General features: G+C 41.8%; 2 protein-coding genes across 5 annotated transcripts; one reads left to right on the top strand and one right to left on the bottom strand.

The window, feature by feature from the left end:
- The first annotated feature begins 8,702 nt into the window (after window positions 1-8,702).
- Window positions 8,703-40,016, top strand: apobec2a (apolipoprotein B mRNA editing enzyme, catalytic polypeptide-like 2a). Its single transcript, XM_073054046.1, has 3 exons — window positions 8,703-8,887; window positions 32,677-33,215; window positions 39,619-40,016. The coding sequence occupies exons 1-2, from the start codon at window positions 8,775-8,777 to the stop codon at window positions 33,209-33,211; spliced, it is 648 nt and encodes a 215-aa protein (XP_072910147.1). The 5' UTR covers window positions 8,703-8,774; the 3' UTR covers window positions 33,212-33,215; window positions 39,619-40,016.
- Window positions 40,017-48,829: 8,813 nt separating this feature from the next.
- On the bottom strand, window positions 48,830-62,364 carry LOC140731990 (ADP-ribose glycohydrolase OARD1-like). 4 transcript variants are annotated; one of them, XM_073054048.1, is made up of 7 exons: window positions 62,037-62,364; window positions 59,571-59,620; window positions 57,244-57,397; window positions 52,567-52,625; window positions 49,726-49,838; window positions 49,268-49,467; window positions 48,830-48,980 (listed from the first exon to the last, which is right to left on the bottom strand). In XM_073054048.1, the coding sequence occupies exons 2-6, from the start codon at window positions 59,601-59,603 to the stop codon at window positions 49,284-49,286; spliced, it is 543 nt and encodes a 180-aa protein (XP_072910149.1). In that variant the 5' UTR covers window positions 59,604-59,620; window positions 62,037-62,364; the 3' UTR covers window positions 48,830-48,980; window positions 49,268-49,283. The 4 variants fall into 4 exon arrangements, with proteins under 4 accessions (XP_072910149.1, XP_072910148.1, XP_072910151.1 ...); XM_073054047.1 differs by having other exon boundaries at window positions 59,571-59,623; XM_073054050.1 differs by lacking the exon at window positions 62,037-62,364 and adding an exon at window positions 61,783-62,024 and having other exon boundaries at window positions 59,571-59,623.
- Between the last annotated feature and the right edge of the window lie 9,725 nt (window positions 62,365-72,089).

The raw sequence follows: 72,089 nt of genomic DNA on the forward strand, positions 1-72,089 counted from the left end.
TGAGTGTCTGGTGAGGACCAAAGGAGAGTGAGCTGTCCCAGAATGGACACGACAAGCCCCTTCACCAGATGTTTACCCTTCCCTGGGCACCCCATACACCCCATAGTTGTAGTACCATAAGGAAAGTTCACCTCAGGTGAGATTTTCAATCTTGCTTGTCTGAAACATGGTTCTTAGTCACAGAGTAACCAATTACATATCTCTAGTTGTTTAATGATCAACCCTCAGACCACATACTTTATCCTCCGTGAGACCTAGGATCCTTCCCCACCCCAAAACCCCAAACCCAAATATAACTTCAAGCACGAGAAAGCCTTCAGATACTGGAAATCCAAAGCAACACACACAAAGTGCTGGAAGAACTCGGCATCTGTGGAAATGAATAAACAGTCAATGTTTCAGGCCGAGACTCTTCTTCAGCACTGGAAAGGAAGAGGGAAGATGCCAGAATAAAAAGGTGAGGGGAGGGAAAGGAGGACAAGCTAGATGATGATAGGTGAAGCCAGGTGGGTGGGAAAAATGGAAGGCAGGAGAGGAAGGAATCTGATAAGAGAGGAGAGAGGAGATAGGAGAAAGGGAAGGAGGAAGGGACCCAGGTTAGAAGAGGTCAGAGTGGGAAGTCAAAGAAGAGAGGAAGGGGGTCGGGTGAAATTCATTTACCGGAAAGAGAAATGGATATTCATGCCATTGTGTTGGATGCTATTGAAATAGAATATAAGGTGTTGCTCCTCCACCCTGAGTGTGGCCTCATTTTGACACAAGAGGAGGCCATGGACCAATATGTCAGAACAGGACTGGGAACAGGAATGAAAATGCTTAGCCACTGGGAAGTTCTGCTTTTGACAGATGGAGCGGAGGTGCTCGATAGACTTCATATGTGTGAAAGTTCACATGTGTGTTTGGAGCACCATGTACTGCTCAAGCGCAGGGTCATTCCAGGCTCGGGCAAGTCGCACCCTCTGCTGCTCACTGTTGCACCGAGCGGTGGAGTCACCCATAGTTCATAATCAAGGAGAGGGGACTCCATACGCTCTCCTTTCAGACTAGAATCAACCAGAATTGCCCAAAGTTCATGCTTTCATCGGCAAGGCTTATGCTCTTTCAGAGATTTCCCTCCTTTCAGGAGTAGCTGACTGCTCAGTCTCACTGGCCCATGTTGTGGCCCACGTCTGTCTGAGTCCTTCTGATCCACTAGGAGTATTCTTCCCTCCCTCCCTCCATCCTCATTGTGGTTTCCATTCACTCACCAGCAACACCCCTCCCCCCCCCCCCCAGATTAAGAGTGGTGTTTGCCTAAGCCACTTTGAGCTTCCTGTAGGTATCACACCTGCTGGGCCATACGCTGACTACTGCAAGAAACTACAGTACGTCAGTAGGAAACGCCAGGCTGGAATTGAACCTGATGATTTTCCATTACTTTCACTACCAGCATCAGGATGAGCCACATAGTGTGGAACGTCTCATCAGCTGGGGTGTATTACCGGACGTAGACGGCGACACAGAGATCAACCAATAACCTGGAGCCTGTACAAGATTAAGGAAAAGTTTTTTTTGAAGACCACAACCTATAGATCCAAATAAAACTTCTGGTTTATAGAGGAGTTGACCTTCCTACATTACTGTATGGAGCTGAATCACGGACCACCTACAGTAGACACCTGAAATCCCTGGAGAAATACCACCGAAGGTCCTTATGAAAGGTTCTGAGGATGAGATGGAAAGACTGACACACTAACACCAGTGTACTGGAGAAGGCCAACATGTCAGCATCTCCACCAGGATGAAGCAACGCCAACTCTGATGGATAGGTCACGTCATCTGCATACCTAACTCACACCTCCCCGAACTGATCCTTTATTCACGGACAAAGGAAGGTCAGCGAGTCCCTGGTGGGCAAAGGAAATGCTTCAAAGACAACATCAAAATCAGCCTGAAGAAATCCTACATTACAATTACATCTAAAAACTGGGAAGACATTGCACTCAATAGATATACCTGGAGGGAGCTGCTCTACATAAAAACAACCTTCTCCGTGCCACAGAGAACAAGGGGCAGCGGCGAAAGGAGAGACTGGACAACCAAAAGCCCTACCACTGACCACAGCCAACACTTCCTCATATCCACACTGTGCCAGAACATGTGGATCCAAGATCAGCCTCTACAGCCACCTGGGGATCTAATGGACAAACCCTTTGGAGAACACCATACCCGACTCAAGAGACCACACTGCTGGTACTGGATGTATTAATTTAATGGTTATGCACGAAAACCCAATTTAATTCATTGCTGTCTGAAATACCCATCCTGATTTATCAGCTGTACGCAGTTTGCTGCTGTTGGCAGATTGAAAATGCAATGAGTAAGTGTTTGTTCAGCTGTAACTAAGGAGGCATTGGCTATGGAGGTAATAGAGAGGGAAAAGACAAAACTCTAGATGGTATCTCCAGAGTCTAGATACAAAGGCTTCTACAATAATTCAGGGATTGATATAACAATTACCTGACTCACACCCAGAGTTCTGGACTATTCGTAAAGGCTAATGAGTGCATGGCAGCTGGGTAATTTAAACCAATATCATTAAATAAACCTGCATTCATTTTCTGAAGTGATACTGAACTTAATGGAATTAACTATAAAATTACCACTTGTCACTAAAACCCACTTGGTTCACTAATGCCCTTCAGGGAAGGAAACCTGCCATTCTTCGCTGGCCAGGTTTGGTCACTACAGATCCTGTTGCCACCACTGTCTACATCATGTGGATGAATGAATAATGAACAATGCTCGATGTGGTATTCAGCTGGTGAGACCACACTGAGCGTCCAATTCACAGCCCATTCTGGTTACAAGAGTCCCCTGGCAAGGTGGAAGTGTCCAGTATTTGTGAGTCTGAGTTTGCTGGAGGCTGGAAACGACCTGACCTGGGTTGGAGGCCAGCATCTGTGCATGGGTGGCTGGGTGGAAAGGGGAATTGTTCAGCTGTTGTTATTCTGTCACTTGCAGATGCCGGAAATCTGAGCAACACACATAAAATGCTGGAGGAACTCAGCAGGCCCAGCAGCGTCTGTGGAAAAGAGTACAGTCGACATTTCAGGCTGAGACCCTTCAGCAGGACTGGAAAAAAAATGAGGAGTCAGACTAAGAAAGTGGGGGTAGGGGAGGAAGAGCCACAAGGTGATAGGTGAAAGCAGGGAGGAAGGAGAGGGGTGAAGTAAAGACTTCACTGTATTTTTCACAGCACGTTTCACTCTATGTTTCAATGTAGGTGTGATAAATAAATTAATCTGAAGAAAGAGTGTCACAATTGGCATTTGGGCCAGAGACTGGGAAACCAAGCAGAGATTCAGGGAATCGCAGGATCAGTCTATGATTACTAAGCTCCTCATGCTGAAGGTGATGAATTGCTTGATGATAGCATAATCTCACTGTCAGTGTTCAGCTAAAAGGCCTCACATGAGAGACTAGGGCTGAGTTTCAAGGAGAAGTTCTGGTACAAAACAGTCAGGTATTCCCTGTGCATGAGCCGCCATATTTAGGGTTCCTGAAATCAACCAGATCCTGAACACCCCGGCTGGAATCACCCAATGTTTTTCTGATGCTGGTCCATGTGGAGTTCAGCAACTGGTGGAGTTCTCTGCATTTATGTATGGAATTGGCTGTTTGAGCCTGCACTGGTTAGAGCAACTCCCGCTGTTCCTGCGAAGAACAACAACTGTGAGGGAGTAAGGTAAGGATAGAGTAATTGATTTTCTAAATTATTTATATTTAATTAAATGTTTGTAATTATTTTACAATGACTTAAACATTTTAGTTTCTGTTCACTTCTTTAAATTAATTTCTTTTAATTAATGTTTTTATATTATTTTTAAGAGTCTTTTAATAGAACACACAACATTACAGCATAGTGCAGGCCTTTCGGCCTATGATGTTGTGCCAACCATTTAACCTACTCTAAGATTAATCTAGCTATTCTCTCCTGCATAGCTCTCCATTTTCCTATCGTCCATGAGCCTATCTAAAAGTTTCTTAAACGTACCTAACGTACAGAATGCAAGGTCCCGGAGGACTGGCGAGTGGCTAATGCTGAACCTCTATTTAAGAAGGGAACAAGAGAAAATCCTGGGAATTATAGACAGGTGAGTCTCACGTAAGTTGTAGGGAAATTGCTGGAGAGAATTCTTAGGGATAGGATATATGAGCATTTGGAAACCCATGGCCTAATTAGGGAGAGCCACCATGGCTTTGTGTGGGGCAAGTCATGTCTTACCAACTTGAATGAGTTTTTTGATTAGAGAGATTGATGAAAGTAGAGCAGTGGATGTTGTCCACATTGATTTTAGTAAGGCGTTTGACCAAGTCCTTCGTGGAAGGCTAACACAGAAGATTAAGATGCTTGGGATCCACGGAAAATTGGCTTTTTGGATTCTGAATGACCTTGCACGTAGAAGGCGGGGCAGTGGTTGAAGGAACATTCGAGCTGGAGGTCTGTAATTTCTGGAGTTCCACTGGGATCTGTGCTGGGACCTCTGCTGTTTTGTGATGTATATAACAGACCAGGAATAAAATTAAGGTGGGTGGGTTAGTCAGTTTGCAGGTGATACCAAGATTGCTGAAGTTGTGCATAGTGTAGAAGACTGGCAAAGAATACAGCGTGAGATAGATCAATGGAAGATATGGGCAGAGAAATAGCAGATGAGGTTTAACCCAGATAAATGCGAGGTGTTGCACCGTGGTAGGGCAAAACCATTAACGGTGTCGCAGTGCAGAGAGATCTTGGGGCTCAAGTTCACAGCTCCATGTAAGTGGCTACACAGGTCAATAGGGTGGTTAAGAAAACTTACGCTTTTATTAGTCGAGGCACTGAGTTCTAAAGTCAAGAAGGTATGTTGCAATTTTATACAATTATGGTTAATTTTGGCCACATCTGGAGGTTTGCATACAGTTTTGGTCACCCCACTATAGGAAGGACGTTGAGGCTTTGGAGAGGGATCAGGAGAGGTTTACCAGGATGCTGCCTGGTTTAGAGAGCATGTGCTGTCATGAGAGGCTGGACAAACTTGGGCTGTTTGCTCCGGAGTGGCAGAGGGCCGAGAGGAGATCTGATAGACATTCATATGATTCTGAGAGGCATAGACAGAGTAGAGAGGCAGGATCTTTTCCCAGGGTCGAAATGTCTAATACCAAAGAGCATTTGTTGAAGGTGAGACGTGGTAAGTTCAGAGGAGGGGTGAGGGGTAAACATTTTACTCAGAGACTGGTGAATGCCTGGAATGTGCTGCCTGGTGTGGAGATAGAGGCAAATACGTTACATATGGAGGCCAAGTGGGAGGGGATGGTTAGATTAATCAGAGTAGGTTAAATGGTTGGAACGACATCTTGGGCCAAAGGGCCTGCACTATGCTGTAATGCTGTAAAAGAGACATTTTGATATGCACACGAGAGTGAGGAAGATGGAGGGATATGGACATGGTGTGGGCAGGAGGGGTTATTTTTTGTCTTTTTTAAATTTACTTTTTAGCAGGTTCAGGACAACACTGCTGGTCAAAGAGCCCGTTCCTGAACTGTACTGTCCGGGTTCTATCTTTGTATCTATGTTCTACTGCCACCCCTGACAGGGCATTCCATGCACCCACCACTCTCTGTGTAAGAAACCTCTGACATCCCCTCTGTACTTTCCTCTAATCATCTTAAAATTATACCCACTTGTATTAGCCATTTCCATGCTAGGAAAATGTCTCTGGCTGTTCACTCAACCTATGTCTCTTGTACACCTCTATCAAGTCAACTCTCATCCTCCTTCGTCCCAGAGAGAAATCCGTAGGTCACTCAACCTATCCTCATAAGACATGCTCTCTAGTCTAGACATCATCGTGGTAAATCTCCTGCGCACTCTCTCTAAAGGCTTCCACATCCTTTCTACAATGAGGCGACCAACACAACACAATATTCCAAGTCTGAACTAACCAGGATTTTACAGAGCTGCAAAGTTACGTCAGTCTCCCAACTAGTGAAGGCCAACACACCATACACCTTCTTAACAACAGTGCGAACTAGCATGGCAACTTTGAGCATCTATGGACAGGGATCTGAAGATTGCCCTGGTCCTCCACACTGCTGAGGATCCTGCCATTAACCCTGTATTCTGCCTACGTTCAACCTTCCAAAGTAAATCCCGTCTCATCTGCCACTCCTCAGCCCAGCTCTGCATCATATCAGTGCTCCAGCTTCTGCAGTATCCGTAATTCCACCAACCTTTCTGTCATTTGCAAACTGAACAACCCACCCTCCCACTTCTCCATCTAAGTCACAGGTAATCACAAAGAGCAGGGTCTCAGAACAGATGCCTGTGGAACGTCATTGGTCACCGATCTCCAGGCAGAAAGCTCTCTATCTACAACCCACACTACCTTCTATGGACAAACCAACTCTGTATCTACATGGCCAAGTTTCCCTAGATCTTTGACTTATGGACTGAGCCTACCGTGGGGAAGCTCATCAAACGCCTTACTAAAATCCATGTACACCACATCCACTGCTCTACCTTCATCAGTGTGCTTTGTCACATCCTCAAAGAATTCAATCAGGCTCGTGAGACATGACCTGACCCTTACAAAGCCATGCTAATGATCCCTAACTAAACTATGTTTCTCCAAATGCTTGTAAACCCCTGTCTTTAAGAATCTTCTCCAATAATTTGCCCACCACTGAAGTAAGACTCACTGATCAATAATCCCCAGGGTTATCTGGACTCCCATTCTCGTACAAACAAATAACCTTTACCACTCTCCAATCATCTGGTGCTAGTCCAGTGACCAGTGAGGATGCAAAGATCATCACCAACAGAGCAGCCATCCCTTCCCTCACTTCCCGTGGTAACCTGGGGTATATCCTTTCCGAGTCTCCGGAACTTATCTATCTTAATATTTTTCATAAGTTCCTGCACATCCTGTTTCTTAATGCTGCCATGTTCAGGAACTTCAAATTATGTTGCCGAATGACAGAAATATTTCAAAACAGTTTGAAGATTTTACATTCGGGGATGGGTTTTATTTTTGTTAGCTATTTTGTAGGCAGGACCTTGTTCTGACTGCTCCAGATGACGGGATTAACACATACATCTTGCCAGTGTACAGGGCCTCATCATTAGCGGTGGGGCTTGTCACTTAGCAACTAGTTGATAGATACATGAACAATTTTCCAGTCGATCAGCAGTGGATGTGGATGTCTTGATGACGGCAGGAATTTCTGGCACAACAACCCTGAGAATACCTACTGACTTTCCTGAAGTGCTTGTTGCTTTCCACAGTGGATTGTGAGAAGGAAACTCCCTCCTTAAAGTAGCTGCAGTAGAATAAGCTCTCCTTTAATGGTGGCTCTTTTCTCTCTTTATAAAGGATAGGAAACACAGAAAGTGAAGGCCCTAGATACTAGATCACACTTCTTTGTCCAAGGCAACGAACCTTTAAAGAAATAATGCAGAAGGGATAGTGGCAGATGATGAATTTCAAGCAACACACACAAAATGCTGGTGGAACACAGCAGGCCAGGCAGCATCTATAAGGAGAAGCACTGTCGATGTTTTGGGCCAAAACGTCGACAGTGCTTCTCCTTATATATACTGCCTGGCCTGCTGTGTTCCACCAGCATTTTGTGCGTGTTGTTTGAATTTCCAGCATCTGCAGATTTCCTCGTGTTTGCTCGATGAATTTCAAGACTGGCTTTCTGTGACCCTCTGAGTCTGATGGTCTAATGAACAGAGGGGTGTGCAGTGCACATTTGGACATCACTTCAGGGGTTTACACTGCGAACCAGTGAGAGATGTGTGCATCGTTAGACTGATTTTCCCATTGTGAACATGCTCCAAGGATGTAGTTGTGTAGATGAACCTTGGAGGGGAGGTGGGGATTAATGAGTGTGTGGGGAGAATTAAACACATGGGATTGATGTAAATGGTAGCTGATGTTTGTATTGGACTCAATGGGTCTAGAAAGGCTTTACTCTAGCACCGTACAATTGAATATGGGGCATAATGTGTTAATTATCATTTCTGAGTTGCTTTGACACCCGGTGGAAAATTCAAACAAGTACTTTCTAGTGACAGTCACACTAGTGATAGAGATAACCATGCATCAGATTCCTTGTCACATGTACCATTTCTGACTTTTTTGATACTTTGAGGTCTTTGCTGGAGAAGTTGGACAGAATTGACAGGGTGACCATTTTGGAAACTCCTGGAGTTGCATCCAAGCAGCTTCAGGAAAGCATGGGGGAAATGAAAGCAAAGATTATCATCCTCTTTTTCCTTTTTTTTGGTATTTAATTAAAAAGATAGATACGTTGGGAAGATGTGTAGGGTAGCACAGTGCCGTAGAGGTTAGCACAACACTTTTCAGTACCAGCAACCCAGGTTCAATTCCCACCACACTCCAAAGACGTACCGTTGGCAGGATAACTGGTCACTGTAAATTGTGCCATGATTACGTTAGGATTAAATAGGGAGATTGCTGGGTGGGCAGGAAGGGCCTACTCTGTGCTGTATCTCAGTAAACAAATAAATAGATAGTGATAATGTGAGGATTAAGAAGAGCCATCTGTGATTGACGGGACAAGTAGTGGTATCCTAGCTACAGTTTATTTTGAGCTGGAAGTCCTCTCCACCCTTGCTCTCCTTATTTGGTGGGTGAGGCATTTTAACGCTGCAGGGATTTCTCTCCTGCTCAGTGGAGAGCTTGCCGTCAGACTGTGCACATCCCGCTGACCTGTACTCTCTAGAAATGGCCGAAAAGAAGACTGAAGCAGCAAGTGAGGAAGTTGAAAGTAACGAGAATGCAGAGGGCAAACAAAATGCTGATATCGCCGACCTGGGGCCTTTTGAAATCATCATCGGGTGAGTGTCAAACTGCTTTCCACAAAGTGGTGGCATGTTAGTGAGGAAGGAAAACGTAGATATGAATTTGACAAAAATGTCTCTAATGGTCGACTGTCTAATTTCTCCATGCTGATAAAGGGATTAATACAATATTTATCAGTCATAGATTCACACAGGGCAACAAGGGTCCCTACTGTCCACAGAGTCTGCACTAATCTTCACGCACTAATCCCATTCCATCCTCTCCACGTTCCTGACAACCCCCTCAGATCTGCTCACTCATCAACATGCCGGGGGCGATCTACAGAGGTCAATTAATATACCAACATGCATGTCTTTGAGCAGTGGGAGGAAATCGGAGAACTCTCCGGAAACCCATCGCCACAAGTAGAACTTGCGGGCTCCATCTATATAGCACCTGAAGTCAGCACTGAACCTGGGCCACTGGGGAGCTGTAATTCAGCAAGCAATTTTACCAGCTGTGCCACTGAGCCATTCCATCGATGTTCAACAGCACTCATTACAAGAACAAAACCTGATCTAAGATGAAGAAGCTACAGGGAAAGTTAATCAGTCATCAGCAGAAAGCAGAACCTATTTCAGAGAGTGATACATGTATTTAAATGGAGTATGACAAGCTCATATTAAAAACATTGCAGTCACTGTATTTAGTGGCCCAGTTAGTGGACAGTCCAATTTGTCTTCTACTTCAGCACAGATAGTAATGGAATTAGAACAACTTAATACATTCATTCACTAATGACAGCAGCCTCGAAATACTGTATCTTCATATGTCTATGTTTCAAACTCTGGACATTGTTATTTCTTGTCTCAGTAGGCAAAGGTTGGTTTATTGACTATGCACAGCCAGCGCACAGCTTTGCCTGCCAGAAGTTCTTATAAGGAAGTTTTAGAGAGGCTGCTTAATAATTTAACAGTCTGTGATGGACATCACATCTCAGTGTTCTCATAGATGTTGCTAATTAGAGATTCATGGCGGGACACATATTCAGGAAAAATTACCTTCATAGAACATATCAAATAAATAAATATGTAGTGTTGCATTTGTGCAAAGCGTATACAAATATGAGTATATTTGAGTATATATATAGATAGATAGTGCATATTATATATTTTCCACAAAATAATGAATCCTGTCTTAAGATCTTCAGGGTATTTATGATAAGTGTGATTATAAATATATAAAGATGAAAGGCTCTCTGTTGTGGAATCCAATACATGTTTAATTAGATATAAATGTATGTACCAAGAGCAAAGGTTCATCTCAGCTTTTTTGCAAACTTAATAAATCTAGAAAATCAGCAATACAGTCTTCAACCCTTTCACTGACTTGCAGATTTTGAGCAAGACTTCATCTACTAAATAGGCCAGTTTTTGACTTATTTCTAAAGTAAAACACATAAAGATGGTAGAAATTTGAAAGGAAAAGCCTTTTGTACCTCAGTTTCAGCAATGTGTTATTTCCCTTCCTCTGTAAATCATTCATCTCCTATTTACATTAGACAGATTAACTAGATCAGCAAACCTTTACCACCCCGTCTCAGCCTGCAGCAAAACCAACTGTGCATTCAGTCGCTGCCTTCTCACAAACGTTCTCTTTGTTCCCTCCACCCCTCCTATTTAAACTGTTTTAAACTTTTCCAAGCTCTGACAAAGGGTTCATCAAATTTTAACTTTATTTCTCTCTCCACAAAGGCTGCCTAACCTGCTCTGCGCTTTTTGAAATTTTCTCTTTTAATCAACAATTATTCCTGTTATTTATCAGGATTAATGTCTCCCTTATCTTACTCCCACAGGGATAGCAACAAAGTTTGTAGAAAAACAAGGATGCATTGATTCAGTTGCTAGGGGTATGAGGAGGGTGCTAAGTGGTCTATGAAATTTCAGAACGTTCTGGAAATATTAAAATGCATTCAATGTAACTAATTATAGTTGAAGGATTGTTCCCATGAGTTTATAATAAGGCAGGAAATTTAATGAACACTGTGGAAATTTTGGTTATCTGATGAGTTAAGAAGACTGGTTGCTCATGTTAGTGAATTTAATTGAATTGATTTATTTCTTACATCCTTCACATACAAAAGGAGTAAAAATCTTTAGTTATATCTCCGTCTAAATGTGCACTGTGCAATCATAGTCATTTATAATAAATTGAACAGTCAATGGAACATAGAAATACACTCATGTCAGCGTGAGTTAATCAGTCTGATGTCCCGGTGGAAGAAACTGTCCCGGAGCCTGTTGGTCCTGGCTGTTATGCTGCGCTACCGTTTCCCGGATGGTAGCAGCTGGAATAGATCGTGGTTGGGGTTACGCAGATCCCCAATGATCATACAGACCCTTTTTACACACCTGTCTTTGTAGATGTCCTGAATCATGGGAACATATATGTTATGTGGGTCTTATTGTTAGTAGAACCATAGAACATTACAGCACAGAAACAGGCCTTTTGGCCCTTCTTGGCTGTGCCGAACCATTTTTCTGCCTAGTCCCACTGACCTGCGCCCGGCCCATATCCCTCCATACACCTCTCATCCATGTACCTGTCCAAGTTTTTCTTAAATGTTAAAAGTGAGCCCGTATTTACCACTTCATCTGGCACCTCATTCCACACTCCCACCACTCTCTGTGTGAAGAAGCCCTGTCCCCAAATGTTCTTTTTAAACTTTTCCCCCTTCACCCTTAACCCATGACCTCTGGTTTTTTCCTCCCCTAGCCTCAGTGGAAAAAGCCTGCTTGCATTCACTCTATCTATACCCATCATAATTTTATATACCTCTATCAAATCTCCCCTCATTCTTCTACGCTCCAGGGAATAAAGTCCAAACCTATTCAACCTTTCTCTGTAACTCAGTTTCTCAAGTCCTGGCAACATCCTTGTAAACCTTCTCTGCACTCTTTCAACCTTATTAATATCCTTCCTGTAATTGGTGACCAAAACTGCACACAATACTCCAAATTTTGCCTCACCAATGTCTTATACAACCTCGCCATAACATTCCAACTCATATACTCAATACTTTGATTTATAAAGGACAATGTACAAAAGGCTCTCTTTACAGCCCTATCTTCCTGTGATGCCACTTTTAGGGCATTTTGTATCTGTATTCCCAGATCCCTACTGCACTCTATTGCACTAGTTCTACTGCACTCCTCAGTGTCCTACCATTTACCTTGTATGTTCTACTTTGGTTTGTCTTTCCAAAGTGTAATACCTCACACTTGTCCGTATTAAACTCCATCTGTCATTTTTCAGACCATTTTTCCAGCTGGTCCAAATCCCTCTGCAAGCTTTGAAAACCTTCCTCATTGTCCACTACACCTCCAATCTTTGTATCATCAGCAAATTTGCTGATCCAATTTACCACATTATCATCCAGATCATTGATATAGATGACAAATAACAATGAATCCGGCACTGATCCCTGTGGCACACCACTAGTCACAGGCCTCCACTCAGAGAAGCAATCCTCCACTACCACTCTCTGACTTCTCCCACTGAGCCAATGTCTAATCCAATTTACTACCTCTCCATGTATACCTAGCGAATGAATCTTCCTAACTAACCTCCCATGCGGGACCTTGTCAAAGGCCTTACTGAAGTCCATGTAGACAACATCCACTGCCTTCCCTTCATCCACTTTCCTGGTAACCTCCTCGAAAAGCTCTAATAGATTGGTTAAACATGACCTACCACGCACAAAGCAGTATTGACTCTCCCTAATAAGTCCCTGTCTATCCAAATACTTGTAGATCCTATCTCTTAGTATTCCTTCCAATAATTTACCTACTACCGATGTCAAACTTACTGGCCTATAATTTCTTGGATTACTTTTAGAGCCTCTACTTATAGAGGCTTAATGAAATAAACCAAGGATAATATTCCAGAAAGAATAATCTTCAAATGTATTAGACGGTTCAGTCTTCTTTAAAATAATAATGAACATACTTTGTTGAGAGAGATCTCGCACACAACAAAAATCACAGCTCAGTGACCATTAACTTTTCAGATTTAGACCTGCAGCCAGTCCAGAGTGTGATGTCCATGCAGGTTATAAGATTGTTATTTCAACCCTTTTCACTGTCATTCATCACTCACCCCATTTCCAGCATAAACAGTGAATGGCAGTATTGCTGGACAGAAACAGCAAACCAAGTGCACTTTACTCATTCCATATGGATGTGTTAACGGTAAATGGAAACATAAAGTAAACCTGCAGATGCCAGAAATATGACACAAAATACAAAATGCTAGAAACAATCGGCACATCAGGCAGCATCTCCAGAAAGTCATTTTGTTTATGTTAAAGACAAATCTTTTCAATCAAGTTGACTGAGTTCCTTGACAAGGAGTTTGAAGATAGTGAGGTTGCTGCTTATTACTATTTGAAAGTACTTGATAAAATGTCCCACAGGAGGCTGAAGGAGACTGCAGAATTAAGGGACAGGTGACAGAATGGATTTAGATTTGGTCTAGATCAGGGGGTCTCAACCTTTTTATGCCATGGAATCTTACCATTAACTGAGGGGTCTGTGGACCCCAGGTGGGGAGCCCCTGGTCTAGAAGGTCAAAAGCAAATGTAGAGGCACAATAGTTAATACTGGCCAAGTAATCCAGAGGCTTGGATTAACTGTCATGGTAGGCTGTGGATTTACTTCAGTTAATACTCTTGAATTTCCTAATTTAAAGTTTGAAGTATATTTTATTATCCAAGTAAATATATGTCACCATATTTGTTTTCCTGTGGGCATTTTCAACAAATCTATAGAATAGTAACTATAACAGGATCGATGAAAGATCAACTAAAGTACAGAAGACAACAAACTGTGCAAAAGCAAATATAAATAAATAGCAATAAACAACAAGAACTTGAGATAACAAGATAAAGAGAACTTAAAGTGAGATCACTGGTTGTGGGAACATCTCAATGGATGAACAAGTGAGTGTAGTTATCACTTTTTTTCAAGAGCCTGGTGGTTGTGCAGTAATCAGTGTTCTTGAACATGGTGGTGTGAGTCCTGGGGCTCTTGTATCTTCTACCTGATGGCAGCAGTGAAAAAAGAGCTTGGCCTGGGTGGTGAGGATCTTTGATGATTTCTACATCAAAGATGGTTTCCTACAACAGCTTTTCATGTAGATGTGCTCAATAGCTGGGAGAGCTTTTCCCATGATGTACTGGGCTGAATCTATGACTTCTTGTAGGATTTTCTGTTCAAAGACATTGGTGTTTCCATACCAGGCTGTGATGTAGTCAGTCAATACACTCTCCACTGTACATCTATAAAAGTTTGTGAAAGTTTTAGATGTCATGTCAAATCTCGACAGACTCTGAAGGAAATAGAGGTGCTGTAATGCTCTCTTCATAATTGCCCTTACATACTGAGCCCAGGAGAGATCCTCTGAAATAGTAACACCCAGGAATTTAAAGTTGCTGACCCTCTCCACTTCTGATCCTCCAATGAGGACTGGCTTGTCCTCTTCTCAAGACTACAATCAGTTCCTGGGTTCTTTGCAACAATAAATTGATATTAGTAATGACGACCACAAAATAAAGCCCTACTGGACTTTGTAAAGACCCATCCAGTTCACTAATGTCCTGTACCTATGTGGTTGACGCAAAAAACTCAAATGCCCAGTAAGCCATTTATTTCAAGGCCAATTGGGACAGACAGTAGACGTTGAATTTGTCAGTGACACCTGGATTAGAAAATGAGTTTTAAAAATGCGGAGAAAAATCGTGATAAATATTTTTTAGACTGAGATTTGATTTGTGACAATAGTCCATAAAGATTAGTTAGGGTCCATTACTCATTTTCAATTTAATACCTGACTACTGAGATATCTATTATTTAAGTTTGATATAACATTTCTCAGTAAGTGACTGAGTGATTAGTTATGAATTTCAGAATGACATTGATGAGGTGGTCGGAGCATGGCAACAGGGTTTGGTGATGTGAAGAGATGAATTTTGGAAATGTTGGTGCAAAGGGACAGTATATACTGTACAGGACATTGCTTTAAAAGGGTAGATATAACTATTGATTAACTTTTATGAATACAGGGTAATGAGATTGTTATTATGAACAGATATAATGTAATTGGTAGTTTTTAAGATCTTTTTTGACTTTTTATATACACTTTTTTGTACTCGGTATTCTTCTATGTAGAAACTAATAAAAATATTGGAAAAAGAAAAGGGTAGATAATTAGAGATCGTGCTGCCCACATAAATTACAATAACAGAACATGTGAATAAGGAGGTTTAAATAAAAACAAATGGATTGTCTGCATTCATTAACTGAAGAATAGACAAGAAACACTGAGATCGTGCTCAGTCTTTAAAAAACTTTGCATGACCACAAGACCACAAGACCATAGAATATAGGAGCAGAATTAGGCCATTTGGCCCATTGAGTCTGCTCCCCCATTCCATCATGGCTGATCCAATTTTCCTCTCAGCCCCAAACTCCAGCTTTCATGTATCCCTTCATGCCCTGACCAATCAAGAATCTATCAACCTCTGCCTTAAATATACATAAAGACTTGACCTCCACAGCTGCCTGTGGCAAAGAATTTCACCATTCTCTGGCTAAAGAAGTTCCTCCTCATCCCCATTCTAAAAGGACGCCCCTCTATTCGGGGGCTGTGTCCTCTGGTCTTAGACTCTCCCACCATAGGAAATATTCTCTCCATATCTACTCTATCAGGGCCTTTCACTATTTGACAGGTTTCAATGAGGTCACCCCTCATTCTTCAGAATTCTAGTGAATACAGGCCCAGAACCAACAAACACTCTTCACATGACAAGCTAGTGAATCCTGGAATGATTTTCATGAACCTCCTTTGAACCCTCTCTAGTTTCAGCACATCCTTTCTAAGATAAAGGGCACAAAACTGCTCAATACTGAAAATAAGGCCTCACCAGTGCCTTATAAAGTGTCAACATTGCATCCTTGTTTTTATATTCTAGTCCTCTTGAAGTGAATGCCAACATTGCATTTGCCTTCCTCACCATAGACTCGACCTGCAAATTGACCTTAGGCAATCCGCACAAGGTCCCCCAAGTCCCTTTGTACCTCAGTTTGTTGTATTTTCTCTCCATTCAGAAAGTAGTCAACCCTTTAATTTCTTCTACCAAAGTGCATGACCATACACTTCCCAACAGTATTGCATTTTCTATTTCTTTGCCCAGTCTTCTAATCTGTCTAAGTCCTTATGTAGCCTCTCTACTTCCACAAAACTACAGTGGTGCTTGAAAGTTAGTGAATCCTGCAGAATTTTCTCTATTTCTGCATAAATATGACCCAAAATATGATCAGATCTTCGCTTAAGTCCTAAAACTAAATAGAGCGAACCCAATTAAATAAATAACACAAAAACATTACACTCGTTCATTTATTTATTCAGAAAAATAATCCAATATTACATGTATTTATTGGAAAAAGTGTGTGATCTCTGGGGTAATGCCATCTACAAAAGCTGTTTGGAGTCAAGCGTTCCAATCAATGAGATGACATTGGAGGTGCAGGTTGTAGAGATGCCCTGCCCTATTAAAAAAAAAGAGACAAGGTCAGGTTACTGATTCAGCCATTCCAAAACATAAATTTTCTTCTTTTTAACATTCTGTTGTTGATTTACTCTTGTCTTTCAGATCCACTTCTATTAAGCTTTAGGTGATGGACCACCACCCTGACATTCTCCTGTAAAAATGTCTTGATACAATTTTGAATTCATTGTTCCCTCAATGGCTGCAAGCTCTCCGGGCCCTGAGGCAGCAAAGCAGCCCCAAACCACGATGCTCCTTCCACCATGCTTCACAGGTGGGATGAGGTTTTGGTGTTGGTGTGCAGTACCCTTTCCTTCAAACATTGCTATGTGCATTGTGTGCTTCTGCCAAAAAGTCAACTTTTGGCTCATCTGTCCACAGAACATTGTCCCAGAAATATTTTAGAACATCCAAGTGGTCTTTTGCAAACTTGAGATGTGCAAAAATGTTTAGTTTTTGGAGAGCAGTGGTATCCTCTGTGGTGTCCTTCCATGAGCACCATTCTTGTTCAGTGTTTTTCTTACAGTGAGCACATGAACGGAGATTTTAGCAAGTTCTAGAGATGTTTGCAGGTCTTTTGCTGTTACCCTTGAGTTATTTTTCACTTCCTTCAGCACTGCACATTGTGCTCTTAGTGTGATCTTCACAGGACGCCCACTCCTAGGGAGAGTAGCAACAGTACTGTTTCCTCCATTTGTAGACAATTTCTCTTACTACAGACTGATCGATACTCAAGTCTTTAGAAATGCCTTTGTAGCCTTTTCTAGCTTCATGCATCTCTACAATTCTTCTTCCAAGGTCCTCTGAAAGTTGGTTTGATCAAGGCATGATGCACATAAACAGATCTTTCTTGTGAACAGCGGGCTCTGTCAGCAACCTGACTTTGTGTGTCTTTTTTATAGGGCAGGGCACCGCTACAACCCACACCTCCGATCTCATCTCATTGATTGGAACACCTGAATCCAAATAGTTTTTGTAGAGGGCATTACCCCAGAGGTTCACATACTTTTTCCAACAAATACATACAATATTGGATCATTTTTCTCAATAAATAAATGACCAAGAATAATATTTTGTGATATTTATTTAATTGGGTTCTCTATCTAGTTCTAGAACTTATGTGAAGATCTGATCACATTTGTGACCATAAGGCCATAAGACACAGGAACAGAATTAGGCCATTCGGCCCATCAAGTCTACTCCACCATTCCATCATAACTGATCCCAGATCCCACTCAATCCCATACACCTGTCTTCTCGCCATATCCTTTAATGCCCTGACCAATTAGGAAACAATCAACTTCTGCCTTATATATACCCGTAGACTTGGCCTCCACCGCAGTCTGTGGCAGACCATTCCACATATTTACTACTCTCTGGCTAAAAAATAAGTTCCTCCTTGCCTCTATTCTAAGGGTCGACCCTCAGTTTTGAAGGTGTACCCTCTAGTTCCGGATACCCACACCATAGGAAGCATCCTCTCCACATCCACCCTACCTAGTCCTTTCAACAGTCTGTAGGTTTCAATGAGATCCCCATGCATTCCTCTAAATTCCTGTGAGTACAGGCCCAAAGCTGCCAAACAATCCTCTTATGTTAACCCCTTCATTCACAGAATCATCCTCGTGAACCTCCTCTGGACTCTCCAATGACAAAACATCCTTTCTGAGATATAGGGTGCAAAACTGTTGACGATAGTCCAAGTGTGGCCTGATTAGTGTCTTATAAAGGCTCAACATTATCTCCTTGCTTTTATATTCTATTCCCCTTGAAATAAATGCCAACATTGAATTTGCCTTCTTTACCACAGACTCAACCTGTAAATTAACCCTCTGAGAATCTTGCACGAGAACTCCTAATTTCCTCTGCACCTCTGATGTTTGAACCTTCTCCCCATTTAGATAATAGTCTGCACTATTGTTCCTTTTACCAAAATGCATTATCATACATTTTCCAATGCTGTATTCCATCTGCCACTTTTTTCCCAGTCTTCCAATTTGTCTGAGTCCTGCTGTAATCGCATTGCTTCCTCAGCACTACCTACCCCTCCACCTATCTTCGTATCATGTGCAAACTTTGCCACAAAGCCATCAATTCCAGTATCTAAATTATTGACAAACAATGTGAAAAGCAGTGGTCCCATTACTGACCCCTGAGGAACACCACTAATCACCAGCTGCCAACCAGAAAAGAACCCCTTTATTCTCACTTGCTGCTTCCTGCCTGTCAGCCATACCTCTATCTATACCGGTATCTTACCTGTAACACCAAAGGATTTTATCTTGTTAAGCAGCTTCATGTGTGCTACCTTATCAAACGCCTTCTGAAAATCCAAGTAAATGACATCACTGCCTCTCCTTTGTCCACCCTGCTTGTTAGTTCCTCGAAAACTCGAACAGATTTGACAGGCAAGATTTCCCTTTACAAAAACCGTGCTGACTTTGATTATTTTATCATTAGTCTCCCAGTACCCTGAAACCTCATCCTTAATAATAGACTTCAACACTTCTCCAATCACTGAGGTTAGGCTAACTGGCCTATAATTTCCTTTCCTTTGCCTTCCTCCCTTCTTAAAGAGTGGAGTGATATTTGCAGCTTTCCAGTCCTCCAGGATCATGTCAGGATCAAGTGATTATTGAAAGTTCATGACCAATGCATCTGCTATCTCTTCAGCAAGCTCTCTCAGGACTCTGGGGTGTAGTGGCCCAGGTGACTTATCTACCTTAAGAGCTTTGAGTTTGTCTTGCACCTTTTCCTTTGTAATAACAATGGCTCTCACTCCTGCTCCCTGACACTCATGGACCTCTGACACACTGCTACTGTCTTCCACAGTGAAGACTGATGCAAAGTACCCATTAAGTTCACCTGCCATTCCTTTGTCCCCGATTCCTACCTCACCAGCAACATTTTCCAGTGGTCAATATCAACCTTCACCTCCCTTTTACTCTTTATATAACTGAAAATTTTTTCTGGGAATCCTGCTTTATATTATTGCCTACTCTGTCCTCATATTTCATCTTTTCCCTTCTTATACTTTTTTTAGTTGTCTTTTGTTGGACTTCAAAAGCTTCCCAATCATCCAATTTCCCATTCACTGTTGCTACCTTATATGCCCTTTTCTTGGCTTTTATGCAGTCCCTAACTTCCATTGTCAGTCACGGTTGCCTGCTCCTGCCATCTGAGAACAACTTCTTCTGTGGGACACGTCTATCCTGCGCCTTGTGAACTATTTCCAGAAGCTTCAGCCGTCTCCGCTCTGCCGTCATCCCTGCCAGTATCCTCCTACAATCCACCCGGGCAAGCTCCTCTCTCATGCCTCTATAATTCCTTTTATTCCATTGTGATACTGATACACGTGAGTTATGCTTCTCCCTCTCAAATTGCAGTAGGAATTCAATCACATTATGATCACTGCCTCCTAAAGGTTCCTTTACATTAAGCTTCCTAATAAGATCTGGGTTATTACACAACACCCAATCTAAGACAGCCTTTCCCCGAGTAGGCTCAACACAAGCTGCTCTAAAAGGCCATCTTGTAGGCATTCAACACATTCCCTCTTTTGCAATCTGATACCAAAATGATTTTCCCAATCACCTTACATATTGAAGTCCCCCATTACAATTGTATCATTGCCCTTAATACCAGATCAGATCAGGTCAGATCCCATTGCAATTTCAACCCCAGATTTAGAGGCCTATGTATGATTCCCATAATATTTTTTCACTCTTGGAATTTCTTTTTTTTTGTTATTTTTTTTTATTGAAGTTCATCATCAAACAAACACTTCCATAAGATGTATTTCAGATATCGTACATATATATCATATAATCATATATGTCACAAATCTCCACAAAGTATTTATCTGAGGTATACACTTAAAGAAAAGAGTGGAAAGAAAAAACAAGCAAAAGGAAAGAACTATGTACAAGTAGGGAGTGATCTTTTTTTTTACAACATATTCATTGATTTGTGAGAATAAAATCAGGCCTATGAGGCATTATGTAGTTAAACCATTTTTCCCAGTATGAATCAAATTGTTCCAGCTTATGATTAACAGATGCTGTTATCTTCTCCATTTTGTAAATGTCCATTGTAATTTCCATCCATGTATTTAAAGTTGGGCTCTCCTGTGATAACCATTTCCTAGTAAGAGTCTTTTTACCAGCCACCAACAGTATATTCATTAAATATTTATCTCTTTTCAATCATTCTTGAGGTATATATCCAAAATATATGGTCTTACTCTCTAAGGGTATTTCACATTGAAAGATGTCTTGTAGGGCATTGTGTATCCCCCTCCAATAGTTTTTGATAACAGGGCAGTCCCAAAAAATATGATAATGATTTGCATTTTGATTTCCACAATTTCTCCAGCAAACAGGGAGGTTACTATCATAACGGGATTTCTGAGAGGGTGTAATAAAATATCTTATCAAGGTTTTCTATTCAAACTCCCTCCATTTCTGTGAATTGGTACACTTCCATTGATATCTCCATATTGTTGTCCATTCTTCCTCAGATATAATTATCCCTCCTTCCTTCTCCCATTTTGTCTTAATGTATGAAGTTGAATGTGTTTTAAGATTTGACAACTCCTTATACATGCTTGAAATGATTCTACTACCGTTATCTGAATTATATGCTTTTCTAAATAGCTCTATCAAGCATGTACTTGCCTTGGTTACATTTTTAAGCGTCTTATTAACATATTGTCGCATCTGTAAATACTGATAAAAGTCTTGTTTTTCGAATAAGTGTTTTTCTTAAGCATTTCAAAACTGAACAGTGTTCCTTCCTTCATTATGTTGCAAAGAACTGTTATTCCTTTGGCTGTCCAATCCTTAAATCTAGCATCCAATTTATTTGGTGTAAAATCCAAGTCATATGCACACCATTTAAGAATTGAAATATCCCCCTCTAGATTATATTCTTTTATAGTAGTTTTCCATATTTTAAGAGTCAATTTCACCCATGGGTTATCAATAGTATTTATGTACCTTTGTAGGTTGTTATCAGCCAAAATTGCCTGTATGGGGATGGGAAGTACCCGCTCCTCAAAGTTTTTCCATTGAGCGTCATATGATGGGTTGCACCAACATATCACAGCTCTCAACTGTGCTGCAAAATAATAATCTCTAAGAGAAGGTAGGCCCCATCCCCCCTTTTCCTTTGCTAATTTCAAAGTTTTGAGATGAACTCTAGGCCTTTTATCCTGCCAAATATACCTTGATAATATCTTGTTCCATTCATTGAATTAATTTTGATTAATCTCTATTGGTAGGGTCTGAAAGAGATATAACAGTCTGGGCAGTATATTCATTTTAATAGACTCAATCCTTGAACTGAGACTGAAAAAAGGAATCAGGTTCCATCTTGCCACATCTTCCTTAATTTTTTTATATAAAGGCTGATAATTACATTCTGATAATTTTGCCAAATCTTTTGGCATAATGATGCCAAAATATTTGAAAGATTCTGTGTGCCATGCCCAGAGGTATCGACTTTCAATTTCTCTTGGTGGGCTATAGTAATATGAAAGTAATTGGGTTTTATCTATGTTGATCTTGTATCCTGATAATTGACCATATTGTTCAAAGGATTGCATCAATTTAGGTAAAGAGTATGTTGGTTGCCCGAGATAGATTAAAATATCATCCGCGTAACAAGCCAATTTATGCTCTGTCCCTTTAATAGTAATTCCCTTGATATCATAACTCCACCCACAAAAATGAAGCCAGCTGGTGGTGTAGTGGCATCAACTCTGGACTTCGGACGAGAGGTCCCGAGTTCGAATCCGGCTGGCTCCCTTGCACGCTCTCCTCCTGTGCTAGGTTAAGAGGTGGTGATCGCTTAAAAAAAGCCTCACCCAGCAGAAAGTAATGGCAAATCACTGCTGTAACTTGCCATGTACATGATCTCCCAAAATGTCAGAGCGGTGTGGAGGGAAATCATCTGCCAACTGGAAATTCTAGATGCGACCTACTGACAACGATGACCCACAAAGATACAACTTTCTCTGACCCGATGTTACCTCTTTCTAAAGATGTAATTCCATCTCTTACAAACAGAGATCCACACCACCACATATGCCTTCCTGCCTTTCCTTTTGATACAAAGTATATCATTTGATATTAAGCTCACAACTATAACCTTCTTTCAACCTCAAACCAGTGATGCCCACGATGTCATACTGTCTAATCTCATACTGACTATTCACCTTATTCCAAAAACAACGCACATTTAAATACAGAACCTTCAGTCCTGCATTCTCTGCCATTTTGAATTTTGCCTCTGGTAAAATGTAACTCTTTGTCCAGTGTGCATTTGTACCCAATCGTTGGCTTGTCCTTCCTTACATTCATATTAAACCCATCACCTACTTATAAACCTGCTGGTTTACATGTCCCTCCACCTATCTTCATATCATCTACAAACTTTGCAACAAAGCCATCAATTCCATTATCTAAATCCTTGACATATAATGTAAAATGAATCAGTCCATACACAGACACCTTTGGGACACCACTGTCATCTGCAGCCAACTAGAAAAGGCTCCCTTTATTCTCACACTTTGCCTCCTGCCAATCAGCTAGAATCTTTCCTGCAATACCATGGGCTTATAACTTGTTAAGTAGCCTCACGTGTGGCACCTTATCAAAAGCCTTCTGAAAATCCAAATACATGACATCAACTGGTTCTCCTTTGTCTATCCTGCTTGTTATTTCTTCAAGGAGTTCCAATCAGGCATGGTTTTCCCTTGAGGAAATTATGCTGACTTTAGCCTATTTTATCATGTGCCTCCAAGTACCCTGAGACATCATCCTTAATAATCAACTCTTACATCTTCCCAACATCTGAGGTCAGACTAATTGGCCTATAGTTCCCTTTCTTCTGCCTCACTCCCTTCTTGAAGAATGATGTGACATTTGCAATTTTCCAAGCCCCTGGAACCATTTCAGAATCTAGTGATTCTTTAAAGATTGTTACTTATGCCCCCATGACCGCTTTTACCACTTCTTTCAGAACCCGAGAGTGTACACCATCTGGTCTAGGTGACTTACAGTTTCCCAAGAACTTTCTTTTTAGTTATGGTAACTTCACATACTTCATGACCTCTGACACCTGGAACTTGCTCCATGCTGCTAGAGTCTTCCACAGTGAAGACTGATGTAAAATACTTAATCAGTTCGTCCACCATTTCCTCATTCCCCCATTCCTACCTCTTTAAGCATAATTTTCCAGTGGTCCGATATCTGCTTTCGCCTCTTTTTACACGTTATGTATTTGAAGAAACTTTTGGTATCCTCTTTAATATTATTTGCTAGCTTACTTTCATGTTCCATCATTATCTTATTAATCATTTTTTAGTTGTCTTCTGTTGGTTTTTAAAAGCTTCTCAACTTGCCACTATTTTTTACTTTATTATATGCCCTCTCTTTGGCTTTTACGTGGGTCCGGGTATTGTGGACAATTCCAGGACTCACACTTCAGGAACAATTTAAAGGTCTTAGAAACTTATACGTACGCATTTAGCCAGATTTTACCAGGGTTGAAGGGCCACTGTGGTGAGGAATACATGAACTATTCCCAGCAAAGTGGTGATGGATCATTTTCATACCTCTGAAAAGGTTTCTAAATGAAGAGAGACCACCCCCTCTGGAAGTTGATACCTCAGATAGGAGAAAGGGGATTTTGTTCTTTTTATTTTGTATTTCAGTGCGGCACAGTGATGCAGCTAGTAGAAATGCTGCCTTGCAGCTTCAGAAACCCTCTTTGTTTCTCACCTCGGGTACTGTCTGTACAGAGTTTGTAGGTTCTGCCTGTGACCGTGTAGGTTTCTCTGGGTTCCGCTCACATCCCAAAGACGTGTGTGCTGGTTTTTAACTGGCCACTGTGAGCTCGCCCTAGTGTGCAGGTGAATGGTAGAAACTGAGGGAGTTAGTGGGAATGCATGGAGAACAGATTGGGAATAAGACATAAAAGCAAAATCAGGCCATTTGGCACCTCGTGTCTGTTCTGCCATTTTATCACGGCTGGTCTGTATCGCTCTCAACCCCATTCTCCTGCCTTCTCCCCATAACGTTTTACATCCTGATTAATCAAGAACCTATCAAACTCTACCTTAAAAGAACTCAGTGACCTGGCCTCCACAGCCACCTGTGGCAACAAATTCCACAGATTCACTCCCCTCTGGCTAAAGAAGTTCCCCCTCATCTCTGTTCTAAATGGATGTCCCTCTATTTTGAGGCAGAGCTCTCTGCTCCTAGACTCATCCACTATAGGAAACATCTTCTCCACATCCACTCTATCTATATTATTCAATATTCAATTGCTTTCAATGAAGTCCCCCTCATTCTTCTAAACTCTAGTGAGTACAGGCCCAGAACCTTCAATCACAGTTTATATGATAGTCTTTACCTTCCGGGAATCATTCTTGTGAATCTCCTCTGAACCTTCTCCAATGCCAGCACATTCCTTCTTAAACAAGGGACCCAAAACTGCTCACAATACTCCAAGTGAGACCTCACCAGTGCTTTATACAGCCTTAGCATTACATCTTTGTTTTTATATTCTAGTCCTCTTGAAATGAATTCTAATATTGCATTCACCTTCCTCACCAATGATTCAACCTGAAAATTCACTTTTAGGGAATCTTGCACAAGGACTCCCAAATCGCTCAACATCTCAGATTTTAATTTTTTTCCATATAGAAAATAGTCTATGTTTTTACTCCTTCTACCAAAGTGCATGACTATACATTACCCAACATTGTATTCCATCTGCCACTCTCCTAATCTGTCTAAGTCCTTCTGAAGCCTCTCTGCTTCCTCAACACTACCTGCCCCTCCACCTATCTTTGTATCATCCATTAGTGCAGGACTAGTATAAATCAATGGTTGGCATGGATTTGATGGGCTGAAGGGTCTGTTTCTATGATACATCACTCTGAAACTTTGTGTGTAAAACTACTGGAGGGCAACTTCATTAACTGTTCTAAACATGCAATGAAACAGTGTTCAGAATGGGAAATTTACAAGTTAAGTGGAGACAGTGGGGATGTTGGACTAAATGTGACTGCTGTTTAAAAACTCAATATGGGCATGATGGGCTCAATTGCTTCCTTCTGTAAGACTTTTGATTGTTGTGTCTTTCAGTGTTGCTTGATGTAAACTGTATGAAAACACCAGTGTATAGATACTAGGTTGTGAAGGGCTTCGCAGTGCTGTTCAATTCAACAAATGTAAAATAAGATGAGGGAGGATGAGTTTGAACTAAAACCAGTGTATTAAGCCTAAATAATGGAAACTACAACAGGATGAGGGAGGAGTTGGATAGGGTAGACAGGGAACACAGGCTATATGGTGGGATGGTTGAGGAACAATAGAAGAATTTCAAAGAGATTTTTCATGGTGCTCAACAAAAGTATATTCCAGTTGAAAGCAAGGACAGTAAGTGTGGGGAGAGCCAGCCTTGGATAACTAAGGAAATAAAGGAAGGGATCAAACTAAAAGCTCGTGCATACAAAGTCGAAAAGAGTAGTGGGAAACTGGAAGAGGGGGAAAACTTTAAAAAGCAACAAAGAACCACTAAGCAAGCAATAAAGAAAGGAAAGACAGATAAAGAAAATAAACTAGCACAAACTATAAAAATGGATAGTAAGAGTCTTTTTAATTATATAAAGCAGAAAAGGATGGCCAAAGTTAACATAACTTGGAGGATGAAAAGGGGGAATTGATATTGGGTAATGAGGAAATGGGTAAGGCTTTGAATGATTATTTTGTGTCGGTCTCCACAGTGGGAGGACATGTCTAACATGCCAAAGAGAGATGTTATGGATGTAATGGGAGGTGAGGGCCTCAATACCATAATTATCACTGAAGAGGTAGTACTGAGCAAACTAGTGGGCCTTAAGATAGACAAGTCCCCTGGTCCTGATGGAATGCATCCCAGGGTACTGACAGAAATGGCAGAGGTTGTAGTTGAGGGTTTGGTGCCAATTTACCAAATTCTCTGGACTCTAGGCAGGTCCCAGCAGAGAAGGCAAATATTACACCACTGTTCAAAAAAGATGTTGGCAAAAGGCAGGTGACTATATGCTTGGTAGTTTAACATCTGTAGTTGGAAAAGTGCTAGAAGCTATCATTAAAGAAGAAATAGCGAGGCATCTGGAAAGAAATGGATCCATCAGGCAGACACAGCATGGATTCAGCAAAGGCAGGTCCTGTTTGACAAACTGACCAGAGATCTTTGAGGATATATCGAGCACAGTGTATAGAGGGGAACAGATGGACGTAGATTCACGAGGTTAATTCCTGGGATGTCTGGACTGTCTTACGCAGAGAGGTTAGAGAGACTGGGCTTGTACACGCTGGAATTAAGGAGATTGAGAGGGGATCTGATTGAAACATATAAGATTATTAAGGGATTGGACAAGATAGAGGCAGGAAATATGTTCCATATGCTGGGAGAGTCCAGTACCAGAGGGCATGGTTTGAGAATAAGGGGTAGGTCATTTAAGACAGAGTTAAGGAAAAACTTCTTCTCCCAGAGATTTGTGGGGGTGTGGAATGCACTGCCTCGGAAGGTAGTGGAGGCCAATTCTCTGGATGCTTTCAAGAAGGAGCTAGATAGGTATCTTATGGATAGGGGTAACAAGGGATATGGGGACAAGGCAGGAACCGGGTATTGATAGTAGTTGATCAGCCATGATCTCAAAATGGCGGTGCAGGCTCGAAGGGCCAAATGGTCTACTTCTGCACCTATTGTCTATTGTCTATTGTCTATTACTTACTTGTATTTCCAGCAGGCGTTTGATAAGGTGCCACATAAAAGACTTATCCATAAGATAAGGATGCATAGAGTTGGGGATAATGCATTAGCATGGAGAGAAGATTGGTTAACCAATAGAAAGCAGAGAGTTGGGATACATGGGTGCGGCTCTGGTTGGCAATCAGTGGTGAGCCGTGTGCCACAGGGGTCGGTGCTGGGCCTGCAACTGTTCACAATATACATTAACGATCTGGAAGAGGGGACCGGGTGTAGTGTATCTAAGTTTACTGATGGCACTAAATTGAATGGAACAGCAAATTGTGCAGAGGATACAGAGAGTCTGTAGAGAGATATAGCTAGGTTAAGTGAGTGGGCAAGGGTCTGGCAGATGAAGTACAATGTTGGTAAATTCAAAGTCATCCACTTTGGAAGGAAAAATGGAAGAGCAGATTAGTATTTAAATGGTAAAAAAAAGCAGCATGATGCTGTGCAGAGAGACGTGGGAGTGCTTGTTCATGAATCACAAAAGGCTGATTTGCAGGTGCAGCAGGCTATCAAGAAGGCAAGTGGAATGTTGGCCATTGCTAGAGGGATTGAATTTAAGAGCAGGGAGATTATGCTGCAACTGTACAGGTACTGGTGAAGCCACACCTGGAGTACTGTGTGCAGTTCTGGTCTCCTTACTTGATGAAGGATATACTGGCTTTGGAAGTGGCACAGAGGAGGTTCACCAGGTTGATTCCAGAGATGAGGGGGTTAGACTGTGAGGAGAGATTGAGTCACCTAGGATTGTGCTCACTGGAATTCAGAAGGATGAGAGAAGATCTTATAGAAACATATAAAATTATGAAAGGGATAGATAAAATAGAAGCAGGAAAGATGTTTCTGCTGGTTGGTGAGACTAGAACTAGGTGATATAGCCTCAAGACTTGGGGGCGTAAATTTAGGACAAAGATGAGGAGGAGTGGAGGCTACCTCAGTAAATATATTTAAGACAAGATTGGATAGAATTTTTTATAGCAGGTGAAATAAGGATTATGTGGAAAAGACAGGTAGGTGGAGGTGAGTCCGTGGTCAGATCAGCCATGATCTTATTGAATGGTGGAGCAGGCTCGATGGGCCAGATGGCCAACTCCTGCTGCTATTTCTTATGTTCTTATAATCCAAAAAAGGGGATTTTCAACACTTTGATCCTGTCGAGCACCTTTAATACATCTTATAACAAACAACAATTAACTCAGAGTGGATCATTCATATGCGTGTTTATTTTACTTGTTGCAAGGGAAGGATCACTACACAAGAGCTGGTGGTAGCTTCAAAAACATACAGTGTAGTCACTCATTTATATACAAGTGTTATCTACCCATGCCAGTTCAAGGAGAGGGTGCATTCTGTTAGTCTACTTAATCAGTACGCTTGGCATCCTTCCAGTAACTGAGTACACTTGTCTTTCTGCAGTTTCTCATTTACTCAAGGTCCATCAACATAATGTCACATTAACTCTATTAACAAAGCACTCTGGTCCAATACGAGTTCCATTTTTTTTAAAGACAAAAATGTCATCCTGTTGCTTGAAGTGAAGTGTATTTTCATCTAATACACCAACACGTCCACAGTGGTATTCAATGACATGCACCCTATCCTTGTACATTCCCTAGTTCCCTTTGGAGTGAGCATGACCTGCACCATCCATGGTCACTCTGGTAACAGCAGGACTTCACCACGGCTGTGACATTACTCGACATCTATGCATCTATTCCGGATCTGAGCATCTGCTTCAGGCTTGTGAATTTATTCAAAACACAATCCTGGCTTCAGTTCAAAGTTCAAATAAATTTATTATCCAAGTACATATATGTCACCATATGCAACCATGTGATTGATTTTCTTGTGGGCGTTCACAGTAAATCCATAATAGAATAATAACGATAATAGAGTCAATGAAAGACCGTGCCAGCTTGGGTGTTCAACCAGTGTACATAGACAACAAACTGTGCAAATACAAAAAAAGAAGAAATAACAAACAAATAAATAAATATCAAGAACATGAGATGAAGAGTCCTTGAAAGTGAGCCCATAGGTTGTGGGAACAGATCAATGATGGAGAAAGTGAAGTTATATCTCTGGTTCAAGAGCTTGATGGTTGGGGGTAATAACTGTTCCTGAATCTGGTGGTGTGAGTCCTAAGGCTCCTGTACCTTCTTCCTGATGGCAGCAGCGAGAAGACAGTATGTCCTGGGTGTTAGGGGTTCCTGATGGTGGAAGGCCCTTCGAAACAGTTTGCTATCTTGCATGTTCCTTAGAACTTCTCCCCTCTGCCCACAATGTACCCTACCCATCCTTAATTTCCTCACCATGAACCTAATAATGCGGCCAAACATGACACACCTCCATTCCCAACTCTTCCTCGCCATCAGCATCCCTTCCACTTGGGCTTAGCCTTTCCTGATGACAGACACTTGCCCCCTATCTTTCAAATCCTTTCCTCAACCCACACGTCCTCTCTTCTTTGACTGCCGGGGCCCAGAGCTAACCTCAGAATTTCTTGGTGCAGTGCGTTGTGTGTAAGGGGAGATCCTTTGTCATGCAGGATACACGTTCTTTGATTACATGAGGAATGGAGGTGGAGGTGGGAGGGAGGGTGGCCTTTGACAATATAACTACTGAGCCATGAGAACCCAACTGATGTGACTTTTCAGGTGCTGATCAAAATCTAAGGAGGGAGCAATTAGGCCAAGAGACCTCCTCATTTAGAACCTGCATTGTGTGTGGGCAAATGTTTAGCAAGGCCTTTGGCAAAGTCCCAACTGGGAGGCTGGTCCACAAGGTTCAGGTACATGGCATTTAGGATGTTGTAGCAATTTATACCCAGCATTGGCTTAGCAGGAGAAGCTTGAGCATGATAGTAGATAGTTGCCTCTCTGACTAGAGGCCTGGGGCTAGTGATGTGCTGCAGGGATTGGTGCTGGGTCCATTGTTAAGTTGGTCATCCATATCAATGATCTGGATGATAAAGTGGTAAACTGGATCAGCAAATTTGTGTTTGACACCATGATTGGGGGTGTAGTGGACAGCGAGGAAGGCTATCATGGCTTTCAGTGGGATCTGGACCAAATGGAAAAATGGCAGATGGAATTCAATGCAGACAAGTGTGAGGTCTTTCATTTTGGAAGGACAGAACAAAGTAAGACTTATACAGTGAACAATAGAGCACTAAAGAGTTTGGTAGAATAAAGGAAACTGGAAATAAAGGAAGTGACATCAAAGGTAGACAGGGCCGTAAAAAGAACTTTGGGTAGATTGGTCTTTATAGATCAGAGCATTGAGTGCAGAAATTAGGATGTTGTGTTGAAGTTGTATAAGACGTTAATGAGGCAAAATTTGGAGAATTGTGTGCAGTTTGTGGTCACCTACCCACAGGAAGTGTGTCAATGAGATTGAAAGAATACAGAAAAATGTACAAGAATGCTACCAGGACTGCTGACCTGAGTTATAGGGAAAAGTTGAATAGGTTAAGTTTATTCCTGGAATGTAGGAGAATGAAAGGAGATTTGATAGAGATATACAAAGTTATGAGGGGTATAGGTGGGGTAAATGCAAGTAGACTTTTCCACTGACCAGAACTATAGGTCATAGATTAAGGGTCAAAGGTGAAATATTTAAGTGGAACTTGAGGGGGGAGCATCTTTACTCAAAGGGTGGTGTGAGTCAGGAATAAGCTACCAGCAGAAGTGGTAGATGGGACTGACTGGAACATTTCAGAGAAACTTGGAAAAGTATATTGATGGGAGGAGTATGAAGGACTGTGGCCAAGTGCAAGTTGATAGGACTAGACAGAATAATGGTTCAGCACTGTCTAGATGGGCCAAAGGGTCTGTTTCTATCCTGGCATGCTCCATGATTCTATGACTGACAGACCAGGCAGATTGTCTCTTTAAAATGACCTTTCTTCCCTCTGTGAGCGTCTGGCAATATTACTCCCAGTTTACTGCCACCTCCTCCTGCTGAGATAAAGAGAGTTAAAAATACACTTGAAATTCCATTTCAATGAGCCACTGCAGTGAGCAGAGAAGAACTGGCCGCAGACATCACTGGAAAATATTGTGGGGGTAGATCTGCAAAAGCACGTCACCCTTGAACTGTCAGTGACACCAGAATTGTTGGGCATATCTCACAATTTTCTGATCGGAGCTGGGATAGTGGAATAAAGCCTTTAATCTCAGAGCTGCTGTTTCTGCCACAGTACACAATATATACTCTGAACACATAAAAGGGGACACATTGATACATTTAAAAATGTCATTTACATAGAATTATTTATTTGTATAATGCAAAATGTGCCAGTTATAAATTATTTTACAGTGTGCTCATCGTTCTTCCTGGGCCATTAGCTCCCAGTGAATCATAGGCTATTGATGAACTCTTATCTCCATCGTCCTCTGAAGTCGATGGTATGGCTGGAGATCATCAATGTTGCTGCAATCCATTATATCCACTGTACAGGGGACTGGCCTGTTCAACTTCACCAGAGCCCTGCTGGCCGTCCTTACCTGTTTCCACCTCTCGTGATGGGCTTTGACGGTTGGACTTTGAGAGGCGTACGCATTGTTATGTAAGGGGATACTGATGTCATCAAGCATATCTTTTGCAGTCCCATCTCATAAGCAACACTGAGCCAGACCGCGAATCAGCTTGTGTGGTGATGCTGGCTGTTGTATCAACGTATTCCAGAACTTGGGTTTTACCTGGAAAATTTACTTTTGCTGATTCAGGCTGCTTTCTCTTCAGACGATTCACTGTAGAGAAATGACTAGAGAAATTAAGGGGGACTTCTGCTGTGGACTCAGTGGCTGAAGGGCTGTTTCTGCATAATATTGCCCTCTCCCTATATTAATAAAGAAAAGTCCCCAGCTTGATTGGACAATGTCTCAGTGATTGCAGAGGTAAAAAATGCATCAATAAGCGATCTTTGGAAAGTCCCCAGGTTCTGGACCAATTCCAGCAGATTGAAGCATGTCAAATATAACTGCTAGTTAAAGGGAGAATGGAAATAAATGTAGAAATGTGAACCAGTTAGCCTGATACCTGTTCTCAGCAAAAGGTTTTAACACATCTCTACAATCAGGTTCAACAATCATTTATAAACTCTAAATGTGTTAAGCAGAATCAGCAAGGATTTGAGAGGGGTAAATCAAGTTTGAAGAACCTATTAAGAAATTCTAACAAGTTATCTGGTATGGTAGAGAAGGAAAATCATTCCTAAAACGGGATTTTAGAAAGACATTTGACAACCTTATTCCATAAAATGGGCACCGAGGTTTTGATTGAGATAAGGGTTTAGTTAAAAGATAGAAAATAGAATGGGTACTCTACTTGTTGGTAAGCACTCAGTTTGTAACATGGTTGTATGGTTGAAGCAAAAGTCCCATTGTTTTCTTGGCAATAACATCTGCTCCTTTTAAATTCCAGAGAGCAAATACCTTCTATTTTCTTCAAGTTCCAGTTCAAAAACGTAGAATACAGCTCGGGAAGGAATAAGACATTTTTGTGCTATTCAGTGGAACAGCAAGATGCAGATTGCCAGAAGATGCAAGGATACGTGGAGGACGAGCACACAAGCACGCATGCGGAAGAGGCCTTCTTTACAGAGGTCTTCAAGGAATGCAATGGCAGTTCGAAGTACTCCATCACTTGGCACGTCTCCTCCAGCCCTTGTGCGGCCTGCGCTTCTAAAATTGCAGAATACCTGAAGAAGAGTCCCAACATCCGCCTCACCATCTTCATGGCTCGCTTGTTCATGTGGGAAGAGCCTGAGATCCAACAAGGTCTTCGGCTGCTGAAAGCTGCTGGTTGCCGACTGAAGATCATGAAGGCTCCCGAGTATAATTACTGCTGGAGCACTTACGTTGAAAATGAGGGGGAATCTTTCGTACCCTGGGAAGACCTACAGACCAGCAGCTTGGCATATGAAGGGATTCTAAATGAAATTCTACAACGCGCCTAGAAGGGTGAGGCATTCTGACGTGTCCCCAAATTTGTTGGTTCCCACCATCTGATGTTTTAATTGCCTCAGTGCATGTTTGCTGTGAGCACTCTTATTAGTTTTTATTGATTTACACATGGGAAGGAAAGGTAAGAGTGACGGTGTCAATACTGAAAGTTTGGTTAACTCTTTATTGATATATGCCAATAAAATTAGGGGTTGGAGGGAACGAGTCTTGTGATTACAATTCTGCCTCTGAGTCAGATAGGGAAGGAATTGAAAGTTTCTATGAGTTAAGACCGGAGCTCCAAATATAATTCATATAAATTGGGTGTTGGTGATCATCCCATCTGTGTCTACAGCTTGTTGGGAGTCCATGGCATTCTCCAAAATAAAAGAGAGCAACCTGGTGCAAAGATAGTCATAGTTGTGGGGGTGGTGTTCACTTTGTGATCTGTTAGACTATAAGTAAGTCTGCAACACTATTCAAGGACTAATGCAATGTTACAAAAAAAGGGGGAACAGAGATAAGACTGATATTCTTTTGGTTTACGACAATAATCAATAAATTTTTCACCAAACAGGCCAATGTTAAATGGCTAGTTGGAAGCAGTTATGACGGGAAACATCTTGCAGTGTTTTGGAAGAGTGCAGTGATGTGCATATCATGTTTCACATCCCAAACTCCCAGTCATGGTTTGTGTCAATAGACAGGCAGACCAGGACACCTTTCAGAATTGTACTACAAGGGTAACAGACACATGAACAAATGATGACTACAGGAATTAACAATGGATGATTGGAGAGCTTATGAGCATAAATAATTTCCCTAGTGTGCAATGTGCAATTGCATTAGACTGACAGGTGAGGGGTAATTGGAATCGAGTGAAACAAGTCAATCACTATTTTAAGATTATACTGGTTATTTATTTTCATAAGCAATAATTTTGTTATATATATAAAATTTAGACTTGTAATAAAAATAGAAAACACTGAAAATACTCAGATCAAGCACTATGTATGGAAAGGGAAATTGTACATATCAAAGATTATAACCTTATAGTCATATATATATATAAAATCATATATAACAATTACAGCATGGAAACAGGCCATCTCAGCCCTTCAAGTCCGTGCCGAACGCTTACTCTCACCTAGTCCCAGTGGCCTGCACTCAGCCCATAACCCTCCGTTCCTTTCCTGTCCACATACCTATCCAATTTTACTTTAAATGACAATACCGAACCTGCCTCTACCACTTCTACTGGAAGCTCATTCCACACAGCTACCACTCTCTGAGTAAAGGAATTCCCCCTCGTGCTACCCTTAAACTTTTGCCCCTTAACTCTCAAATCATGTCCTCTTGTTTGAATCTCCCCTACTCTCAATGGAAAAAGCCTATCCACGTCAACTCGATCTATCCCCCTCATTATTTTAAATACCTCTATCAAGTCCCTCCTCAACCTTCTATGCTCCAAAGAATAAAGACTTAACTTGTTCAGCCTTTCCCTGTAACTTAGGTGCTGAAACCCAGGTAACATTCTAGTAAATCTTCTCTGTACTCTCGATTTTGTTGATATCTTTCCTATAATTTGGTGACCAGAACTGTACACAATTACTGTTGATATATCTTTTAATAAAGTATTGACTTGAGATGCCATACCGATGTCTATAGCACTGCCACAGGTGGGATGCTGTACACTATGCCATGGCATGTTTATACATGTTGTAATGTGTATGTCAAAATTTGAAATAGACAACAGGAATGTTAAAAGTGTGACAAAAACAGTAAGTGTTACAACAGGCAGTTAGATGCTTTGGAAAGCAATGTGAATAAACTTTAGATTTTTGGTGTATTTTATGGAGATTTGGTACCACAGTTGTACATTTTACAGATTTGTCCTGCTCAAGTTCAAAACGGCTTTGAGTTGCATATGCCAGGGTGCAGCAGTGACGTATGCATTTATATCACAGGTGTAAATGTGATGGATTAAAGGCATCATCTGCGAGCAGACTAAAGAACATTAAAGTACATTGACTTAAGTGTGATTTTTTTTCTAACAGGCTGAAACCCCCCAGTGTGCATAATTTTGGAGGGGATATTATAATTTAATAACAGCACCAGAGATGTTCATAACTATATTGAGAAGAGCGTCCTGATACTCTGCTCAGTGAGGTGGGTGCTCAATACTTATATGGGAGGGAACTAGGAGAAAGCAGTCCCTCTGCTCACATAAATATCCTCTCTAAAAAGTTACTGAATATTACACAGTGGCCATATTTCACAAAAATACTTTTAAAATTAGGCAGCTGTGACAATTCTTGAAATTCTGACAAAAAGATGTTTTTGGTGCTATAGTTTCACGCTAGGTAAGTTGTACAAATAGAGAATATTGGAATGGTGAGTTTACAGCCCAAACATCTCCCTCCACATGGAAACTTTATGAATAACCATTCTAAATTATGATATCAGGCCTGCTAGTGGAAGTCCATAACTTTGCCCTTGCAAAACGCTCCCTCTATATTCAACTGCCCTTTGAATATTCCATATGTTTTCCTCTAATATTCAGCTGCTAATTATTTTATGTATGTTTTCATTCTTGAAATACGGACGTTCTTTTGAAATTTGATTACATTTCACTCATTAAAATGTATTTGCTAAAGCAAGACTAAAGTTCACCTTCACCAGCATTTAATGTTTGCCATTTCTCAAAAGGCATCCAGTTTTCCTACTGCGTATTTTGAATGCAACCAAATACCGTACTTTGAACCTCCTCAACACTTTCAATAGTATTCACAACAATTTGGGTAATAATTGAGCTTAATGCAAAAACTGACTTGATCCCACTATTTGTAAACACCAAACTTCCAGCAAGGACTCTGCCAATTTGACTGAGATCACCTACTTGTCCAGTGCCAATAATCTTGTTCCTATTTTGCTGAACTTTATTTAAATCAGGGGTTCCCAGCCTGTGGTCCATGGACCCCTTGGTTAATGGTAAGGCTCCGTAACATAAAAAAGGTTGGGAACCCCGATCTAAAGAGAGAATAATCAGGGAAAACTTATATAGATTTATAAAGGATTATCGATGACAGGAGAACTTAATTTTTGTTATAAAGATGTGAATAAACTATATAGGAGCATCTACAGTTCGTACTTGTACGGATTTTGGGAAAATCATTTAATAAAATTGCTCAAAGCAACCATTACAACAAAGCCCACAGGACTGAGGGTGAATTATTGACTTAAGAGAAGACCAAAGATTATCTAGGAGAATGCAACCAGTCATGACTTTGAGGAATCTTTATTATGGTCTCAACTATTAACATATTTAGTACCAGGTTAAATTGCAGAAGTGCAATTTGTTTATGACAAATGCAGGCAGGCTTTTTCCACTGAGGTTGGGTGGGAATACAACTAGAGGTCTTGGGTTAAGAGGGAAAGGTCAAAATTTTAAGGGGAAACTACTTTGCTCAGAGGGTCATGGGAATGTGAAATGAGCTGCCAACTCTATTTCAACATTTGAGGGAAGCTTGGATAGATATGTGGTTTATAGGGGTATGGAGGGCTAGGGTCCTAGAGCAGGCAGCTTAAATGGTTCGGCACAGATGAGATGGGTGAAAGGGCCTGTTTCTGTACTGTACTTCTCTTTGACTCTATGACATATGCTCTTGCTGGAAGCATTAAAACGTAATTCTAAAGGATTAACTAAACAGGCAAACTGTGGCAAATAAATTTCCATGCAAGCAATTTCAAAGTTATTCACACTCAGAGTAAGCGTGCCCTGAATATTGATTGGTGTATACTATCTCCACTCTAAGAACTTTGGATTCCTAGTAAATTAATCATGATCATGTCATAGACGGGGGAAATAATCAAAAAGTCTTGCCACACAGAATCTAGAGGACAATGTGAGCTTTCAGTTCAGAATACATTCATTGAAACCATACTTTGATTCAATGTTTCAATTACAAGATTTCACACAAGGATTTATTTTAAAATGATTCAGAGATAAAGGGATTGTATTATTCCTGATACTAAATGAAACTGACAGGAAAGCAACAAACTATTGCTTATTACTTTAGGGTTTTAGATTAGAGACGGGCTGAAAGTGTATCCCTCACAGAAATGGTATTTCACTGCTATATCTGCTGGCAATAAAAAAATCCCTGACTGCCATATTTTTTTGTATATAGGAATGTGGGTACATGTGACTGTGGTGAAGCTACCGTGAGAAGGGACTGAGTACATTGAATGCATGCTCATTATTCATTGAAGTTTTGTACTCAGGATATTCATCAAACAGAACAAAGGAGAAACTTTTAAAACATGGGTAAAAACACAGAACCTGTTGGAAATACACAAGCGTTATCATGATTTACAATGGATAAAGGATAATAATTTGAAGCAAGACCATCTGAGCGAGATATGTGATGGCCTGCCCTGCGGCATCACAGTCAGACGTGCTGGAACTCGATGCCAGCAGCTTCAGCTGTTCCTTTCACATACACTTTTCATCCCATCAGGAGCAGCTATTTCTGTTTCACCTTAACACTGGAAGATCTGTGGCCCTTTTGGTCCAAGGTTAAGGCTGTGCCTGATGGTTTGAAGTTGCATCTCCATAGTTTAAGAAGATTTTAAACACAATTCTTTAATATTTGTTCTGGTAATGCATAGTAAAGTTGAACCACTAGTCTCATCACGTCAAGTTAAGTCAGAGAATACACAGTACATAGATCAAACTTCAGAATCAATGCCAAGCAACGAGACACATTGTGTTATTGGTTATTATTTCAAGATCTTTAGCTTGAAAAAATAGCAATAGAACATTATATTCTATCATTAGATTTGATTCATAGAACACTGCAGCACAGAAACAGGCCATTTGGCCCATCTAGTCCATGCTGAACCATTAAATAGAGAGATACTTTGTTGATACCAAAGGAAATTACAGTGTCACAGTAGCATTATAAGTGCACAGGTATACAAATGTTAGAAGAGAAGCAAGAAAGAATAAAAAAAAAAGGTTTCCTCAAATAGTCTAACAGGAAGGGGTCGTCACTTTTCTGGCTATAGGCTGACTCATTATAAAGTCTCATATAGGCCTCATATAGTGCTCTTTGGAGCATCACAGTTGTCTTAGTCTATTACTATAAGTACTCCTCTGTTCAGCCAATGTGGCATCCACAGGGTGAGAAACATTGTCCAGAATTGCCATTATTTTCTGTAGGGTATTTTGTTCTGCCACAGCCTCCAGTGTGCCCAGTTTGACTCCTATAACAGAGCCAGCCTTTCTAATCAGTTTATTGAGCCTGTTGGCATCACCTGTGATGATGCCATTGTCCCAGTACACCATCGCATAGACGATTGTACTGGCGATAACAGACCGGTAGAACATGTAAAGGAGAGACCTGCATACTCCAAAGGACCTCCATATTACATGGATTAATGATATATCATAAAGTAGATATAAAGTCTATTATTACATTTCACCTTCTGTTAGTGCACTAAAGCACATTGGCATTTAGCGTTAGCACCGAATAAGGTCTCCCTCTACCTCAAAGTAGGTCAAACTCACTTGGAGCAGTTACATTGGTTTTCATCTACACCAGGATCTGTGTGTTTGCTAATGAGGCAAGGCTCAATACACCATGGATAATGGGCACCAGCCCACTAAGATACAGACAGAGGCAACAAGAAGAGATGCTGCAAGGCTTCAGAGAGAGCTGCTGGATGAAACGGCCTCCTGTGGAGTTAACTGTTAATTCCTTATTCTGGTTTACATCATTTTATGGCATATGAGAGTCGTGTATATCTTCACAAAGCAAATCAGCTGTCTCAGTATTTATTGGGAAGACAATGCAGAAAATGACATACCTCTCCATAATCCAGTCAGTACGAGCAGCCTGGAAACTTTTCCAATTATGCAGTGGGAAAGAGCTGACTGCGATTGGCACCAATTCTAATCCATATGTGGCTGTCTGGCCAGGAATATTCCATGTGTGTGGTTCTGTAGCTAGACGTTATCTGCTGTTAAACAACTGACCAAGTTAGCTCTGCAATGTGTCATGGATACTGTTGCAATGAAGCCTGAAGGCCAAACCTTGTGTTTCAGAAACTTCAGCACATATAGTAATCTCTTCTTCAATGAGGACCTGGCGAAGTTTTTGCAATGCCAGCTTTGCTGTCTGTTTATTAATTAAGGCTGTTTGCTTTCTCAGGTGACCACAAAATAACCTGTGGTGAGTTCAAGGAGCAGCAGTGGATTTGGAGTCCTTACCAACATTCAGCAGCATGCCAATAATCACTAAAACATATTCAGTACAAAGAATTCAGTACATTTAAGCCAAAAACAACCTGCTGAACTTTATATGCAACAGCTAATGGACAATATTGTTAAATAATTGTACACTTCTCTTTATTGTAGAATACTGGGTGCTGTTAAAGCCAAACACTTCAATAACTCCACACAGAACAGCGGGCATCAGTGAAGAAGCTAAGCTAAAGTTATTTGTTCACTCGGACTGAACTGAAAGGAATTTGCTTTTACTTCTGGAAATGCATCAGGTTTCTTGAACACGTACTTAATGTCTTGAACTCGAGCTCTTTGATAGCAGTTACTGTGAAATGTCCCAGTCGAAAGGAAGCTCCAAGCTACTTACTGTAGTTTGAAATACTGGACTGCCTGAAGCCTGCAAAAAGGTTTCATGGTAATAAAATGCAATACTTTGTGTACAGAACACCAGTGTCTCGTAGAAACGTCAGTGTGCCATATTCAGTATTCACTGCTGCTTTGTGCTTTACAATAAAACATTGTGTAACGTTTATCTGGTTAGCGCTTTCATTTCAGGTCTGTCAGCATCTCATATCCTACCTCACACCATTTACAACTGAAACTTCTGGATTCACCTTCAGGATTTCTGGTAGTTTTTAAAAATTTCTATCCCAAGATTAATCTTTCACAAGATGTTTAATCATGAAAATTAACATAAACAAATTGATTAACTTTAAACAGCTCTTGAAATAATCAGAACAGAAAACATACGTACTGATATACAGCAATTTATTGACAAATCAGTTTGTCTTAAGTGGCACATACAACATCTGCATCCAGGTGTTATCTTGTGTACCAATGCCCAACTTACAAAAGGGTCACTTCTACCAAGTACATCGCTGCTAAAAGCAACATAGATCCGTTATGGAAAGACAGATGTGCGAATCATTCTCACTTGAGTAAATCATACCACACTTCACTCCAACTATCAAACACCTGTTTACACCAAGCATGTTTTATTCCTTCTTAATTCCCAACAACTCTGCCTAAATTCTACTACTCCACTACGGAAACTTTCATTTCTTCGTTATATCCTGTATCATCTGGTGTGGGCGATCATGGTCTTTCCACGACCGTGATTGCTTTTGGCAAATTTTCCTACAGAAGTGGTTTGCCATTGCCTTCTTCTGGGCAGTGTCTTTACCAAATGGGTGACCACTGCCATTATCAACGCCCTTCAGAGATTGGCTGCCTGTGTCAGTGGTCGCATAACCAGGACTTGTGACGTGCACCTGCTTATCAAATGACCATCCACCGCCTGCTCCGATGGTCACATGACCCTGATCAGTGTGGCTAAGCAGGTACCACACCTTGCCCAAGAGTGACCTGCAGGCTAGCAGAGGGCAGGAGCGCCTTATACCTCCTTTAGAAGAGGCACATCCCCACTCCGCCACCTGAGAAGGTTAATTAACCTAGCAAATCTTTGAGAAGAATCCAAGAGGGTTATAGAAAGAAGATACAAACTCCATAGACAGTGCTGGCTGCTGGAACTATGACACAGTAGCTTTACCAGCTGTGCTACCCAATACTTACTGAGGGATTTCGCAGTACTACCCAATGTGGTACAGTGTATCCAAGCCTGGAGAATTGTTGTGTACTGTGTATTAATTCTTAGCTGATCTCTACTGAAGCGAATGTTACAACTGACACCCAGACTAGTACAGAGAAAATTTACAAGGATGTTGATGGGTCTTGAAGACTCAAGTTATAAGGAAAGTTTGAATAATTTAGGAATTTATTCCTTGGAGCTTAAAAGATTGAGATAAGATTTAACAGAGGTCTACAAAGTTAGAGAGATATAGAGAGGGTAAATGCAAGCAGGCTTCTTCCACTGAGGTTGGGTGGGACTACTACTGAAGGTCATGGGTTAAGGGTGGAGGGTGAAAAGCTTAACAGGAACATGAGGGGAAACTTCTTCACTCAGAGGGTCTTGAGAATTTGGGACAAGCTGCGAGTGCAAGTGGTGCATGTGAGCTGTAATTTAACATCTAAGAGAAGTTTGGACAGGTATATGGATGGCAGGAGTATGGAGAGCTATAGTCCTGGTACAGGTTGATGGGAGTAGGCAGTTCAAGTAGCTCAGAAGATGGGCCAAATAGCCAGTTTCCTCACTGTACTTTTCTATTAATCACCTCGCCCTTCCTTTCCCCTGGGGAGCCAGGTGATTAATAAAAAAAACAAAGAAAAATCATAAACACAAGAGATTCTGCTGATGCTGTAACATAGGCTGGAGGAACTGAAGTTGGGCATTATCTATCGAGGCAAGTAAACGACTATCTCTCCTTTCAGTTAGTCCTGACGAAGGGTCTCGGCCCGAAACATCGACAGCGCTTCTCCCTATAGATGCTGCCTGGCCTGCTGCGTTCCCCCAGCATTTTGTGTGTGTTGTTTGAATTTCCAGCATCTGCAGATTTCCTCGCCTAAACAATTGATATATCGGGCTGAGACCTTCAACCAAATGTTGTTGGATAAACAACTACTCTGTACCCAAACCAGTGTTTCTTTCATTTCAGTTGACTAGTGAATTAGAACATGCACAGATAAAAAAAAAATACAGTATAGTAGATTTTCAGGTAATCAGCCATGCGATCATTATTCTAGTGATGAAAAATAAAACTATCTTTGGCATGTTCTTGGCAACTAACCATCCCAAAATAGTTACATCAAAAATTATTTTCCTCATCTTACACTAACCCCTGAAACTGACCTCACAAAGACATCATTTCATATCAGTGCTATTTGCATATATGTAACTCAATGCTATGGACCGGCAGATTTGAAATGGGTTGTTTTGGTTCTGTTAAATAAATTAGAAACTGAAAGACTTGATCAGCTCTTATGTCCACTTATGTATCTCTGCAGTCAGATAAGACAGAAACAGTAACTGTCACTTGGCAGTTCACTAGGGTACACACAACTGTCAAAAAGGACAACCTGCTGAGGACATGCCAGTTTGTTGACCTAGGCAGCAAAGATATGCAAGTTGTTCTTTGCTCAACAGAAGAGCGAATCAAGACATGGATGAACAAATGTGTTAAAAACAAGAAACCTGCCAATGCATTGGTTTGGGCAAATACAACCAAGACCGACTTTAGCAAACAAGTAACTTAAAGAGATCATTGGGCAAAGTGGAGAGTGCAAAACTCAGCAAGAACATTATCAAAAGATAAATTTTGCAAAGCTGAGATGGCTATAAAATTTATTTTACTGATTTATATTTTGTGGCATACAAGATTATTAACATTAATAACACATTGTTGAGAAATTCTACCAGAAGGCAATTCAGAAAAGGAAAGGTAAATGCACAGAAACCAGACCATAGAACATTACAGCACAGAAACAGGCCTTTTGGCCCTTCTTGGCTGTGCCGAACCATTTTTCTGCCTAGTTCCACTGACCTGCACTTGGACCATATCCCTCCATACACCTCTCATCCATGTACCTGTCCAAGTTTTTCTTAAATGTTAAAAGTGAGCCCGCATTTACCACTTCATCTGGCAGCTTATTCCACACTCCCACCACTCTCTGTGTGAAGACAGAGTGAAGACAGACCCTTAATGTTCTCTTTAAACTTTCCTCTCTTCACCCTTAACCCATGTCCTCGGGTTTTTTTCTCCCCTAACCTCAGTGGAAAAAGCCTGCTTGAATTCACTCTATCTATATCCATCATAATTTTATATGACTCTATCAAATCTCCCCTCATTCTTCTACGCTCCAGGGAATAGTCCTAACCTATTCAACCTTTCTCTGTAACTCAGTTTCTCAAGTCCTGGCAACATCCTTGTAAACCTTCTCTGCACTCTTTCAACCTTATTAATATCCTTCCTGTAATTCAGGGACCAAAACTGCACACAATACTCCAAATTCAGCCTCACCAATGCCTTATACAACCTCACCATAACATTCCAACTCTTATACTCAATACTTTGATTTATAAAGGCCAATGTACCAAAAGCTCTCTTTATGACCCTATCTACCTGTGACACCACTTTTAGGGAATTTTGTATCTGTATTCCCAGATCCCTCTGGTCTACTGCACTCCTCAGTGTCCTACCATTTACCTTGTATGTTCTACCCCGTTTTTTCCTTCCAAAGAGCAATACCTCACACTTGTCTGTATTAAACTCCATCTGCCATTTTTCAGCCCATTTTTCCAGCTGGTCCAAATCCCTCTGCAAGCTTTGAAAACCTTCTTCACTGTGCACTACACCTCCAATCTTTGTATCATCAGCAAATTTGCTGATCCAATTTACCACATTATCATTGATATAGATGACAAATAACAATGGACCCAGCACTGATCCCTGTGGCACACCACTAGTCACAGGCCTCCATTCAGAGAAGCAATCCTCCACTACCCTTCTCCGACTTCTCCCATTGAGCCAATGTCTAATCCAATTTACTATCAGACACAATCACTTGGGCAAATACATCTAAATTTTTGAATTGCTGCCTTAGGAAGCAATTGAAAAGTTGCAAGGACGAGAGACTACAAATGCTGGAATCCAGAGGGAAAACTTCTGAAAGAACTCTGTGTGGTCTGGCAGCATTTGAGGGAATGGTTAGTAGGCATTTTGGATCAAGACCTTTCATCTGGACTGAACAAAGGAAGTCAGCTGGCAGAAAGAGAAGGGGAATAATGGGGCAAAAGCTGGCAAGCAATAATGAAGTGGCAGATGAAACAGGTGGAGGAGGGTGAAGATACAGAGAATGGAGATTATAGGTAGAGGCAAAGGACTGAAGATTAGAGAATTTCATAAGGTGAAGAGAAACCAGGTAAGGGTGAGCAGAGAGAACAGTTGGTGTTTGGAGGGGGTGGGGGGGGTGGGGAGAGAAGAAGAGGACCAAGTGGGTGGTGAGTAGATGAAAGGGGAAAGAAACAGATGGGACCTAGTGTTGGGAAGATGCTTGGAAGGAAGGGCATAAATGAAATGTCCTGGGAACACAAAGAGAAAGGAACAGAAGGGGAGCAAGTTATCCAAGCTGGAGAATTCAATGTTCATCCCATTGAGCTGTGGGTTGTCCAAACAGAATAAGCAGTGCTTCCAGTTTGCTTTAGCTAACCTTGGCAATGAAGATGGTGGAGGACAGATTAGTATGGGAATGGGAGAGGCATGAACATGGCAAGCAATTGGGAGCTCCAGACAGCTATTTCGGAGAGCATAGGAGCATGGCAAACAGTAGTCTGTACTTGGTCTCATGGATAAAGATGGTTACATGTTACGTATCCCATAACTGGATCACTTACCAGCAAAGATAGAGAGGTCTGCTGAAGTCTGATGGTACCATTTTTAAACGTTTTTATTTATAAAGGGGCACAAAAGTAAGGTTAATACAAACATTCAGATAATATACGTCGTCAATACTCAATCTAAAGCGCAGGTATAGTAATAATCAATCAGAAATAAGCTCTATCGTTGTCTAGGGGATAATATATTGTCCATTTGGAAATATAAAAGTCATTCAAAAGTCTGCAGGCTTCAGCCTCTTGGGAACCGCTGGGTTTCCCGTGTTGGAGAGAGAGAGAGAGATTGGTGAGAAAAGGAACACTTGCCCGGGTCCTTACGAAGCAAAGCCGTGGAATCAGGGGAGCAGGCTTCCCTGTTGTTAGTTAAAAGTGGTTTTCCGTGATTCCAACCACAGACTCCCGATTCGGAATCTAACGCACGTGGCTTCCTTCAAAATGGCTTCCCGCTACGACGGGATCGCTATCGTGTCTCCTTGGTGCGCATGAAGGGGTCGTCATCCCCCAGACCCTCCTTTATACTTCCTCACGGGATCGCAGGTGTCAATCTCTCTCTCAACCAGCCCACATTGTCCGAGGGCTTTACACGTGGACTTCATGAGACAATAGTCAAGGTCGCCTTATTCTGCATCCCGGTGGAACGTGGGATTCAGCACGTCTCTCCCTCTCCCATTCCCTGTGTCTATTCAGCACGTCTCTCTCTTCTCTTGGGTCATTGAGCCCCCCTTCACTAGGGCTCTTGCGATTCTCACAAAGGAGGGGGCTGGTATCATAACATACATAAAAGCAGAGGGTAGGTTGCCGGTGTGATCCCTAGAGATAGTGGAAAGGGGTAGGTGGGGTCTCATCAAATCTGATGGAAGTGATGAAGAATGATGTGCTGGAGTGTACAGACCAAGAGAACTCTATCCTTTTTGCATGTTAGGGAGGCAGGGCAAGAATGGGTGGGGGAGATGGAAGAAAGGCATGGCAAAAGACAGGGTGGGAGGTGTAACCCAGGGAGCCATGGGAGTCAAGAAGTTTGTACTAAATGTTTTGGAAAGTTTGTCTCCTGAGACAGATCAGGAAAGGAGAGGCATCTGAAAAAGTCCAAGTAAATTTGAGGACAGGTGCAAGTTAACAGAGAAGTTGATGAAATTGATGAGTTCTGCACAGCTGCTGAGGCAGAACCAGTGTAGTTATTGAATTGTTGAACTAATTGGAGTGAAGCCAGAGCAGATTTGGAAAGGAGATTGCTCGGTGTAGCCAATGCAAGGCAGGCATATCTAGGCCTATTGCTTTGATTTGGAGAAAGAGATGGCAATCAAAAGAGAAGCTGTTCTGGATAAGCAAGTTCTGCCAGACAGAGGCAAGTGTTAAGAGGGGAACTGATTTAATCCATGTTTAAAAGGTAATTGGAGATGCTCAGTTCCTCCCATAGGGAATTGTGTAGGGAGTGGAATTCCATAGTGAAGGCAAGACAGTGGGGGGAGGGAACTGGAAGTTGTTAAAATGGTAGACATCTTGCAGAGCGCCCAGATTCAAGAGGATGAGAGAAAGGACAAGGACAAAAGAGGACGAGGGGGCGAGAGGCAGGTAGAGAAACCAAGGCGGTAGTTTATATAACTTAATATAAGCTAGATTAGAATCAGAATCAGGTTTATTATCACCAGCATGTGACGGGAAATTGTTAACTTCGCAGCAGCAGTTCAATGCAATACATAATCTAGCAGAGAGAGAAAAAGATCATAAATAAAATAAAACATAATAAGCAAGTAAATCAATTACGTATATTGAATAGATTATTTAAAAATGTGCAAAATAAAGAAATACAGTATATTAAAAAAAGTGGGGTTGTGTCCAAGGGTTCGATGTCCATTTAGGAATCAGATGGCAGAGGGGAAGAAGCTGTTCCTGAATCACTAAGTGTGTGTCTTCAGGCTTCTGTACCTCCTATCTGATGGTAACAGTAAGAAAAGGGCATGCCCTGGGTGCTGGAGGTCTTTAATAATGGACGCTGCCTTTCTGAGACACCACTCCCTGAAGATGTCCTGGGTACTTCATAGGCTAGTACCCAAGATGGAGCTGACTAGATTTACAACCTTCTGCAGCTTCTTTTGGTCCTGTGCAGTAGCCCCTCCATACCAGACAGTGATGCAGCCTGTCAGAATGCTGTCCACGGTGCAACTATAGAAGTTTTTGTGTGTACTTGTTGACGTGTCAAATCTCTTCAAACTCCTAATAAAGTACAGCTGTCCCATCAGCAATGGTGTCAGTTCAATACCTGCATATACACCTAATCTTATACTGTTCAAAAAGACACAAATTGAAGCAGCCCATATTATAATTTGTTTTTAAACCAAATTATTTCAGAGATTACTCTCTCTGTGATGCCTTGTCCATTCTTGCCTCCCCACTGATCTCTCTGCAGGAACTTATCCCTGCAAGCGAAAGTGATACATCGGCTGCTTTTCCTCCAATCAGGTCCCCATACAGTCCTTCCAGGTAGGCAACATGTTACCTGTGAATCTTCCGGGGTTGTCCATTGTGTCCAGTGCTCCCGATCTGGCTTTCGCTACATTGATGAGACCCGACGTAGATTGGGGGACTGCTTTGTCGAGTACCTTCGCTCCATCTGCTAAAAACATGATTTCCCAGTGGCCAACCATTTTAATTCCAATCTCCATTTTGACACAAGACCATAAGACGTCGGAGCAGAATTAGACCACTCAGCCATTTAGTCTGCTGCATGATTTGACCATGGCTGATCCATTTCCCTCCCAATTCTCCTGCCTTCTCCCCGTAACCTTTAACACGCTTACTTATTAGGAACACATCAACCTCCATCTTAAATATAGTCAATGATTGGGCAGCCACCTGTGGCAACAAATTCCACAGATTCACCACCCTCTGGCTAAAGAAATTCCTCATCTCCATTCTAAACATATGTCTGTCTGTTTTGAGGCTGTGCCCCCTGGTACTAGACTCCCTCATCTTAGGAAACATCCTCTTTGCATCTACTCTATCGCGGCCCTTCCCTAAGTCCCTTTGCAACTTGGATTTTTGAACTTTCTCTCTTGTGTAGAAAACAGTCCACGTTCAAGTCCATGGCCTCCTCTACTGCCAAGAAGAGGCTATTCTCAGGTTGGAGGAGCATAACCTCATTTTCCATGTGGCTAGCCTCCAAACTGATGGTATGAATATTGATTTTTCTAAGCTCCCCTCCCCGTTCTTCAATTCCCTATTCTGGTTTCCCTTTCACCCCTTCTCTTCACCTATCACTTTCCCCTGGACCCCTCTCCTTCCCTTTCTCTCTCAGTTCGCTCTCCTCTCCTATCAGATTCCTCCACTAGCCCTTTGCCTTTTCCACCTATCACCTCCCAGTTTCTTAATTCAAACACACCCCACACCCTCCTGGCTCCACCTATCACTTTCTAGCTTCCTCCACGCCCCCCCTCACCCGCTTCCCCCCTTCCTTTTTATAGAATATCCATTCCAAGATTCCACTACTCCCATTCTGATGAAAGGTAGTCGCCTCAACGGTTTGTCTCTGTAGCTGTTGCCTGGCCTGCTGAATATATCTCGCATTTTGCTTTTGATCTCAAATGTTTTCATTTTCAGCACAATATTTTGTTAAAGCTCCCCATGATACAACAACTAGTTTATAATCAAATGTTTCCCACCTCATCAGCAGGATGTAAAATAGTCATTGGGTCTTGGAATTATTACTTCAGCGCATCAAGTCAACATCAGCTCTCTGTTCACTCATTCAGCCAATCACATTACCTGTTTTCCCACACATGTTTATAAGCTGATTTCCTTCAAGTGCTATTCCAATTTCCTTTGGAAATCTTTGAATGCCCATGTTTATAGGAGCAAGCTATCAGCTCTTGCTAAACAAAGTTCTACCTCACATTCCAAACTAACCTTTTTACTGAAACAACCCCAGATTCTCCAACCAAATTTGTAGCTCTACTCCTGGAAGCACCTTCACAAATCTGATCAGCATACAAAGGCTTCAGTTTCTTAAGTGTGATGACCAGAACAGTATGCATACTTTATAAAACATTCAACACAACATTCCTAGTGTTGTACTTTATACATGACATCCAAGATCCTTACACTTTACCATCTATTCTTAATATAATCAAAGATCTACACAAATGAACCTCCAGGTTTCTTGGTTCCAGTCCACTTTCAGGTTGTGCCTTCAAGTCTGTGTTGCCTCTCCCTGTCAACAGGAGCAAAAGGGCAAACTTCACATTTTCTCCTTTGTTAAACGTCCATGTTCACTTTCTATAATATGAAATCTAGGAAACTCTCAACATTCATTCCCTAACAATATTAGTAACTCTTTAAAAACAGAATCCAATCTGAAATGATTTTATCTGAATAGCAGCATTCTGAAATTCCCACAGAATGTAAGAAATACAAACAACAGGGTTTCATTTAATCAAAACCCTGTTGTTTGTATTTCTTACTCAGAAACTATTCCCACTTTTAGATGAACATACTAACCAGGTTCAATCACAAACTACTTGGCAATTTTGGTTTTTGACGGCAATCTAGAGTTGCCCCTCTGAGCATGTTTCCACTGAAAGGGCCAGGCCACAGAGTCCAGCGAGTACACAGTGATAGCAATATCAGTGCTCTGAAAGACATGATGAATTCTCTCAGCAACTTTATTCCAGCTGAGTTTGTCCAATCCACATCCAATCCTGTAAAGAAAGAAAGTAGTCCATGCCAGTGATTTTCGGCTTCAAATGATACAGTCTATGTAAAAAAAGTCAATACAACCCCACACTTTCAAACACTGCAACAAAGATCCTGCCTTTAGATAGCTGAGCATTTAAAAAAAAATCTCGCGTTTGTACATAACAATTTTGCATTAACATGCAACACCCAGCTTGCATTATATTTCTGCCCCACCCCCATTAATATTTTGCTCAGTTACCTAGACCAGGGTGTTCTATTACCTGGGCATTGAGATGCGGGTGACTTGATGATTGATACAGTGTCTCTTCATGGCCTCCAAGCTGCTCTGTAGACTTTCATAAGTTGGCTTTTGGAAGGCTCTCTTTTTAGTAATCTGTGCAATAATAATCCCACTTAATATTAACCAATTACTCTTTGATTAATAAAGAGTGAAACATTAAAGTGGTTATTTGTTCAAGATAAAGGCAAGGCACTCTCTCAATTAAATAGTATATAAATAGTTTGGAAATGTAATAACAATAATCAATTTGAGTGCTGAAGCATATTCTAACTTTGGATATCTTAAAACAATTCTCTCGAACTCTGAATTCTCAAATCAGAAATGAAGATCAACTTTCGCAGGCATCCTTGTTCTTCTTGGCGATGGAAGGAAGCGTTGGAAGTGCATCGGAACGGTGTTGGTGAGTAACACCATACGTATCACAGCCAGCGTGTGCATCAGTGGAGGAAGGTACTGTTTTAATAACAACAGCTGCTGTTCACTTTCACCTCGGACGGAGAGATTCTCATCCAGGCAGGTAAAGTCACTCATTCTGGCAAGAGGAGAGTATTCCACAATGTCCTTAAGTTGTGCCTTCTAGGTCAAGGGAAGGCTTTGGGGCGGTACTTGAGTCACTGACCACATGATATTCAGCCTCTACACAGCATTTGTGGCATTTGCTTTGGGTCAGGGCTCTGAGGCATTGATAGGGGACTTCAGGGTGGCAATGCTTTGAATGGCAAGTGATGTTACTACTTGATCACACATATGAACTGAATCTTGATTATCTTTCACAGAGACAACGGATAGCAATATTAGAAATGGAAATGCAATTGAACATTGTGGAATTAATACTCTTTCTACATCTGATCTAATGATGGGCAGGAAAGTCACTGATAAAGCTCTAGTTTGATGGTTGAGCCTATAGAATTTCTGCAGCAAGGCTAATCGCAGAAAGATCACAACACCAAAGCCTAGTCTAATTAGACAGAGAAATCCAGCTAGCTTCTCCAAAGCCATCCCTCAACTCCCCAGAAACTAGGCAGCTGAATTTTGGGGAAAAATGACCAATGCTACCCACTTATTCCCCTTATAGTGCATTCCACACACTGATTACTTGCTCTACAAAATACTTTCATATCACTTTTGGTTCCTGTGCTAGTTCCTTTTGTCTTGTTTGCTGACTCCCTTCTGCCAATGGGAAATGTTTCTCTTAATGACAAGCCCATAATCTGACGCTATCATGCTGGAGGAACTCAGCAGATCAGACCACAACAGTCAATGCCAACCTTCAGGGTGTCGACTGAAAACACTGACCGATTATTCCTCTCCTTAGAGACTGCCTGATCTGCCGAGTTACTCCAGCATTTTCTGTGTTGTCTGGATTTGTAGTACCTGCAGAATCCCTTGTGTGTCTATGACACTATCAAACTCCTTTTGAAAGTTAATGAACCACATTCACAGGATGTTACTTTAGCCAAAAAAAAGCAATCAAGTCAGTTGCCTAAACAAATTAACTCTGAATTCCAAGTCAAGTCACTGTTATTGTCATTTCGACCATAACTGCTGGTACAGTACATCGTAAAAATGAGACAACATTTCTCAGGACCATGGTGTTACATGACACAGTACAAAAACTAGACTGAACTACGTTAAAAAAAAACTACACAGATCCAAACTTTGAATGACTGCCTATTTAGTCCGTTACTCCGACAGCTATTTTTAAACAAAGGTGTAAAATTTGCAGTCTTATAACCCTCTGGCACCATGGTTGAACCAAATCATTTGGCATCAAATTTCTTTTCCTACTTCCTTTGGAAATCTCAGATGTTTCCCTTGCAGACCTGTATTTATCCACTAAATCACAGCGACAGCATGGGCTTTTCCAGGTCCTCCCATTTTCTCCCACATCATAGTTTAACTGGCCACTACTAGAAGATGCTCCTTATATACAAATGAAAGATAGAATTGAAAAACTGACAAATCAATTACAAAGTAAATTGGTGCCCAAAGGAAATGGGACTGCTGTGAATTGGCTTAAAACAGGTAGGCTGAATGACTCGTCTTACAAGGATATGGAAAAGGAAATGTTTCAAAAACACAATCTGTGTGGGTTTTATTGTCCACACCATGACAGGAAAAAAAATAAAAATACAGAATACTGTGACATTAAAATTGCTTATATAATATACTGGGACAAGCCCAAATGAAGCCTGTTATACCAGATTGAAATTGGCACAAAAATATACCAAATGTAAATTGGCACTAAGTGAACATTAAAGCTAAGATTTGTTATTTAAAGACAATCACATCACAAATGTTTCATTACCAAACACTGAAATGTTACCGTCAACCAGGGAGCTTCAGTCACTTGAGTTTAGTCATAAGCAAATGATAGAGACGCATTTTGGAATTTTGTCAAACCAGAAAACAATGCTATTATTATATGTCTGATCTTGTGCAAAACAATTTATTGCCTTGAAAAATTCTGGGAGGCAGGGGCAACATGAGTGAACCTGATGGCGGGCAGGCTGCAGGATAGGGCGCGAGCCCATGTCCAACTCCATTTCACTGATCAAGGTTTCCATTGTGCGCCAATTAAAGTGACAAGAGAGATTGAAACATTGAGTCTGGTGCAGAGGGCGAGTATTGGCTGCCCGTCTTTTGGTCACTCTGCTACCGGACAGGGGAGAGCCACCCACTGTGGCCAGAGTGTGTTGCCCAGGTTTTCTGTGTTTTGGATGTGGACTTGGACTATAGACTTTTTTCAGTCTAATTTTTTTTTAATATTCTGCATTTTAAAAATACTTCATATAGTGAGAAATTCTAGTGCTTGAATTACCAGATAGTAAATGTATCTTCGGTTTCTCTTCAGCACTGCCACTTCTCCAGATTTCTTCTCTGTGAAGCAAAGAAAAGTTGGTAATTTTAGTAACGGGTTTATCAAGAACACAAGAAAAAGCAGAATTAGACCAACTTGGTCCTTTTTGCCAAGTCTACCATTCGACAACGTGATGGCTCAGCACTACTTTCCTGCACCAACTCCATAATATTGGAAAATCTGGTGCTGATAAATCTCAAATGATGGACTAGGCCTTCATAGACTTCTTTGGTAGTCAATTCCAAGATTTGGGGGGGAAAAAAAACACATGTATTTGGCTACTTCCTTGCTGTCTGAATCTGACACCCTAAGAAGTAGAAATATCAACTCTACATCCAACCCCATCTGGAATTTCCTCTCATTCTAAAGTACGGGCCTGGTCAGTTTCACCATTCCTCATGTGAAACCTACCAACACAGAAAACAACCTCTTATTACACCCTTGTGCCCTACTCACCTGACTCGAAAAAGGTGGCCAAGATAAAAAACCGACCATGAGATGTAAGAGTTTCAGTCATAAAATAATAAGAGTAGTAGTAGAGATAGGCCATTTACACCTTCCACCGTCATTTAAGGATAGCGTACAACAGGAATGGCTTTTAGTCCCCTCAGCCACTCAATATAATGGCTGATCTTCTACCACACATTATTTTAATACTCATCTCCACATCCTTCAATTCCTCTAACATCCAAAAACCAGATTGATACTATTTTTGAAAACATTCACAGAGCTTATTCTGCCAATAGGAAGAGACAATCAACAGTTTCCCTCTCTCTGAGTGAAGAAATTCCTCATCGAGTCTCGAAAATGCCCCACCCAAGACTAATTATCCCCCTCAGGACTACCCAGCTAGGTGGAACATCCTACATCCACTCTTGTGCCCTTTAAGAGGCTTCAGAAAGGACACTCAAGAGGCACCCGTCAAAAGGCTCTCAATCCTGGGCCCTGTATGGCAAATATTTGCTGTACTTTAGCAACTGACCCTTCATAGCTATACCAGCTAGTGGAGTAGTGTCTCAGCAACAACCTGGCACTCAACGTCAGAAAGACAAAAGAGCTGATTGTCGACTTAGGAAGGGTAAGATAAAGGAACACATACCAATCCTCATAGAGGGATCAGAAGTGGAGAGAGTGAGCAGTTTCAAGTTCCTGGGTGTCAAGATCTCTGAGGATCTAACCTGGTCCCAACATACTAACGCAGCTACAAAGGTGGCAAGACAGCGACTATACTTCATTGGGAGTTTGAAAAGATTTGGTATGTCAACAAATACACTTAAAAACTTCTATAGATGTACCGTGGAGAGCATTCTGACAGGCTGCATCACATCTGCTATGGGGGGGGGGGGGGGGGGGGGTGAGGGTGTTACTGCATAAGACCAAAAGAAGCTGCAGAGGGTCGCAAATTTAGCCAGCTCCATCTTGGGTACTAGCATACAAAGTACCCAGGACATCTTCAAGGAGCGGTGTCTCAGAAAGGCAACATCCTTTATTAAGGACCTCCAGCACCCAGGGCATGCAAATTTCTCACTGTTACCATCAGGTAGGACGTACAGAAGCTTGAACGCACACACTCAACGACTCAGGAACAGCCTCTACCCCTCTGACATCTGATTCCTAAATGGATATTGAACCGTTGGACACTACCTCACTTTTTCAATATATATTATTTCTGTTTTTGCATAATTTTTAATCACCGACATACATATACTATAATTGATTTATTTATTTTCTTCTATATTATGTATGGTATTGATCTGAATTTTTGAATGAATTGAATTTTGAATTGACTTTATTACTTATATCTTTCATATACATTAGAAGTAACTATCTACACATTACGTCTCCATCTAAATGTGCAAAGTGCAATTTAGAGTAATTTGTAATAAATAGTATGTACAACAGGACAGTCAATATAACATAGAAATACAGTTGTATTAGTGTGAATTAATCCGTCTGATGGCCTGTTGGAAGAAGCTGTCCTGGAGTGTTGGTCCTGGCCTTTATGCTGCGGTATCATTTCCCGGATGGTAGCATCTGGAACAGTTTGTAGTTGGGGTAACTCGGGTCCCCAATGATCCTTCGGGCCCTTTTTACACACCTGTCTTTGTAAATGTCCTGAATAGTGGGAAGTTCACATTTACGGATGTGCTGGGCTGTCCGCACCACTCTCTGCAGAGTCCTGCGATTGAGGGAAGTACAGTTCCCATACCAGGCAGTGATGCAGCCAGTCAGGATGCTCTCAATTGTGCCCCTATAGAAAATTCTTAGAATTTGGGGAGCCATATCAAACTTCTTCAACCATCTGAGGTGGAAGAGGCATTGTTGGGCCTTTTTTTAATCACACAGCTGGTATGTACAGACCACATGAGATCCTAGGTGATGTTTATGCCGAGGAACTTAAAGCTGTTCACTCTCTCAACCCCAGATCCATTGATGTCAATAGGGGTTAGCCTGTTTCCGTTCCTCCTGTAGTCCACAACCAGCTCCTTTGTTTTTGCAACATTGAGGGAGAGGTTGTTTTCTTGACACCACTGTGTCAGGGTGATGACTTCTTCTCTGTAGGCTGTCTCGTTATAATTTGTATTGTCAGCAAATTTAATTAACATATTGAAGCTGTAGGTGACGACACAGTCATGGGTATAGAGAGAGTAAAGGAGGGGGCTTAGGACACAGCCCTGAGGGGCTCCTGTGTTGAGGGTTAGAGGGGCAGAGGTGAGGGAATCCACTCTTACCACCTGCCAGCAGTCTGACAGGAAACCCAGGATCCAGCTGCACAAGGCAGGGTGAAGGCCGAGGTCTCTGAGCTTCTTATCGAGCTTGGAGGGAATTATCATGTTGAATGCCAAACTGTAGTCCAAGAACAGCATTCTCACAATAGTATCCCTCTCCTCCAGATATACAAGGATGATATGTAGAGCAGTGGCTATTGCGTCTGTGTCAATCAGTTGCGTCAGTAGGTGAATTGTTGGGGTCCAGTGTGGGTGGTAGCAAGCTGCAGATGTAATCCTTGACCAGCCTCTCAAAGCATTTGCTTATTATTGAGGTGAGTGCGACAGGACGCCAGTCGTTCAGACATGTTACCTTGGTCTTTTTAGGTACAGGGACAATGTTGGATGCTTTGAAGCAGGAGAGCACTCTACACTGGGAGAGGGAGAGATTAAAAATGACTGTAAACACACCTGCCAGTTGTGCCGCGCACATCTTGAGTATCTGTCCTGGGATGCCGTACAGTCCGGCAGCCTTGTGACTGTCCACTCATTGGAAACTGCTGCTAAGTTAACAAATTTCACCAGACATGCCAGTGATAATTGTTACGTATCCCGTAACTGGATCACTTACCGGCAAAGATAGAGAGGTCCGCTGAAGTCTGATGGTACCATTTTTAAACGTTTTTATTTATAAAGGGGCACAAAAGTAAGGTTAATACAAACATTTAGATAACATACGTTGTCAATACTCAATCTAAAGCGCAGGTATAGTAATAATCAATAAGAAATAAACTCTATTGTTGTCTAGGGGTAATGTATATATTGTCCGCTGTATATCTGAAAGTCTCTTGCGGTCACTGTAGTTCCACCAGCTGCCGTCTTTTGGGGGGTCGCAGTGGTGCACTTTTGTTAGAGAGAGAGATGGAGATTGAATGAAACAGTTACCCGGCGGGTTTTTTTCAACCTTTAGGAGTTCGATCCGTCGGAGTCTCATTGGGGGGTGGCCGTTCACTCGTGGCCTCTCCTGTAGCTAAAGCCGTTATTTCGTGGTGAGGTCGCCAATCCCAGGCAAGGAAAAGATGCACACGAACCCCCCCACCGGCTGTCGCTGTTAAACACTGTCACAGGATTTCTAGCGTGTCTTCTGGTACGTCTGGGGGGCCGTCTTTACAACCCCTCTTTTATCTGAGCTCACGGGGTCTCAGATGTCAATCAGGTTGGGATGATGCAATCTCTCTCCATCTCTCCACCCACGTTGCCCCGAGGGTATACATGTAGTACAGTTCCCAATTCACAAAGGTGTCTCCACGAGACAATGACCACAGTCGCCAGCTTTTGCCTTGCCGTGAAACGAGGGACACCGCACGTATCTTTCTCTTCTCTTGGGTCATTGACCCCCCCTTCACTAGGGCTCTTGCGATTCTCACAAAGAAGGGTGCTGGGATCATAACATAATAAACCTGATTCTGATTCTTTGGGGATGGCAACAATATTGTACTGACTACTCTAGTCTCAGCCCTATAGAATAAGCCCTTTTTCCCCTATTCCCTTTATCTAAAGGATTTATCATTACTCACAGAAGCAGGGTCAATGGCAATTTTATTATAAAAATTTGTACAAATACGTGACAATAATCAGATGAAGAACTACCACTAACCCTGAATAAATACTGAGCAAGCAATTCTGAAAAGGGACCTTTAGTACAATACTCCATAATCTGTAAATCTGTGAAACCTTTTCTTTTAAAAAACAGATTTTAATCTAATATAAAATGTTTCCCTTGACGTCCACATACACAAACAGGAGAATAGAGCACAGGCCAACAATGAAAGAACTTAACCAAATATTTTTTTCATCAGTCACAAGAATATTTGGTTTAAGCTTTAGTGTCAAACCAAGATGAACTTTCGAACAGTAAACAATCTCTTACTCTGGCTCCGTAGCTCGGCGACGGATTGAAACTTTTTTCTGAATGTAACTGCTATCCCTGCTCCCATACGGCAGTCCTCACTGATGCAGTGTGCCAGTGATTCTTCTGCTGGACATTGGAACAGATCACCAGTCACGTACGAGATAGCAAAGCCCTATGATGGCAAAGAAAATTAGTTACAGCAGTTTAACAGCTGGCCCAGTATCTTATTCCACCAGAATTCACCATTTATATAGTTATTTTCACCATCGAAAGCATACCTAATTTGCATAATCATCGTGTGCCATGTCGTATGACATGGGTGATCATGGTCTTTCCATGACACTAATTGTTCTTGGCAAATTTTTCTACAGAAGTGCCTTCTTTTGGGCATTCTCTTTACAAGACAGGGGGACCGCAACCATTATCAACGCTCTTCAGAGATTGTCTGCCTGGCATTAGTGGTAGCATAACCAGGACTTGTGATACACACCAACTGCTTGTATGGCCATCCACCACCTTCTCTGTGGCTTCACATGACTCTGATTGGGGGGCTAAGCAGATGCTACACCTTGGCCAAGGGTGGCCTGCAGGCTAGCGGAGGGAAGGAGCACCTTACACCTCCTTCGGTAGAGACGCATCTCCACCCCACCATGCAAAGTAATTTGCAGGTTGGCTAAAAGGTCAATTCCCAACATCAACAACCCAAAAGGTGTTTCGAATCGCCAAGTTTAAGCAACATTTTCCAATTAAAGATTTGTTAACATAAATGTTGGATTCTTTACAGGAGCATTTATGAATTTTGCACCAAAACAGATGGAGACACGTCACAATGATGCAGCTGCTACAGCGCTGTCTCACAGCCCAGGTTCAGTTCTGAATCTGACTCTTGGTGCTTGTCTATGTGGAGGTTTACCTTCAGTGACTGCACAGATACTCTCCAGTTTCCTCTGACATCCCAAAGACATGCTTGCTGAAAGAGTAACTGACCAACCTAAGATCCAGGGGGGAGTTGATTTTAAAGTGCATACAATAAAATGAGAGTAGTGTATTTTAAAAATATTTATTTAGCAATACAGCACAGAGTAGGCCCTTCCGGCCCTCTGAGTCCTGCTGACCCAGCAAGCACCTGACAACACCGATTTAACTCCAACCTAATCATGGATGAATTTACAATGACCAATTAATGTACCCAGTACGTCTTTGGACAGTGGGAGGAAACCTTAGCATTCCATGCACTCCGTGGGGAGGACATACAGGTTCCTTACAGATGAGGCCAGAACTGAACACTCAGCTCCGATGCTCTGAGCTGTAAGAGCATTGCACTAACTAGGGTTAACATGGCACCCACAGGATGGTGTAAGTGACTGCTCGATAATTGGCAAGGACTTACTGGACCAAAGACCTGTTCCGGTGCTGTCCACCTGACACAAGGAGGCAAAAGCATGTGAGCGTTCATTTCAAGAGGACTTAAACCTATAAGCAGGGAAATAATACCGGCACTTTATAAGGCATTGGTTGGAATGCACTTGGGAAAGCCCTACCTGGAGTACTGAGAGCAATTTTAGGCCCTTTATCTAAGAAAGGATGTACTGACATTGGAGAGGGTCAAGGAGAGGTTCATGAGAATGGTCCAGGAGTGAAAGGGTTAACATATCAGGAATGTATGATGGCTCCTGGCCTGTAGTCGCTGGAGTTCAGAAGAATTGGGGGGGTGAGTACCTCATTGAAAGCTATCAAATGTTGAAAGGGCTAGATAGAGTGGATGTAGGAAGGATGTTTCCTATGGTGGGTGAATCTAGGACCAGAGGGCAGAGGGACATCCATTTAGAATATAGATGTTGAATATTTTAGTCAGGGGATGGTGAGTCTGTGGAATTCATTGCCACAGATGGATGTGGAGGCCAAGCCTTTGGGTACGTCTAAAGCAGAGGGTTGAGAGGTTCTGGATTAGTCAGACAATCAGAAGGTTACAGGGAGAAGGTGGGAGAATGGGATTGAGAAAGATAACAAATCAGCCATTACTGAATGCCAGAGCAGACTTGATGGGCCAAATGGCCTAATTCTGCTCCTATGTCTTATGGCTATTATGATAGACAATAATAATTTGGTCAGAGATGGGCTTAAGGACCCTTTAAAAAAATTTAAGGGAATTTCCAGGAAGTTCAGGGTGTGAGCAACTGCTGAAGATATGCCCAAAGCAAAGGTTGATGGGTTAGAACTGGAGAAGCACTAAAGTCTTGGCATTATATCATTAGTCTTACATTATGATGAACTTCTTTTGATTCCTTAATAAAGTAAAATGGAGCGTATTTTTAGGCAGATTATGATTACATTCGCATACTCACATTGTGCTTTGGTGCTTTCTCAGTACAATCCATCCTTTCGGTCACCCTACCTGCTGAAGATAACAGGAGTGTTTATTTAACTACAAAATTCTCCTCCTGCCTGATTATCTACTGCTACTGGAAGGGCTGAGACGCAGTATACTCCAGCACTGGCCTTTAGGTGCTCAAACTTCCCTCCCCTCCCCACTTCATAAAGAAAAGATCAGAAGACATCCAGCCTGTCCCACCATTCAACCAAGCTTGACTGATAGATTATCCCAATCTCCTGCATTCTCTCTTGATGCCCTTACTAATCAAGAATCTATCAACCTCTGCTTTAAATGCACCCAATGACTTGTCCTCCACGACTGTCTGTGGCAACGAATTCCACAGATTCACCAACCTCTGGCTAAAGAACTCTAAATGAACATGTATTTCTTTAGTTTTTTTTCATTAACTTTGCTTTGCTAACCTGTCAAATTTCAATTATTATATTCCTGCAAACCCCGTTAGCACATGGTGTATATATATATATATATATATATATATACTTATTTATTTTAAAAATTGAGACACAGTCCCTCGAGCCGCATCACCCAACAACCCTTAATTTCACTTAGCCTAATCATGGGACAATTTACACTGACCGATTAACCTACCAACCGGTAAGTTTTTGGACTGTGGTAGGAAACTGAAGCACCCGGAGAAAACCCATGAGGTCACAGGGCAAATGAATAAACTCCTTACAGACAGCGACAGGCTGTGAACCCGGGTCGCCGGTACTGTAAAGCATTGTGATAACCACTATGCTAATGTGCTTAAATGCTTTGCAAACAACTGTGGGATATTATTGAAACCTTCCACAAAGCTGTACTATTCTATGTTCTATGTATATCCTCATCCAATATGGGAAAGACTTAAAAAACATTCTTACAAACTCCTACACAAAACTTTATTACAAGTCAAGCTACTGATCTAGGCATTTTGGACAGACAAATAACACCTTTCTTTGCTCAATTTAGTGGATAACTTTGGTTGCTTTGCGGTGCTGCAGAGAAAATGTGATCACTGAAAAGCTAAAGCTGAGTGTTTTGAAACTCAGGTAGGGCAAAGAATTTAAAAATCAAACACGAGGAAATCTACAGATGCTGGAAATTCAAACAACACACACAAAATGCTGGTGGAACGCAGCAGGCCAGGCAGCATCTACAGGAAGAAGCACTGTCGACGTTTTGGGCTGAGACCCTTTGTCAGGATTAACTGAAAGGTCCTGACAAAGGATCTCGGCCGGAAACGTTGACTGTGCTTCTCTCAAGAGATGCTGCCTGGTCTGCTGCATTCCACCAGCATTTTGTGTGTGTTGCTAGGGCAAAGAATACCTGCCACAAATTGATCTTATGAAATCATAGGCACCAAGATCTTTCACAGCGGGCTCGGGCTGGCTCTGGGAAGGAGAATGCAGCAGGACCCTGATGATGGGGACAGAGCAGGAACACGGAAGGGCACGATTTGAAACAAATAACAGATGAAAAAATTGGAGCCAGGATCTTTTATCAGGGAACCTATTAAAACTTAAAAATTCATTTTCCTTAAGAAGAACCTTTTATAATAACAAAACACACATTTAAATTTAAACAAGGTTTCAGATAAGGCCATTCCATCGATCTATTCCTGCAATTTTTTAATGCCTGTTCCCATCCCCCCGCTCCCGACCCCAAACTCAATGAGAACACTTGGACAACTTTAAAAGGGGGCGTGCCCAGCAAATGAACCATAACTCTCACAGACCAGCCGCTAGCAGAAAATGCGCTGTAGGGAGGGGCAGAAAACCTGCCAGATCGCGTTTGGAATTAACGTCAGAGGGACAGTTTAAAAATGCCGCGCAGTTTACAACGGTCCAATACACACACACACAATGCTGGAGGAACTCAGCAGGCCAGGCAACATCTATGGAAACGACGTTAAGGGTCAAGAACCTTATTCAGGACTGGGAAGGAAGGGGAGAAGTCGGGCTCTTTTCTCGATGCTGCCTGCCCTGAGTTCCTTCTAGCATTTTGTGTGCGTTGCTTTCGATTTCTAGCGTCTGCAGACTTCCTCGTGTTTACCAAGGGCCCCGATCGAGGTGGACTCCCGAGCCTTCTGTCCCCGGAGACTGGGAGGGGAGGGGGCTGTATAGTTGCACCAGGCTTCATGAGTGTAGGCAAGAGGTATTGTGACCCAACCTGATATCTACTACGTGTTTCCGCGTCGCATTCTCCCAGCGAAGAAGATCTTGTTGGTAAGGGCGCCTCTGCCGGGGTCGCCGAAGTCCCGCAACGGATCGGGTCGAGGAGTTGACTATACACTGAACCAACCTACCGGTACTGCGGCGGCGGCTTGGGGTGGGGAGATGACCGCATCAACCCAGCCCTGCCTGCCGCTCTAAAATCGTATCCTTAGCCCAGCCTCCCCGCCGCCCTGCCGAAGCGGTAAACGGAAGAGAAATACCGTAGATGACGGAGTCAGACTGTAAACCAAATGAAAATTAAAGGACTGGAAGGGTCCAGCACGGCCGGCCAGCGCCACTGGAAAGGAGTCAGCGTTGGCCTTCCTGCCGCGGCGTTTTCTGTTTTCGTTCAGGATGCCCCAGGTGGAAGCTGCACAGAGATCTTTCAGCAGGACTGGCGTCTCTTTCAGCAAAGGAAAATGCGCGGCAGCAATGCGGAGTTTCCGCTCACTTAGATGACGTTCGAGCCGCTGAATCGTGTTGTTCCTCTCGATTCCGGCTGCGTCAGTTTAGAGGGTCATCAATATTGCAATCTTAAAAATTAAAGACACTTTATCACATACACTAGCTCTGGCCACTGCACAGCCCACTGACTCATTCTGTTCGCCGTTTCGATAACTTCTGATTATTTTTACAAATATTAATTGCTACGGAAGGAATAAATCTGCCAGGCGTTACGTTTACGTGGGTAAAAATGTGCCAGGTTTCGTTTAAATAAATTTTGGGACAGGCGTGAAAGCATCTCTTGAAGTTATTGCTTCCAAAAAGTATTAGAGTTGACCTCCTGAAAGTGGGACGTTAATTTTTAGTTTAAAATATGTACAAAACGAATTTCCCCGCAAGACTCAGTGTGAAACGAATGTCAGTTTTATATAAGTAAAAACTGGGTTATTCTCAAGGTGAGACTTGAATTGCTACAGTTACCGAGATGGTTGTAGATCGGAACGTGTGGGAACGTCTCGCCTTTTAACTCTCACAAAATGCTGGAGGAACTCAGCAAGCCGGGCAGCATCTGCGGGTAAGAGTGTAGAGTCGAAATTGGGTCTGAAACGCCGACATAGATGCTGCCGGGCATGCTCCCCCAGCATGTTGTGAGTGTTACTTGGACTTTCAACATCTGCATCTTGTTTGTGATCTTTTAATCCTAGACGTTTTGTGAAATTTGGGGGGAGGGGGGGGGTTGGTGGATGTAAACATTAACAAGTAAATACTTCTTAAAAGTTACAGTATATGTATTGTAGCAAGTTTCTTATCCATAATGACAGATGAAGTTCTTTTAACTCAACAACTATATTATTTTTATTAACAAAATATACTTTATTCAAAATTAAAATTATTTACAATAAACATTCGATGACTCTCAATCCTTTACAGACATTTCCACACGTTCAGCCACTCAGGTGGCCCTATGTTGGTTCATCTTTAAACACCACTGTTGAGCGGTAAACTCCCCGCCACCCGACCCCTCCCACTCCCGCGGGAGGAGAACCCTAGACTGTGGTCCTTCCCCACCGGGCCCTTGCGGTGGCTGCACCGAGTTTGAGTGCGTCCCTCAGCACGTACTCCTGCAGCCGAGAATGTGCCAGTCGGCAGCATTCCCCCATGGACATCTCCGTGTGCTGGTAGACCATCAAGTTTCGGGCCGACCAAAGAGCGTTTTTCACCGAGTTGATGATTTGCCAGCAGCACCGGATGTTGGTCTTGGTGTGCGTCCCCGGGAACAGCCCGTAGATCAGAGAGTCCTCTGTTACGCAGCTGCTGGGGATGAACCTCGACACTGTCCCTTCCATCCTCCTCCACACCTTCTCCGCGAACCCACAGTGTGCAAAGAGGTGGGTCACCGACTCCTCCTCACTGCAGTCCTCCCATGGGCAGAGGGGTGTGGAGATGACGTTCTGGGCGTACAGGAGGGATCGGACTGGGAGGGCCCCTCTCACCGCCAGCCAGGCGAGGTCTTGGTGCCTGTTGGTGAGGTCTGGCGATGAGGCATTTTGCCAGATGAACTGGACAGTCTGCTCAGGGAACCACCCCACTGTGTCCATCTCATCCTTCTCCTGCAGGACATTACGTACCGACCGCTGCCTGATGGCCCTGTGGTCAAAGGCGTTGACCTGGAAGAACTTTTCCTCGAAGGACAGGTATGGCGGCAACGACCAGCTGACTGGGGCGTTGTGCGGGAGTGGGGCCAGACCCATCCTTCGTAGTTAGGGTGACAAGTAGATCCTGGACACATAGTGGTACTTGGTGCCCACAAGCCGGCCATCAGGGTGAGGGCGATATTGGGAACGTTTTAGCCACTATTGTCCAGGGACTTGTGCATGGTGGCCCACCTGACCCGCTCCATCTTAGATCCCCAGACGAATCTGACCGGGCACTGGGACCCAGAGCGTGAACCCAACTAGTCTCAACAGACGGAGCAGGTGACCATCTCACGCCCTGGCTATAGTCAGGGTGACCCACAAATACACAAGTAAATAACTGTATAACCCAAGCTAAAATGTAACAAATGAACTGGAACTTCCCACCATAATCCCACAAAAGCATTTTAACACAAGAACAATAAACATGACAGGTCGTTAGAAATGCAGGGGCGGCTGTCGACAACGCCCCTCCCCAGAGCGTCACAGTATATTGAGTGAGGGCATGCCTTTAAGATTGCGGTGTAATATTTGATGTATCTTTAAACTGTTTGATTTTATTTAGTGAAAAGTTGTATCTGTTTTGTTGAACTGAAAGGTGCAAAGCCCATGGAAGCCACAAAAGTAAAAACCGGTTAGATGTTATATAATCAGACAGCACGGAAATAATCTCCTTGGGTCTGCATGTTGACAGGTAATCTACACTAATCCTGTTTTCAGACCACATCCCGCGGTGGCTTCCCTATCCACATTCCTGACCAAATACTTGTTAAAAGATTGTAATGGTGTCTGAGTCCACCACCCCGTCTGGCAGTTCATCCAGACATTTCTTCACCCACTAGGTGAAAAATTTAACCTGTGGTATCTCCTTTAAATCTCTCTTCACTCATTCTAAATCTCAACTCTCCTGCCCTGAGGGGAAATAAGATTCTTGCTATTTATCTCATGATTTATCAACCTCTGTAAGATCACCCCTCTGCCTCCGACATTCCTGTGAGAATGAAATATTTTCCAAACAGGGAACAAATTCAGAAATCAGAGATGCAACAGAACTTGGGAGTGCTTGTGCAGGACTCCATAATCGTTGATGTGTGGTTGAGTCAGTAGTAAGAAAGACAAATGCGATGTTAGCATTCATTTCAAGAGGACTAGAATATAAAAACAAGAAATTAATGCTGTGGCTTTATGAGGCATTGGTCAGACCACATTTGGAGCACTGCATTTTGAGCCCCATATTTAAGAAAGGATGTGCAGGCATTGGAGAGTGTCGTGGGAGGTTTACGAGAATAATCCCAGATATAAAATGGTTAATGTAGGTGTGTTTGAAGGCTCTGGGAGGGGGGATCTCATTGAAACCTACTGAATATTGAAAGGCCTAGGTAGAATAGACATGGAGAGGGTGTTTCCAATTGTGGGAGAGTTTAGGAACAGAAGGCACAGCCTCAGAATAGAACAATGTCCATTTAGAACAGGGATAGAGAGAGTGGTGTATCTGGAGTTCATTGCCACAGATGGCTGTGGAGGCCGGATCATTGGGTATATTCGATGCTTAAATAGTAAGGGTATCTGAGATTATGAGGAGAAGGCAGGAGAATGGGGTTAAGAGGAAAAATAAATCAGCCTTGATCAAATGACAGAGCTGATGGGCCAAATGGCCTTAATTTGCTATCTTACTAAACTCTTGAGTGCTTTGTTTCCCAGAAAATGTCATGTCCCCTTCCTGGTCTCCTGTTTATGTTGTTCCTTTGGACCATGTAGGTTTCCTGTATTACTGGCAAAATGATGTTTTAAAATAAAATCTTTTCTAAACCAAGATGGAATTCTGAAGTACTAGTTTGGGGAATTTCTACGTAGTAATCACCACCCCATGAGGATTTTAATCTTCATTAGAGATTAATGAAATAAGTCTTCGAAGACTTGGGATTCTTAGTAAAGAGCAAGGAAAATACAGTCCTGGGTTAAAAGCTACAAATTGTTTTCCTAAGTACGCTAGAATTTCTCAGTTTCTGTTGTTGTTTGATTGCTCTTGTAAGCTTGGCATTACACAATTAGTTTGCCCACAGTGTTAAAAAAGCAATCTCTCTTATGGACAATTGAAAAATAATGATTTCTATAATCAGGTTGAAATTTGAATTGCTGCTTATTCCAGAGCTGAGGAGGGTTAGGCAGATGTTTTTGTAAGCATTATTGCTTTTTTTAAAAAAAAACAAGACTAGACAATGTCTAGTTTAGCTATGCTGCCTACATGCATGTTTCACATGGAATTTTTAACAGTTATCTAGCTGCCTGCCTTAAAAACTGTGATTGCTGATGGAATTTTGATAAGTAGTGCAGACTGTAAGGATGTGTTTTTAATTGTAAATGTTGTTTCTTCTAGTTGGACAGCTGTTCTGACAGAGTTATTGTTACAGTAAAACCATTGTTTGTCAATGTTAATTGTTATTACCATCACAGTGCACATTTTAAAGAGTTTTGTTTAGTGCTATTGGTCTGAGCTCATTTGCTGGAGTCAAGTGCTTTGATGCCAAAATCAGCATTCTGTCAAACAGTGTTAAATTGCAATAGTCTATTTAGTAAACAAGTGTTTCATTGTTTAGCCAAGGAAAATATCGACACACTTAAGAAAATGTGTCTTAAAATATATTCTGAATGTAAAAATTAATCAAATGAAATTTAATAAAGGGCATGTTTTTCATTTGCAGGATTGACTTCGAAATCTTGTTTTAGTCATTTCATTTTAAATTAAGTTCAGTGTTTTGATGGCATGATGGTAATGACATTCATCCATGAAAACCCTGTAAAAATGCCTTAAAATATTAAGGTTTTCTTAAAGATTGATCAATGCCAAGATCTGGTCTTCATTCTAGAGCCTAAGATAAAGATTCTAACTTAAACAAGACAGAGTTTCAATAAATTTCATTTTTCAGAATTTCAAGTAGCCAAAAGTGCCCTTAAATGCAGAATCACCCTTAACGCGTGCTGTTCCCTGAACCCTCTGCAAATGGAAATGTCTTTTTCTTTAAGGTTATTGTAATCTATCAACCTACATCAGATCTGTAAGTCCAAAGGTTGCAGCAAAAATTTCCATCTCCTCCTCCTCATTCAGCTTCCTTATGATTTCAGTGGGTTGTGAACTTACAAAACAAATACAAAAAAAAATTTTGTTCTACGGCTGCATTTTATAACCTTGGCAAAATCAATTACCAAAGTTTTCAAAGCATTTTAATTAGTGGGAGTACAAACATAAAAATTGAGTCCTTGGTTTTCCCCGTCTTAGTCTAATTTTGAACTTGGCAGGTGGTGTAATAACTTCTGAAAGCACCTGAAAACACTTCAAGTTCACAGATACATAAAGGGAGGAATTTTAACTTTTGTCACGCACTGTATTTAATCAGCATTTGAGAGATGGAACAGTTAAATCTGCTTACTTTCAGAATTTGACAGCTTCAAATTTAACATCAATGGGCTAGGGCAATGTTTCCCAACTTTTTTGAGCTCAACACCCCCATAAAGCACTTTCTTAGGCACAATATACTTCCCGGCACCCCCAATATGTAAAAACATATCTACCATATGCTAACATGAGAAAAATAATTTTGCTTTAAGTTTTTATTTGTCTTTAAACCTAGCTTACACAGTACCTGTGCACTGTACAGCAGCTTTGATATCAATGTGATCCTTGAACTTGGTTTTTAAGCAAGAATTGAAATATCTGGTTCAAGTTGTGACTGCAGAAGCCTGAAGTCCCCACATGTAACAATGTCCAAATGGTTTCTACTTTTTGTGAGTTTGTGGTTCACCGTACTGAAGCCTCTTTCAACAAGGTAAGCAGATGGAAGTGCATTGAAAAGCAGTTTGGCTCTTCTCCAAAGACCAGAAAACTTTGTCTGACAGTGTAGCCACACATCACAAAAGTCAGCATTTTTGAAAAACATTTTTGCTTCTTCATCATTCGATAATTCTTCTTGCAAGCTCTCTTCCTGTTCTTCTACCTTGCAAAGGAATGGGTTAATTTCCCAGTCCAGATTTTCCAGATCATTCAAATCCTTGAATCGATCCTGAAAATCCTTCTTCATCGACTAGGGGCGTAAGTGGTACTCTTGCAAATCACCATCTGTGAAAGAGATGTCATACTTTCCATGCAGGGAAACTGTGGGAACACTTCTCCCAGTGCTTTGCTTATGTATTTCCAATAAAAGTGGATGCTGTTTTTCTTGCCTGGATTAAATTGAAATTTTCACCCTGCAGTTTCATATTTAGAATGTTCATTTTGTCATACAGATTAGCTAGATATACCTCGTCTCCACATAAAAAAAGTTCAATCTTGTTTCCCAAGCTCTTGTTGAGCTTGAGCAAAAATTCAACCACAGTGTCAAAAAGATCAAAGAAACATTTAAGCAGCAGCCTTTTGACAGCCAATGCACTCAGTGTGAAGAAGTAAGCATACAAACTCTTCATCATTATCATGGCATAACTGGCAAAATATTCAGCTATTTAATGCATGAGCTTAAATTTTGTTCACAGACGATATTACAAGAATCATGTTTAAAAAAAGACTAACTGAGGTTCTTGTCTGTGAAATGTTAACAATGAATTACACAATGGATTGCAAATGGACTTGGAATTTCTTTTTTCATAAATGCCACTAAACCAGCATGGTGACCTGTCACACATGGTACTTCATCTGTTGCAGAAGAAATCATGTTCCTAATTGGAATACTTCTATCCTAAATATATATTTTGTGCTCATCGTGGATTGATTCTCCATTGATTTTCTTTTACACTTTTTACAAACAAGTATCTCTTCCTAAAGTTTTCCATTTCTGATAAACTGTACCTATGCCATTAGCAATGCCTCATTGTCTTTCACAGTTGAGTCATCCAGTTTGTTGACCAGAAGGAACTACAGTCTACAATCAGTGAATTCTAATGAACCAAGGACGGTGGAAAGACAGACCAGTTGCCTTTATTCTTGCCCAGATGGAGGAGATGGAGGCTGCCATTTTATGAAGAGACTGTGTTCTCCATTTTTTTGAGTCAGTTACTTAGACTGATCAGTGTTTTAAAGTGGACACAGTGATGCCTCATCTGCTGGACTAGAGATAATTTCCAAATGAGAAGTTATTTGTGAGATGTTCGTTGGTTGGGTAAAACATACAGGTTTGTGAATTTTGGTCTGTGTCTGGTCTGCGTGATTGAGAACAAAGAGCTGAAATGACAATTGTCAATTGAATTGAATTGAGTTTATTTCTTACATCCTTCACATACATGAGGATGTCCTGGATCATGGAAAGTTCACATCCACAGATGTGCTGGTCTGTCCGCACCACTCTCTGCAGAGTCCTGCGATTGAGGGAAGTACAGTTCCCACACCAGGTAGTGATGCAGCCAGTCAGGATGCTCTGAATTGTGCCCCTGTAGAAGGTTCTTAGGATATGGGGGGCCCATACCAAACTTCCTCAGCCGTCTGAGGTGAAAGAGGCACAGTTGTGGCTTTATCACCACACAGCTGGTGTGTACAGACCACGTGAGATCCTCGGTGATGTGGATGCTGAGGAACTTAAGCTGTTTACCCTGTCAACCCCAGATCCATTGATGCCAATAGGGGTTAGCCCATCTCCATTCCTCCTGTAATCCACAACCAGCTCCTTTGTTTTTGTGACATCGAGGGAGAGATTGTTTTTCTGATACCGCTGTGTCAGAGTGATGACTTCTTCCCTGTAGGCCACCTTGTTATTGTTTGAGATAAGGCCAATCAATGTAGTGTCATCGGCAAAGTTAATTAGCAGATTGGAGCTGTGGGTGATGACACAGCCATGGGTACACAGGGAGTAAAGAGAGGACTCAGTACGCAGCCCTGAGAGGCTCTTGTATTGAGAGTCAGAGAATTGGAGGTGAGGGAGCCCACTCTTACCATCTGCTGGTGATCTGACAGGAAGTCCAGGATCCAGCTGCACAAGGCAGGGTCAAGGCTGAGGTCTCTGAGCTTCTTGTCGAGTCTGGATGGAACTATGGTGTTGAATGCTGAACTGTAGCCCAAGAACAGCATTCTCACATAAGCATCCTTCTCCAGATGCGTAAGGATGGTATATAGAGCAGTGGCTATTGCATCATCTTTTGATCGGTTGTGTCGGTAGACGAATTGTGTCGGGGGGGGGGGGGGGGGGTCCAGTTTGTGGTTTTAGCAAGCTGCAAATGTAGTCCTTCACCAGCCTCTCAAAGCATTTGCTTATTATTGAGGTGAGTGCAACAGGACGACAGTCATTCAGGCATGTTACCTTGGTCTTTTTTTGTGCAGGGACAATGTTGGATGTTTTGAAGCAGGAGAGCACTCTACACCAGGAGAGGGAGAGATTTAAAATGTCTATACACACTGGGAAGAGGACAATAAATGGATGCTGGTCTAGAGCAGAGCCAATAAAAAGGTGTTAATGGTCAGACACATGGCCTGCAGCCAATAACACTAGAGTGCAATATTTGAATTGGTAGGAAATGAATATTAAAATGGATGCGTCAAGTATGCTGGCAGCGTAACTCCAGCAACCGGAGACCAACCATCGCGGATGTGAGGTTCCTCACGGACACATGGAGATTTGAAACGGGACTACGGGGAACCTGTGGCCAGCAGCAGAAACTCCTCTTTAACTAGTGATACAGTATATAAATTCACTTGTTCTTCCATTGAGAAGATAAAGGTACTTGTCGGTATTTACCTCACTGATCTTTATTACAAGGGGCGATTCTTGTTGCAAGTTGTATCTGTTTTTGTACCTCTGTGCATAGTTGGTACTCAATATCTTCACTCATTTTGTCAATATGACAAGCTAGAGTTATTGCTCAGAGGAAATCATTTTAAAATACTGGTATCCATTTTGAGAACAGTGGTGAATAGTGGGCATTACTAATCGTTCACCAATTGTATGGTATTTTCCACACTTTGCTTCTTAAACATTTCCAAAATGATAGCAATGAGGCCACAATCAAGGTCATTTTTAGCTTTCTAGACATATGGCTCAAGTGTGCAATGCTTTTCAAATGTTCTTACATCTTCTGGAGCCTTTTCACGGTGTCTTTTACAGAAGTGTTCCTGCAATCTTGATGGTTTCATTAGACAGTAGAGTATACAAATAAGACACATGGGCATCTCTGATCTGATGGGATCAAAATAAAATTATCCTCCACATATGTAACTTTGTTTTGATGCACTTTCTGTAGTCTGTTTCTTAGCAGGATTAGAATTGAATGCTTCACCACCTGCAGACTTAGAGATTGTGCCATATGTATTTATCCATCATTGACAGTGCTAAACTAAAATAAAGAATTAACACAAACTGGGAATGCCCATCAGATGTTGACAATGGCAATGAGTTGACACTGTCGGTCAGGTTTCGTGCCTCAAGTTAGGGTGCCACTACTGATCCCCCCTCTCCCCAAGAACCTTGAATTCCCCCTGGTGACTTCTATTTCCCCTAACACTGCTTTAGGACACATAACCACCCCCATTGGGAAACGCTAGGCTTGGGGTTTCTAGCTTGAGAAACCTGGCATCTGAGGGAGCCAAGACTAGTCAAATCCAAAACATTACAGGGCAGAATTTCTCATTCTCTGGCCTTCACAAGTTCAATCTCCTTTCAATACACCTTTGTCATGTTTAATATTTCCTGCTCCTCTTCAAGGTTCTTTGCCACTCTCCTTTGAAAGCTAGGAATCTCTAAATCTTGTTGGCTGATGGCCAGGAAATGGAGAACAATTTTATCTCTGCTGTCACTCCCAAGCCCCATTTCTGTGTGTTTAATCCTGAAATTGTCCAAAGGTTGTCCTAATTGATTAGCTGTAGCTCTAAAGATTAATGAAAGTTCTCCCATTTCATGATGTGAGCAGAAAGAGTAAAACAGAGACTGTCAGAAGACAGCCTCTGACACTATCACTGACCCCATCAACTCTGGAGAACTCCCATCCACTGCCAACAATCTCATAGTTCACTTACCACGCACTGCTACCTTGTCTCTACCGAAGATCCACAAACCAAACTGTCTGGGTAGGCATATTGCCTGTCTGCTTCTGCCTCTGAACTCACGTCCACGACCTTGATTCTATTCTATCCCCTTTGGTTCGGTCCCTTCCCACCCACATCCG

This window comes from Hemitrygon akajei, chromosome 8, assembly GCF_048418815.1.
Source record: "Hemitrygon akajei chromosome 8, sHemAka1.3, whole genome shotgun sequence".
Lineage (NCBI taxonomy): Eukaryota > Metazoa > Chordata > Chondrichthyes > Myliobatiformes > Dasyatidae > Hemitrygon > Hemitrygon akajei.

Bases quoted from the DNA above. Each gene is read 5' to 3' on its own strand.
- apobec2a (XM_073054046.1), top strand. From the start codon at position 8,775: ATGGCCGAAAAGAAGACTGAAGCAGCAAGTGAGGAAGTTGAAAGTAAC. The intron at 8,888-32,676 runs GTGAGTGTCAAA...TTTAAATTCCAG, and splicing joins CCTTTTGAAATCATCATCGG to AGAGCAAATACCTTCTATTT.
- LOC140731990 (XM_073054048.1), bottom strand. From the start codon at position 59,603: ATGGATTGTACTGAGAAAGCACCAAAGCACAAT. The intron at 57,398-59,570 runs GTGAGTATGCGA...TTGCCATCATAG, and splicing joins AGAAAGCACCAAAGCACAAT to GGCTTTGCTATCTCGTACGT. The intron at 52,626-57,243 runs GTAAGAGATTGT...TTTGCTTCACAG, and splicing joins CGCCGAGCTACGGAGCCAGA to AGAAGAAATCTGGAGAAGTG.